The sequence below is a fragment of the Bos mutus genome, chromosome 21 (genome assembly GCF_027580195.1).
Source record: "Bos mutus isolate GX-2022 chromosome 21, NWIPB_WYAK_1.1, whole genome shotgun sequence".
Taxonomy (NCBI): Eukaryota; Metazoa; Chordata; class Mammalia; order Artiodactyla; family Bovidae; genus Bos; species Bos mutus.
In genome coordinates this window covers 59,493,887-59,565,975 of record NC_091637.1, presented here as the reverse complement: position 1 = coordinate 59,565,975, position 72,089 = coordinate 59,493,887, and the positions used below count along the sequence as shown (strand labels likewise).

General features: G+C 43.9%; 1 protein-coding gene across 1 annotated transcript; it reads left to right on the top strand.

The window, feature by feature from the left end:
• The first annotated feature begins 12,350 nt into the window (after nucleotides 1-12,350).
• Nucleotides 12,351-54,027, top strand: TCL1A (TCL1 family AKT coactivator A). The gene is made up of 4 exons (XM_070358218.1): nucleotides 12,351-12,486; nucleotides 50,137-50,236; nucleotides 50,545-50,743; nucleotides 53,827-54,027. Exons 1-4 carry the CDS (start codon nucleotides 12,351-12,353, stop codon nucleotides 54,025-54,027), a joined length of 636 nt encoding a protein of 211 aa, XP_070214319.1.
• Nucleotides 54,028-72,089: the final 18,062 nt, after the last annotated feature.

The window sequence follows — 72,089 nt, the reverse complement described above, 5'->3', positions numbered from 1 at the left end:
AAAGTCCATCTGGTCAAGGCTATGGTTTTTCCAGTGGTCATGTATGGATGCGAGAGTTGGACTGTGAAGAAGGCTGAGCGCCGAAGAATTGATGCTTTTGAACTGAGGTGTTGGAGAAGACTCTTGAGAGTCCCTTGGACTGCAAGAAGATCCAACCAGTCCATTCTAAAGGAGATCAGCCCTGGGTGTTCTTTGGAAGGAATAATGCTAAAGCTGAAACTCCAGTACTTTGGCCACCTCATGCGAAGAGTTAACTCATTGGAAAAGACTCTGATGCTGGGAGGGATTGGGGGCAGGAGGAAAAGGGGACGACAGAGGCTGAGATGTCTGGATGGCGTCACCGACTCGATGGACGTGAGTCTCAGTGAACTCCGGGAGATGGTGATGGACAGGGAGGCCTGGTGTGCTGTGATTCATGGGGTCTCAAAGAGTCGGACATGACTAAGCAACTGAACTGAACTGAAAGAGCCCCCAGAGAGTTCCCTAGTCCCTTTCACTATGAGAATACGCAACAAGAAGACAGGAAGTGGGTCCTTACCAGACACTGAATCTGCCAGCACCTTGATCTTGGATGTCCCTGTCTCCAGATCTGTGAGAAATAAACTTTCTGTTGTTTAGAAGTCACTCAGTCTATGATATTCTGCTCTAGCAGCCCAGATGGGGTAAAACATAATTGTAACCAGTCTTTAGTAAACGCATTCAAATGCACACATGCACGCAGAGATCCAAGCTATTTACATGACACCTGTTCCCTTAGCATCTCATAGATCATCAACCACTTTGCAGTCTTGGCTCTGGGAGCAGCCCTGATAAGACTTTGTAACAGGGGAAGGCACCGTTTGTTGGATGTCACATGGATATAGTGAGGTGGCTGAGAGCATAGACTGCAGTGCCAAACAGAACTGGCTGGACTCCTAGCCCACTGCTCATTAGCTGAGTGTCTGTGGGTGCATTATTCACCCCTTCATCTGCAAAATGAGAATGATAATAAGTGAGGGTCATAGTGGACCTGCTTTGTAGGGTTATCATGAGGAGTAAATGAAGTAAGGCATGGGATAAATTCAATTTGAATTCTGGCACATCATAAGGATTCATTCCATGTTAACAGACATTAGGTTGGCTACCTACTCTCTCCATATGGCACCCATGATAGTCACAATCCCCAGGCTAGTCAGGATTCTCTCCTAAACTCTTTCTCTGAACCTAGCCTCCTTCTGAGCCTTTGTACCCCCTCATTTCAGCCTCACCCATGCTCTCAGTTACCCCAGTCAAGCAGGCAGCCCCATGCCCTGTCTGCCCTAAGCTCCCTAGAGGTGATCAGCAGCTATGCTTATTTTTTCCTGCACTTACTCATTCAACAAGTGCATCCCGAGTACTTCCTCCACCAAACCCTGGGCTGGGAGTTGGGGCCATGTTGACAGAACAGTCTCCTTCTCTCACCCTTGCACAGCTCATCTGAGTGGGTTATAGACACAAATGGCTCCACCCCACAGCTGGCTGTGAAGGAGCAACCCAAAGGGACAGGCGGTGCTTTGAGAGACCAGGACATGCTTCCTTCCAAGAAGGTCACATTCCACTAGAACTCTGAAGGCAGGAGATGCTGAGGAAGAGCCCCCTCAGCTAATGAAAAGGTGAGGAAGGGAACCAAGGTAGACAAAGGCATGGAGGTAGGAAGCCAGAGGAAAGGCTGTAGTGGCCCAGAGTCGAAGGCCACCAGGAAGAACACTGTCCTCAGAGATGGGGTTGGGCAGCTGAATCCATGCTGGGCTTTGCAGAGCCCTGAATTTCATGCTAAGGGTTTCCAGATGCTTGAGCTAGGACTTGGAGCGGACAGGGTTCAAAGATGTTCCTCAGGACAATGAATAGAGTAAGTTGGGAGGATGGATAGTGACAGGGTAGGAAGGCTGAGATGCCTTCTGAAGATCGGTGGGCAGTGATGGTCTTCAGTCACTTGTCCCCTCATTCATCTGAGAAAACGTTCTTGAATTCCCTAGGATAGGCAGCAGCTGTGTGTCTTTGAGGTTTTTCCAGATGGTGCTGGTGATAAAGAACCCACCTGCCAATGCAGGAGACATAAGAGATACTGGTTCGATTCCTGGATCAGGAAGATCCCCTGGAGGAGGGCATGGCAACGCCCTCCAGTATTCTTGCCTGGAAAATTCCATGGGCAGAGGAGCCTGGTGGGCTACAGTCCCTAGGGCTGCAAAGAGCTGGACAGGACTGAAGTGACTTAACATGCATATGTGTCTTTGAATGGGAAACCTGAGCCTTCCTGGGCCTCCAAGAACCTTCTTTCATCCATGAAAGAAAGATGCTGGCAGTCAGGGACCAAGGTTGTGCTGTCTGGACACAGGTCTTGGGCACAGATTGCTTTCCAGACGTTCCACCAGTCTCCTCTCCCTGCCAGCAAAGGAAGACATTTCCATATCATCCGGGCACAGAAAGTGGGTGCTTGCCCAGAGATAGGATACGCCCTGAATGTCAATATCCTCTGAACAGGCATCTTCTCCAGACAGATGAGGAATCACAGATGCATAGAGGGTGTTTTCATCAGTTGAGGCTTCACATCATGCACTGATACTGTGACTGGGGCTTTTAATGGCTTTCACTTAACCTTGCAAAAATCCTAGGACAGGACTTCCCAGGAGGTCTAGCTGTTAAGACTCTGTGCTCCCACTGCAGGGGCAGGGGTTTGTTCCCTGGTTGGGGAACTAAGATTCAGCATACAGTGCTGCATGGCAAAAAAAAAAAAAAAAATCCTAGGAAGAAGGTATTTGTATTCTCAAATCCCCAAGGACCAAACAGAACCAGGGAGTCTAAACAAGACATTTGCCTCAAGTTACAAAACAAAGACATAGCAGAGCTGGGACCTAAGACAGCTGGGGCTGGCTCCACATTTCGAGGTCATTCCATTGTACCACTCTTTGGAATCACCCTGACCTCCTCGCCTGTCTAGCACACTTCACCCTCTGGGAATTGGGGAGGGTTCCTGGAGTGATGGCTCTCCCCACCTCAAAGAGAACAGGCTGCTGTGGCAACATGATCCAGGGAGGAAATACCACTTTAATGCATCTCATCCATCACCCACTCCAACAGAAAAAACAAATTATGAAACATGCCCTGTGTTGCCCTTTCAAATCTTGGTGGAGAACAACAATTAAAACTTCTCATGGTAAGAGTCACCCTGGAGACAAATGAAAGGAAATGGAATGTAAAGCGGAGGGAGAGAGGGATCTCCGGGGGGGATCTGGGTAACCGCAGGGTCGTTCAGAGAGATGAGCATTTTACAGATGGTTTGCGGGCAGTCTTTGGACGGACACTCTCAAAAACAAACCCAGAAAGTGTGTGGTCAGTGAAGTATAGCATTTATCAACATGAATATAAGTTATGCACACACATTCACTTATAACAACGCTTTCTGACTTAAACAATAAAACATATTCATTAAAGAAAAAATTGAAAGTAACAGAAACCACAGGGAGAAGGAATCCCCTTTGGTTCCACTCTGTTACTTCTTTCCCGTACCCAGTAAACAGGTCCTCTCAGAAACAGAGTTGTGGGCAATATCTGATTCATTTCATTCTACTTCTCCTTTCACATGTTCAAAGCTATGATTTGGAGGGAAGGTGAAGTATTTATTTAACATCTACAATGTACCAGGCAAGTGCTTACTGCATTGCTCCTGTTGCCTTATTTCATTCTCATAATGATACTGGGAGGTCCATTTAACCAACTCCGTTTTAAGGAGGAAAGTGAAGCTCAGAGAGGTTGAAAAACTTAACCCAAGTCACACAGCTTCTAAGTGGTGGAGACTGCTTCCCTCTAGGCTTCAGGAAGATTCCAAAGTCCTTGACACCTGGTTCCTTGAGGGGAATATGTTAAATAAAATTAAGACTTGGTCCTGGGACTTCACCAATGGTCCAGTGTCTAAGACTCTGCTCTCCCAATGCAGGGGGCCCAAGTTCAAAACCTGGTCAAGGAACTAGATCCCACGTGCCACAGCTACAGATCCCCATGTTCAACTAAAACCTGATGCAGCCAAATAAATAAAATAATTTAAAAAAAAAACTCAGCCCTTACTCTCCAATTGCTCACAGTTGAACAGGGATGTTTAAATACGCTTGGGATTAATCTGGAGCCCAGACAAAATGCCAATGGTAACTAAGTACAAATGGTAAGAAGAGGTTTAATTTAAGCCCTTTGGGAATCCACAAAAGGAGCGTGGACCTTTCAGTCCGAAGAAGACAAAGAAGGATCACATTAATGGAAGGGGTGACATTTGATCTCATTTTTGAAAACAGAGTGGGTAAAAGCCATGTTTGTGGAGGGAGGGGACGGAGGGCAATCCAAGCAGAGCTAACAGCCTGAAGAAAGCAAAGAGGTAGAGGACTTCCCTGATGGCGCAGTGGATAGGAGTCTGCCTACCAATGCAGGGGACATGGGTTTGATTCCTGATCCGGGAAGATTCCAGATCTCGTGGAGCAACTAAGCCCATGTGCCACAACTACTGAAGCCTGTGCGCCCTGGAGCCTGTGCTCAACAATGAGAGAAGCCACCGTAATGAGAAGCTGTGCACCGCAACCAGAGAGCTGCCCCCTCTCTCTGCAACTAGAAAAAAGCCTGTGCCGCAACAAAGACCCAGCACGGCCAAATAGAAAATAAATAAATAAAATTATATTTCTAGAAAATTATATAAAATATAAATTTATATATAAAAAAGGAGGTAGAACCCTCCAGAGCCCTGAACAGGAGATAGATTCATTTGGCTGGAACTTAAGGATGACTGAGTGGAAGACACAGAAAATGAAGCTGGAAATCAGGTTAGACACATACTGAAGGGCCTTGAGTGCTTGGCTAAGGATTTTAATTTCTGTTATAATACAAGAGAGGGACATGCCCTGGCTAATAGTTTAAGAAAATCTCTAGCAGTACCTCGAAGTCTGCAATTATCACAGAGAAAGGGGTTGTTGATAACAGTGATAGGAAAGCAAGGAGGAGGAAAGTAACAGAATATAAGATACGTTGGAGATGAGATTTCTGACCTGAATTACTAAGTAGATGGTGGGGCCAACATCTCCCTGAGAGGGAACCCAAGGAGAGAAAAATACAATGTTATCAATTTCAACCAGTTGAGTTTGAGATGCTGGTGAGGCATCCAAGTGGAATGTCCAGTAGGCAGATGGTTATATGTGTCCAGCCCTGGAGATGTTGGCCTAACACATTTTAGCATAAGCCACTTGGGACTTTGGAAATAATCCATTCCAGCCCCATCATCCCTTTAGCAAACTCAGCAACACTTTAGCCTCCAGTATATTGACTCCCCTTAATGCCACTGACTTTCCAACATCCACCCACAGAACCACTCACTTTATTTCCTTATCTCTGGAAACTTCCTCCTTCTGAAGTCATAACTTCTAGTATTCCCCACTTTGTTCTAATCTTCCAAATTCTCAAGCCCCCAATTCTACCGAGGGCTCATAGTCACTCCCCCAGCTTCTCCATTTCTCCCAGGCTTTGGGCTCCCTTGTGCCCATTTTGCACCCCTATCCAGCTTTTTTCTGGAATTCCCTGATAGCTCCGATGGTAAAGGGTCCGCCTGCAGTGCTGGAGACCTTGGTTCAATCCCTGGGTCGGAAAGATCCCCTGGAGAAGGAAAGGCAACTTGCTCCAGTATTCCTGCCTGGAGAATCCCATGGATGGAGGAACCTGACAGGTTACAGTCCATGCGGTGGCAGAGAGTTGGACACGACTGAGCGACTTCACTTCACTTCATTTCACCCAGCTTTTACTCCATGGTGGGTGGTCTAAACCATTCTTTCATCAACATCCTTGATTCCCTTGCACCTTATCCCTACACTGCATGCAGCTGGCAAAACTCCATCAATCTCCCCATGCAAATTCCCACCTTCTCTGCTCCTGTGCTAGATTGCTGAGCAGAAGAAAAATCATGAAGTTATGCTGATTAGGTCTGCTAAAAATTCCTGATCCTTTCCTAATCAGGCCACCCACATCACTGTCAAAACCTTTCACTTGTCCTTTTTTCAGCCTCCTTTTCCACTTCATTTCCTCTTTCCTTTCTCCATGGATTCTCTCCTCTTTTTCCTGCTTCTTTAACTTCCTCCTCTCAACTGCTTTCATGCTCGGGTCTCTTTCACTTCAGCTATCCTCCAATCTCACTGCTGTTTTTCTCTTCCCAACTGTCAGGAGTTATCTTTAATGCCATTCACAGATTTCCCTTCATTTCTCAGCCCATTAAAACTGGCTTTTACCTCCCAGAACTGGTCCTGGGAAGATTATCACTGAACTTCTGAGAACCAGTGGGACGTGTTTCTTCTGCACCTCGTCATGATGCTTGTCTCCAAGATCAGATTCTGCTGATTCCTGGATTTTGTTGAATATCCTTTCCCAAGGATTCCACAGCATTGAAGCTTCAGGTTTATCTCATCCCACTTTCATCCTTTCTCTGGATTCCTCATAGGCTCCCTCTCTTCCCATTCCAAACGTGTTATTTCTTAACATTCTATTCTCAGCCTGTGGGTCTTTGAATTTTACACACAGCCTTGTCTAGGAGCTCTTGTTCAGTTGTTTTTAGTCGCTCTTTGCGACCCCATGGACTGAAGTATGCCAGGCTCCTCTGTCCTCCACTATCTCCAGGAGATTGCTCAAACTCATGTTCATTGAGTCAGTGATGCTATCTAACCATCTTGCCCTCTGCCTCCCTCTTCTCCTTTTGCCTTCAATCTGTCCCAGCATCAGAGTCTTTTCCAACAAGTTGGCTCTTTGCACCTGGTAGCCAAAGTTTGGGGGCTTCGGCTTTAGCATCAATCCTTTCAATGAATATTTGGGACTGATCTCCTTTACAATGGACTTGTTCAGTGCCATTGTTTAAATGACCAACTAAATACAACTCCAAAGATTGTATCATCAACCAGAGCTTTTTCCAATGAGCCAGACTTATATCTATCTGCATATCAGATCTTTCTACTTTGACACATCATTGGTTCCTCAAACTCAACTTGTCCCAAAGTGCTGTCTCTTGATCTTAAATGGTGGCATGACCATCTACCTGGTTAAACCTGGAAGTCATCCTTGACTCTTCCTCCCCTTACTCATCACATTCAACAGATCTCCCGGTTCTGATTATTTTACCTCCCAGACAACCCTGAACACACTTGCTCAATATCTCCCAGTGTTTTCTATATCCTTAACATCTCTCCCCAGATTCCTATAACCTTCTCCTCACTAGTCTCCTTTGCCAGCTTTATTTTCTTCAAAACTATTCTCTATATTGTTAAAGATAAATCCTACAGGATCGCTCCTTTGGAAAACGTTTCCAAGACCCTTGATTACCCATAAAGAGTGTTTGCCAAAGAGAATTTTAAGATACTGGATTTTCATAGTGTTACAAATTGTTACCAAGTCAATAAATGGACCAGTTTTCTTCACTGAAGGATTCTCAGTCCTCTAATGTGCCACTGTTTATTAGAAATCTCTAAAGCATCACCTTAGGAGATCCAACCAGTCCATTCTAAAGGAGATCAGTCCTGGGTGTTCTTTGGAAGGAATGATGCTAAAGCTGAAAATCCAGTACTTTGGCCACCTCATGTGAAGAGTTGACTCATTGGAAAAGACTCTGATGCTGGGAGGGATTGGGGGCAGGAGGAGAAGGGGACGACAGAGGATGAGATGGCTGGATGGCATCACTGACTCGATGGACATGAGTCTGAGTTAACTCCGGGAGTTGGTGATGGACAGGGAGGCCTGGCGTGCTGCGATTCATAGGGTCGCAAAGAGTCGGACACGACTGAGTGACTGAACTGAACTGAACTGAAAGCAACACCCATGCATTCTTGGCCTCAGGACTTTTCCCCAAGGACCATGTTACAAGACTAGTTTTCTAAGAAACATGCTTCAGAACTCAATTAGTCTACACAATAAAGAGAGTCCTATATTGTTCTCCATAAAGAGAAGGGAAAATATCGTATGATAGCAATTATGTTCTGTGCTCTGCTTAGTCACTCAGTCATGTCTGATTCTTTGTGACCCTATGGACTGTGGCCCACCAGGCTCCTCTATCCATGGGGATTCTCCAGGCAAGAATACTGGAATGGGTTGCCATGCTCTCTCCTCCAGAATATCTTCCCAATCCAGGGATCAAATCCAGGTCTCTCGCATTACAAGCGGATTCTTTACCATCTGAGCCACCAGAGAATGTGTAATCAAAAAGAACGGTACAAATGAACTTCTTTACAAAAAAGAAAGAGTCACAGATAGAGAAAACACATCTATGGTTACTCGGAAGGGAACAATGGGGAGAAATGAATTGGGAGATTGGGACTGACATATACACACCACTGTATATAACGTGATGACTAATAAAGACCTACTGTATAGCCCAGGGAACTTTTTTCAATATTCTATAATGACCTATATGGGAAATGGATTTTTAAAAGTTTGAAGATATGTGTGTGTATAACCGATTCGCTTTGCTGTACAGCAGAGAATAACACAACATTGTAAATCAACTATAACTCTAATACAAATGTTTAAAAACAGAGTTCCAGAGATAGGTAAGGAAGGTCCTGTGACGTCTTCTAAACAGACTGCTCTAACCCAACTCCTCCCACGCTCTGCCTCACCTCCTAAGCTGTGGGAATAGCAGGCACACACTCATAATTCTACCTTTGCCACCCTGCCTCTTACCTCTGTGAATTAAGAATGCTACCTGCTGTATCAGTCAGCAAAGGCTGTAGCAGCCATCCGTCAAGCCTTTGCGTTACAGTCACCTGGACGGTGAGCCCTGAGGGGACTCAGGATGAGAAAACACAGGACACTGGCCCAGAGAGTGGAGGTGCACACCAAGGGAATGATTTCAGCCCGCCCAGACTCTTGCATCGTCCCAGACACAGAAAGACACCAATTGTATTAACTTGAGATGTCTAATTTTCTTTAATTAGCAGTAGCCTTTTGATGTTCTGACTCCCTGGTCTTTGCAAAACTCCTATGTATCCTGCCTCTCTCCTTTGCCTCTTTGAAGCAGCCTCTCAGAATTACCTGAGATGCAGGGTCTCAGGCTTAAGTCCTCAGATTTGCTCACCAAATAAAACATAACTCTCAGTTTTTAGGTTGTGCATTTTTTTTCAGTTGACACCTCTTTGCTGTGTCCTCTGTTTGGACTATTCCTCCAATCTATCTTCACGTGAATAATTCTGAAGAATTCTTCACATCTCAATACAGTTGCCACCTGCTCTGGAAAGCCTAGATCATGGAATATACACAATGGGAGAGTCAAGTAGCTAGAAGAGAACTGGGACCAATTCACACCCTGTCAATTATAGAGGGCCCCCCAAAAATGCCTGGTGGGTTGCCAGGACTGACCCAGGCCCCATCAAGGGTTGCTTACCCCATGGAGGACAGGAGTGGAAAGGAAGCTCCACTCACTATCGTCTGGATATGCCAATGGAAAGAGCCCAGAAGAATTCAATGAAATAAGGGTTACCAGCCAGGAAGAGCAGGAGAAAGGATAGACTGGGAGTTTGACATGTACATTCTGCTATATTTAAAATAGATAACCAACAACAACCTACTGTATTGAACAGGTAACTCTCTGCTCAATACTCTGTAATAAGCTGAATGGGAAGAAAGTTGAAAAAGAGTAGATACATGTATGTGTATAACTGAGTCACCTGAAACTAAGAGCAAAGTATTAGCTAATTACACAGTTAATCAACTGTGATTTTTGTTCAGTCACTGTTGTGTGTGACTCTTTGTGACCCCATGGATTGCAGCTTGCCAGGCTCGTCTGTCCTTCACTGTCTCCCGGAGTTTGCTTAAATTTATGTCCCTTGAGTCAGAGACAGTATCTAACTATCTCATACTCTGCCGCCCCTTCTCCTTTTGCCTTCAACCTTTCCCAGCATTGGGGTTTTTTCCAAAGAGTCAGTTCTTCACATCAGATGGCCAAAGTACTACTCCAATACAAAATAAAAATTATTTAAGAAAGAAAGAGCCCACTAGAGCCCAAGACACCCATGTACAGTCCCTTTACCCATCTCTCTCCCCAGGGTCTTTCTTCCTACTTCCAGAAGTAGTCAGCTGTTAGGAGTGGACTAAAGGGTAGAAGCCACTTTCCAACATTTCCAAAAGAACAAAAGTTTCTATTTTACAGACCAAGGTAGAAAACCTGATTGAGAGAGAAAATGGTTTCTCCTTCACATGAAACATTCTTAATGATAGTCTTAATAGTAACAAGGGAAATAGGCCATTTAAGTACATCAAAAGAGCCACATAGAAGCCATAGCCTACTGATCTATTAATAATTAACACAGCTGATGCCTTCTGAAATTATTCCTGTGGCTCCCAGAAGGCAGATAAAACAGAGCCCAGAAACAGAAAGAAAAGTGAAAAAGCGTTAGTCATTCAGTCGTGTCTGATTCTTTGCAACCCCAAGGACTGTAACTTGCCAGGCTCCTCTGTCTATGGAATTCTTCAGGCAAGAATACTGGAGTGGGTTGCCATTCCCTTCTCCAGAGGATCTTCCTGACCCAGGGATCAAACCCAGGTCTCCTGCATGGCAGGCAGATTCTTTACCATCTGAGCCAATAGGGTAGCTCGAACAGAAAGTATATAGGGTTGGAAACGGCTCCCTTCCCTGGCTGTTCTGAGGGCTGTTTTAAGTCTCTGATGAGCTTTACCATAATCTGAGTTACAGAAGTCACGGTCCCTCCCTATTTCCTCTGCGATCCCTCTGGTTATTCTAATTAGGAAAGTATTGGACCACGTTTCAGCTCCTGTCTCTCATTCTTCTCATGTATTCTGGATGCCCATCATTTCACTCGGTTGCCCATCCTGGAGGATCTCTCCCTCCTTCCAACTGTTGGCTTCCTTTCCATTTGGCCTCCACATATCCCCTCTGGTTCCCATCAGTCTAATTAGTCTCTGTCTCCCTAACCTTGGGGCTTCTCTCATAGCTCAACTGGTAAATCATCTGCCTGCAATGCAGGAGACTTGGGTTCAATCCCTGGGTCAGGAAGATCCCCTGGAGAAGGAAATGGCAACCCACTCCAGTATTCTTGCCTGGAGAATCCCATGGACAGAGGAGACTGGCAGGCTACACTCCATGGGATCACAAGAGTTGGATATGAGTTAGCAACTAAACCAACACCACCACCCTAACCTTGGACTGCCCATGATGTGAGGAACGCTAAGTGAGGTGAAGCTGCTTCTCCACCTAAGGCATCAGCAGCCTCTCTCCCCAGCAAGATGCCACTGTCTTTCCTTTGGCCCAGACCACCTGGTTTCTGGCTGTCCCACCTTGTTCTGTTGGAGACTGCTTGGTGCCACAGAAAAGGCAGGTCTTGGGGTCCAGAAAGCTCTGCTGCTTTAAGCAGGAAACAGAATTTTTAGTTTAAGACCCTTAGCAAGTCTGGGCCTCAATTTCCCCAGCTGTCAAATGGGGATAATAATGTACAAGGCACAAAATGTGTGATAATTAAATCAAAAGACGGCAGCACTGAAAAGTCTTTAAGTTCAGTGGAGACAAGTGGGATCTTCAGACCTTCCTGAAGAGTCATTCCTCATCGTTAGGTGATTATGAGGCTTGAACACCAACAGGAGTGTGATGCCTTGCAGCTCAGTTCCAGACTGATAGGCGCTCATTCTAGCCTCTACTCTCTCAATCATCCACTTGTCCCAGGGTTCAGCTCCTCCTGAACCCCCAAGACCCCCTGAAAGATATGAGTGACCCTTTAGCCTCCCTTTGAGCTTGACCCCCACCCTCCATGCCCTCTACTTACTTTATGTCACCAGATTAATGAGCTCCAATCACCTGTCTCATTAAAAATTGCTAAACCAATAAATGCTAATTGCTCAGAGAGAAAGAGGACCCTTTAAGGAATAGCATATAGAATAGACACAGGAGGAGAGCCCCATAAAAAGGGCTGACCATCTCTCTGGAATTTAATGAACTCTTTACAGATTTTAATTGTTGTTATTGTTGCATCACTAAGTTGTGACTCTGACTCTTTGCAACCCCATGGATTATAGCACACCTGTCCTTCACTGTCTCCCAGAGTTTGTTCAAACTCAAGTCCATTGAGTTGGTGATGTCATCCAACCATCTCATCCTCCATTGCCCCATTCTCCTCCTATCCTCAGTCTTTCCGCAGCATCAGGGTCTCTTCCAAAGAGTCAGCTCTTTGTATCAGGTGGTCAAAGTAGATTTATCGAAAACAATACTCATTCTACTATGAAGGATTCACCTCATTTTATGGAGACCAGAACCAGCTATATTAACTGGCAGAAAAAACAAACATTCCAAGAACAATCACAGATCATGGGGAGGGGGCGGGATGATCGCCAACGCAACAACTGTGCTGATGACTCTGCACGGCTTCTTCACCACAAGCAGGGGAGTAGTGACTATTATTACCCTCATTTTGCAGGTGGGGAAACTGAGGCTTAGGCAAGTTAAGCCATTTGCTCAAGGTGAGCAGGTGTGGGCCTGGTGGAGCTGAAACTTGAACACAGCCATTGGATCCCAGAGCTTGTGTTCCCACCTCCGGGAATCCTGCCTCAAGGAAGGAGAGAGACACATGTCCCCCAGAGGTCCCATGGCAAATGACCACAGGGGTTGAACAGCCCCAAATCCCATCTAACTTTGTAAATAGCAGTTTTGCAAGTGTAGAAACAGCCCTTGAATCTGTACTCAAATGAGTTCTTATTGGAAAAGTCACTCATCCTCCCTTAGTCTCAGCCTCCTTGTCTGTAAAATGAGGCTAATGTCTTTTACTCTCTGAACTTTCCAAGGTGGCTGAGCTGAAACTAGGAAGAAGACAACAGACATAAAGAGTCATGATCCCGAAACCTCTCGAAAAATTTTGTTATTGAAGATGGCAAAGTCACCCTGAGTAAGGCTCTCTTTTCTTTGAGTTTGGGCAATGGGTGCAGAGAAGCAGGGGGATGCCCCTCCAGCAGCTGCAATGATCAAGGGATCTGGTGCCTTTTGTGTCTCCTGGCACTGAGGATTTCCCTCTCCGTGAGTAGCTGGAACTGACCAAGGCCCCTGCAACTGACCGGGAGAGATGCCCCTTTTCGATTCCATCGGGATGGACTTTGTGGATCCTGCCTGGTGAGACATGTCACATGGAGCAATCTCGCTGGAATGGCCCCTTCGAGACTGGCTGGATGGCTCACCTCCATCCCTCCATCCCTTCTGCTTAGGAGGTGGGGGATGGTGACACCTCAGGTAGAGTTCCCAGCCACATTTTCCTGAAACAGAACTGAGGTGCCTGCAATCACCTTGTCAGGAACCGTAGTGCCTGGGGATCCATGAGCTGCTCCTTAAAGAGAGCTGGAGTGAGAACTAGGAAATGTGGCCTTCATGTCTACACTCGTCATCAGGAAATCCCTAGATCAGTGATTCTTGACTGGAGTGGTTCTGATCCCCAAGGGCATTTGGCCATGTCTGGAGGTATTTTAAGTCATCACACCTCTGATGTGTGTGAAGGTGCTGCTGCCATCTAGTGGGTGGAGGCCTGGGATGCAGCTGAGACCAACTGCAACTCCGTGGACTGTGGCCCTCCAGGCTCCTGTGTCCATGGCATTCTCCAGGCAAAATACTGGAGTGGGGAGCTGTTCCCTTCTCCAGGGGATCTGCTCGGCCCAGGGATCAAACCAGGGTCTCCTGCATTGCAGGCTGACTCTTTACCGTCTGAGCCACCAGGGAAGCCCCTGCCCGTCTTTACTTAATGGGAAATGGCCCTTGGAGGGGAAGGTTCTGAGTAACCATGGTTACCACCATGAATCCCCAAATGAGAGGTATCACCAAAGAAAATGTCATCTTTTTTTGCACAAAAGGATGATGTTTGCCACCCTATTTTAGATAATGGCTTTAGACTCAGGCTAAAATAACTCACAGGCTAGTTTAGCTCATCTTGCTCAGTCTGTCTGCCTTCTAACTAGTCTGCCAAGAATGACGGTGAGAAGACCTGATTTGAAGGTCAGGATGGGTAGGCTTCCAAGGGAAAAAGGCCCTTCACATTCAAAGAGTTTTTTTTCTTTGCCGCTTAGAACTCTTCACATACACAATGAAGCCCTGCACTTGCAAATCACAGAGTTAGTTCAAAGTTACATTAAATTCAAGTAAGATCCAACTCGAGCATTTATGCACTTATCAAAATGCCAACAGAAACATACAGAGTGCCTTTTATGCCCAAGACCTTCTGCTCCAGCCAAACAAGAAGCCGCACTCCCCACCCCCATCCCCCACCTCCGGAGTAGCCAGATGTGTTATCTCCAACTGCAAAGAGGGGGTCAAAGCAATGAGTCTGGCACCCCTTAGGGTCAAATTGCCTGCAGAAAATCTCAGAGGGTGGGGTAAACGGGGAGGGGGAGGTGAGCACAACAGAAGTCATGCTCAGTGAGTTGCAGCTGGGCAACTTGTCCCTTCCAATCCAATTCTAATCCAATGTCCAGTCCAATGTTCATTCATCTAGACTGGTCATACCAGCTAGAGGTTAAAAACATGACTCTAGGGCCAGTCTGCCTGGGCTTGAATCCCTATTCTCCTGCTTACCTTTGAGACTTTGGGCAATCACTTACCTCTGCTTGACTCAATATCCTCCTCTGTAAAATGGGGACATTAACTTTACCTGCTTCATGAGGCTGCTGAGAGGATTACAAGGAGGTTGACCCTTTATGAGCACTATATAGATACTACGTACTGAATACTGTATACATGCTATACTCTCCATACATATGTATGAGTATGAACACGCACACGTTGTTGTTGTGCTCCTGCTCAGTCTTGTCCACTCTTTGCAACCCATGGACTGTAGCCCTCCAGGCTCCTTTGTCCATGGGATTCTCCAGCAAGAATACTGGAGTGGGTTGCCATTTCCTTCTCCAGGGGATCTTCCTAACCCAGGGACTGAAACTGTGTCTATTGCATCCCCCACACTGGCAGGCAGATTCTTTACCACTGTGCCACCTGGGCAGCCCATAAATATACGTATACTCAAGTTATATATATATATATAATATGCAAGTATATATATGTATTATATATGTGAAAGTGAAGTGGCTCAGTCATGTCCAACTCTTTGCGACTCTGTGGACTGTAGCCCACCAGGTTCCTCTGTCCATGGGATTCTCCAGGCAAGAATGCTGGAATGGGTTGCCATTTTCTTCTCCAGGGGAATCTTCCCGACTCAGGGATCAAACCCAGGTCTCCCTGCATTGCAGGCAGACGCTTTAACCTCTGAGTTGCCAGGGAAGCCCATTATATATGTAAGTAAGTGTATATATATATATGTGTATGCTGCTGCTGCTGCTAAGTCGCTTCAGTCATGTCCGATTCTGTGCGACCCCATAGACGGCAGCCCACCAGGCTCCCCTGTCCCTGGGATTCTCCAGGCAAGAACACTGGAGTGGGTTGCCATTTCCTTCTCCAATGCATGAAAGTGAAAAGTGAAAGTGAAGTCGCTCAGTCATGTCCGACTCTTAGCAACCCCATGGACTGCAGCCTACCAGGCTCCTCCATCCATAGGATTTCTCTAGGCAGAGTACTGGGGTGGGGTGCCATTGCCTTCTCCAGTATATGTGTGTATATATATATATATATATGCATATATGTGTATGTGTGCATATATATGTGCATATCTATATCTATATAAATATTCAAGAGGATGATATAATATATCTTATGCTTGTCAACTTCATGGTCTTACCCCAAGACTGGTCCACATAGCCTGGCAACAATGCTGTCAGGCTCTCCTATTTATCAAGAAGACTCTCTTTTTTGACTGAAACCAAGGGTACGCAAATGTTTTCTGCCATCTGGAATGTGACTGCTGCCCCAAGCTTGGTGGCCCACAGCCCTGTGGCTGGCTTCCAGGGAGCAAGACCCAGGAGATGTGGTCTAAAGGAAAACCAATATTTCCCTCCACTCCCGGAATCAAATGGCATTTGCTTTCAGCTTTGAGGAATCCATTCTTCACTGTAGCCCAAAATAAATCTTTACGGAGGGAGGAAATGGCCAGAGGGAGAATTGAGTCTGTTTAGTGGTGCCTGACTCACGTGGGGACAGCACTGGAATGCCAATGGGCCCAGGCCCTGCTGGCATCCCTCTCCCAAAGCGGGCCGTCCACTCACAGGGGTGGGGAAGGGCAGCACGGCTGACCTCCGGCTGACGTTACAGTGACCTCACTGCTGATGCTCTGGGTGGTTAGGAGAAAGGCGCTGCACGTCTGCAGGTGTTTCCTCTTCAGTAAATTTAAAATAATAATGACGAGTCCTGCCTTGTACTATTAGTGTTGATTAAATCACAGATGCCAATGCCTTTGCAAAAACACAGGTATGATTCTAACTAACTTGTGGCTGATCTGCGCCCTCCCTCCCACCCACCAGACTCAGCCTCTACTTCCTCAGATAACCAACCCCAAAGGGGTTAAAAGATGGGCATCTTAGCTCTGCCACTTACTAGATTAGGCCTTTAGACAATGCATCACCTCTCTGTGAAACGGGGATAATAATAGTACCTCCCTGCAGGATTGCGGTGAGAATTGAATGAACAAATCCATGGTAAAGCACTTAACTCGGAGAGGGCCTGACACAAAGCAAATAGACATTAACAGAGCTCAGCAGCCCAAGCACACTTAGCACCTTGTGTGTGATTTGTCTGTTTTTGTGTCATTCCTATGAGACTGTGGGCTTCTCAAGCACAGGCAGGGGCATGTCCTTTCTATTTAATTTATTTTCCTCCTGCACTGGGTACCGGAGGCCTCCTGCATGTTTCTCTCTGATGGAGTACAACCCTCTCACCCCCAGCCTCACCTCTTTTCCAGCCACTGCCACCCTGGCTGGTTCTGCTGAACTCTGAGCAGCTTTGTGCTGGGGTTGCTGAGTCTCAGCCTTGGGCCACATGTCCCTTACGCCCTGTCCCAGGGCTTCTCTCATGGGTGTCATACTCTTTGGCACTCATGCTTGCACAACCAGAAGTGTGGAAAGTGAACACCGATGGACAGGTCTTGACCAATGGGATGGGAGCTGAGGCCTCCCACTTTCTTCCCCCAGGAGCACAGTCCTGAGGGGCATTCCATAAAGGGACTCAGAGGGTTCATGGGATCAAGCAACCAGTCACTCAGGGTAGTGGCCAACTTAATTAGGCCTCCTGGCATTGGGGTCTCCCTTCCTGTTTCATTTCCTCAAGCCCTCCCTCCTGCTCTCCAGTATTATGTTCTCCAATAAACAGCCCCACTAAGAACCTTTCTCTCAGGGTTCTGTTTCCAGGGGGCCCAGGCTAAGTCATCCTGCTCCTCTTCCTGTGTTTCCATCACAGGTAATGGCAACATCATCCAGGATGGTCCCAGGAAAGAATCTAGGAAGAGAGCCTCTCCATTTCCTTTCCCTTCTTTACTCCTCCCCCACGTAAACCCATCCATGTGATTGTCTTTCTGTTGATTCCGCTTTATTTCCTGATGGTTTGATTGGACTTCCTATGGACTCTATCTTACTTCCTGTTGATTTTATCCTCCTACCTATGGATTTTACTTTATTTCTTGTTGATTCGTCTTTACTTCCTGTTGATTCTACCTCCTGTGAGCTTTCTTAACAGCTGTTTCTCAGCATCTCAGCTGCCTCTGCCTTTTTACGGGCCACTGTCATCCCTCCCCCAGCATACAGAAGCCATCTCACTGGTCTCCCTGCTTCCAGCACTCAAGGAGGCCAGATCTCAGAGAATCGTGTGTTGTCTGCTCTGCAGTTTGAACTTTACCCTCACTCTGGTGGGAGGGGAGATGGTGGGGATGGGAGTGGTGATGAGGAGAGTCTAGAGGAGGGAGGTAATTTAGGAGGTTCCCACAAGAACCCCAGGCTCAGAGGTGGTAAAATCCCAAGAAGCAAGAGGTTTGGGAATAGATGAGTTCACCCTCCTGGCAGCCCTACAACTCACAATGTTGAACCCCCAGGATTTCAGTGGGAGAGAGCAGTCTTACAGAGTCTGAAGAATTAAGCACATTTGGCACTGAGGGACTCAAGAACCCACTGTGAGTCTGCTTCTTGTCTTCAAAGAAAAGTGCGGCTTCCTATCCAGGCAAAACATGGAGCAGCCACAGTGAACTAAATCAATAAACTAATGTAAGGAGTATGGGACTTCCCTGGTGGCTCAGACAGTAAAGAATCTGCCTACAATGCAGAAGACCTGGGTTTGATCCCTGGGTCAGGAAGATTCGCTGGAGAAGGGAATGGCCACCCACTCTAGTATTCTTTCCTGGAGAATTCCATGGACACAAGAGTCTGGTGGGCTAGAGTCCATAGGGCTGCAAAGAGTCAGACATAACTGAGAGACTAACACACACAATCCTCTGAAAGGACATTTTTTTTCTCCTCCATTTTACGGATGAAGAAACTGAGACTCAGAGATGCAGAGTAACTTGACTAAGATCATGCACTTATTTCTGCCTCTTTCCATTCCCACTATATGCTGAAAGCCCCTTTAAATCTTTTCTTGTAAAAGACTGGTCAAAAAGACTTCTCTGGGTGGAAAGAGTAGGCTATAATCATTGGCCCACTTTTAAAGGTTATTTTTTGTTTGGAGCCAAAGGATCTCTTCTCTTTCATCCAGAGCATGCCTGGCCTTTGAGGCCATTCCAGCATCCCTTCCCCCAAAGACCACTGGCAACACTCCAAGCCACAACAGCCATTCTTAATTCTAAATTCCTATGGCATCTAAGCCTACGCTGATCCTTTGGTTTTTAAACATCAGAATTCCATATAGCTTCTCCTTTTTTATTATTTAACACTTGATAGTCATTTCATTTTAACAATAGAAACCTTCTAACTAAATATGGTGTTGTTTTAGTCACTAAGTCATGTCCAGCTCTTCGCAACCCCATGGACTGTAACCCACCAGGTTCTTCTGTTCATGGGATTTTCCAGGCAAGAACACTGGAGTGGGTTGCCATTTCCCTTCTCCATGGGATCTTCCTGATCCAGGGATCAAACCCGAGGCTCCCATATCTCCTGCACTAGGAGGCAGTTTCTTTACCACTGAGTCCCCTGGGAATATCAGATCAGATCAGATCAGATCAGTCGCTCAGTCGTGTCCGATTCTTTGCCATGCCATGAATAGCAGCACGCCAGGTCTCCCTGTCCATCACCAACTCCCGGAGTTCACTCAGACTCACGTCCATTGAGTCAGTGATGCCATCCAGCCATCTCATCCTCTGTCGTCCCCTTCTCCTCCTGCCCCCAATCCCTCCCAGCATCAGAGTCTTTTCCAATGAGTCAACTCTTCACATGAGGTGGCCAAAGTACTGGAGTTTCAGCTTTAGCATCATTCCTTCCAAAGAAATCCCAGGGCTGATCTCCTTCAGAATGGACTGGTTGGGTCTCCTTGCAGTCCAAGGGACTCTCAAGAGTCTTCTCCAACACCACAGTTCAAAAGCATCAATTCTTCGGCACTCAGCCTTCTTCACAGTCCAACTCTCACATCCATACATGACCACAGGAAAAACCATAGCCTTGACTAGACGAACCTTTGTTGGCCAAGTAATGTCTCTGCTTTTCAATATGCTATCTAGGTTGGTCATAACTTTTCTTCCAAGGAGTAAGCGTCTTTTAATTTCATGGCTGCAGTCACCATTTGCAGTGATTTTGGAGCCCAGAAAAATAAAGTCTGACACTGTTTCCACTGTTTCCCCATCTATTTCCCATGAAGTGGTGGGACCGGATGCCATGATCTTCGTTTTCTGAATGTTGAGCTTTAAGCCAACTTTTTCACTCTCCACTTTCACTTTCATCAAGAGGCTTTTTAGTTCCTCTTTACTTTCTGCCATAAGGGTGGTGTCACCTGCATATCTGAGGTTATTGATATTTCTCCCAGCAACCTTGATTCCAGCTTGTGTTTCTTCCAGTCCAGCGTTTCTCATGATGTACTCTGCATATAAGTTAAATAAACAGGGTGACAATATACAGCCTTGACGAACTCCTTTTCCTATTTGGAACCAGTCTGTTGTTCCATGTCCGGTTCTAACTGTTGCTTCCTGACCTGCATACAGGTTTCTCAAGAGGCAGGTCAGGTGGTCTGGTATTCCCATCTTTGCAAGTATGAGTGTATCAGTTCAGTCAGTTCAGTTCAGTCGCTCAGTCATGTCCCACTCTTTGCGACCACATGGACTGCAGCACGCCTCCCTGTTCATCACCAACTCCCAGAGTTTACTCAAACTCATGTTCATTGAGTCAGTGATGCCATCCAACCATCTCATTCTCTGTCATCCCCTTCTCCTCCTGCCTTCAATCTTTCCCAGCGTCAGGGTCTTTTCAAAGGAGTCAGCTCTTCCCATCAGATGGCCAAAGTATTGGAGTTTCAGCTTCAACATCAGTCCTTCCAATGAACACTCAGGACTGATCTCCTTTAGGATGGACTGGTTGGATCTCTTTGTTGTCCAAGGAACTCTTAAGAGTCTTCTCCAGCACCACAGTTCAAAAGCATCAATTCTGTGCTCAGCTTTCTGTATAGTCCAACTCTCACATCCATACATGACTACTGGAAAAACCATAGCTTTGACTAGACGAGTGTATAGTATGCTGAATGATCACAAACTGAATCCAGCTGTGCATCAGGACCCAACTCAAAAGGAACATGACCAGACCTGCCCAAGGGCTCCCCTGTGCCCTCTTACAGACACTACCTCCTCAACCCAGAATAACCACTCCCTTGACTTTGTAACACTACCAATTTACTTCTCTTCAGTTCAGTTCAGTTCAGTTCAGTCGCTCAGTCATGTCTGACTCTTTGCCACCCCATGAATCGCAGCATGCCAGGCCTCCCTGTCCATCACCAACTCCCGGAGTTCACTCAGGCTCACGTCCATTGAGTCAGTGATGCCATCCAGCCATCTCATCCTCTGTTGTCCCCTTCTCCTCTTGCCCCCAATCCCTCCCAGCATCAGTCTTTTCCAATGAGTGAACTCTTCACATGAGGTGGCCAAAGTACTAGAGTTTCAGCTTTAGCATCATTCCTTCCAAAGAAATCCCAGGGCTCATCTCCTTCAGAATGGACTGGTTGGATCTCCTTGCAGTCTAAGGGACTCTCAAGAGTCTTCTCCAACACCACAATTCAAAAGCATCAATTCTTCGGTGCTCAGCCTTCTTCACAGTCCAACTCTCACATCCATACATGACCACAGGAAAAACCATAGCCTTGACTAGACGGACCTTTGTTAGCAAAGTAATGTCTCTGCTTTTGAATATGCTATCTAGGTTGGTCATAACTTTTCTTCCAAGGAGTAAGCTTCTTTTAATTTCATGGCTGCAGTCACCATCTGCAGTGAGTACTTGCCATAAATACAATTGTAAATGGAGTCATGCATACATACCCCTTTGAGCCTGGCTTCCTTGCCCATACAATGTTTGCAAGCTTACCCATGACTGATGTACTTTCCTCACCCTTCTGTTTGTGAGGTCCATTCATTTGGTGGTGGTTGTTGTTGTTGTCCAGTCCCTGTTTGCAACCCCATGGACTGCAGCATGTCAGTCTTCCCTGTCCTTCACTGTCTCTCAGAGTTTGCTCAAACTTATGTCCACTGAGTCGATGATGTCATCCAACCATCTCATCCTCTGTATCCCCCTTCTCCTCTTGCCCTCAGTCTTTCCCATCATCAGGGTCTTTTCCAATGAGTTGGGTCTTCACATCAGGTGACCAAAGTATTGGAGCTTCAACTTCTTTAATTTGTCCATTTTCATTGCCAAGTTGTGTTCCATTGTGTGCAAATACCATGATGGAATGACCACCATTTGACCATTGATGGGCTTTTGAGTGGTACTCAGGTTGAACAGTTTTGAACATTCTAGTGCAAGACTTTTGGTGGACATAGATTCACATTTCTTTCGGGTGTGTAATGAGGAATGGAATTGTTGGGTCGTGTTTTCAACACTAGTACAAAGTGTCAAATGGTTTCCCAAATTGTATGACTTTACATTTCTACCAACAAGGCATAATGATCCTGTTGTTTATAACCTTAGGAACACTTGATATTTTCTTCTGCCTTTTCTCAATTCTGGTTAGTACAGTGGTGCCTAATACGGATTTTTTAGATTTTTCAGGTATTTTCATTTTTAGCTCTGCTGGGTCTTCCTTGCAGCACAGGGGCTTTCTCTAATCGCAGCGAGTGGAGGCTGCTCTCTAGTCGGGGTGCATGGGCTTCTCCTTGTAGTGGCTCCTCTTGCTCCAGAGCACAGTCTCTAGGGCGTGCAGGCTTTGTCCTGGTACTTGCATGCATGGACTCCGTAGTTGTGGTGCTACTCCCAAACCAGGGATTGAACGTGTGTTCCCTGCACTGGCAGCAGATTCTTAACCACTGGGCCACCAGGGAAGTCCTAATGGTTTTAACTTACATTAAACCTGATGCGGGAGAAATATCAATAACCTCAGATAGGCAGATGACACCACCCTTATGGCAGAAAGTGAAAAAGAACTAAAGAGCCTCTTGATGAAAGTGAAAGAGAGTGGAAAAACTTAAAACTCAATATTCAGAAAACTAAGATCATGGCATATGGTCCCATTACTTCATCGCAAATAGATGGTAAAACCATGGAAACTGTGAGAGACACTATTTTGGGGGCTTCAAAATCACTGCAGAAGGTGACGGCAGCCATGAAATTAAAAGATGCTTGCTCCTTGGAAGAAAAGCTATGACCAACCTAGACAGCACGTTAAAAAGAGGAGACATTATTTTGCCAACACAAGTCCATCTACTCAAAGCTATGGTTTTTCCAGTAATCATGTAAGGATGTGAGAGTTGGACTACAAAGGAAGCTGAGTGCCAAGGAATTGATGCTTTTGTTGTTGTTGTTGTTGTTTTAAGAAAGAGTAAATGAGTAATAATAGCTTTATTTTTTAATATAAATTTATTTTAATTGGAGGCTAATTACTTTACAATATTGTATTGGTTTTGCCATACATCAACATGAATCCACCACGGGTGTACACGTGTTCCGCATCCTGAAACCCCCTCCCTCCTCCCTCCCTGTACCATCCCTCTGGGTCATCCCAGTGAACCAGCCCCAAGCATCCTGTATCCTGCATCGAACCTGGACTGGCGATTCATTTCATATATGATATTATACATGATTCAATGCCATTCTCTGCCGGGAGCCAGCATGAGGAACTCCACCTGTGTCAAAGGTCATGAGGAAGGAGACTCGGCATACGCAAAGGCGGGATCGAGCCTCAGGAGTCCCCCTGGAAATTCTCGAGCATCTACCCCCAAATCCAGAGTCTGCCTACTTTACTGCTTTGTGCTCTCACCTACACATCTGACTTTACGGGGGGCTGTCCCCCACCACCTCTCTCTGAAAAAGAGTTAACTTACAGCTCCAGTTAATAAAGTTCCTGGGCATGCCAAGGGTGTTTCAACCTACAAACTCCTTTGGAAGTCCTCTAGCCTGCCTGAATAGGTTCTTCTGGCCACATGTGATTGTTCACAGCCTCCCAACCGTAAGAGGCATGAGATGTTCTAAACTGTCTAAATACAGACAATCCTTTGAGCAATTAAAAGATTGATTAGAAATTGTATTGGTGAAGGGTTTTTCACTTGTTGGGCCAATGTTTGCTGCTAAGTTTCCATATCCCTTATCTACTGTGTCCCTGGCAGCATATTGATTAATATAATTGGTGTATATGAATGTAAGTAGTAGCTTTAATGTTTGTAACCTTGGACCCTTGAGTTAAGTCTTTTCTTGTTATAGCCCACCACACTTTTGCCCTATAGGAATGCAACTGTATCTAATGCTTTTGGAGGGTGGCGCCTGACTTTAGAATAATCACCTTAAGAGAAAAATAAGTTTTTTGAAGAAAGGATCTTAAAATGTTAACAGGCCTCTTGGCCAGAAGATGATGTAATTCACCTAAACTTTTGCATATGATAAGTTGGAAAGCCTGGCTTCGATTGGGATCAAGGACTGCTGTCCTTGCATGACTCTACCCCTTCCCCCATTATCCTCTATGCACAACTTAAGGTATAAAAACTACTTTGGAAAATAAAGTGCAGGCCTTGTTCACTGAAAATTGGTCTCCTCATGTCGTTCTTTCTCTCACCTTCTGGCTGAATTCCCATCTGGGGCGTGGAGGCTCGTCAAGCCTACTAATTTTGCCTGGGCTTCTAAGATCTGACCCGGGAGGCCTTAGTGTCTCCTCTCCTTTGGGAGAACCGAGGATGCCTGCAGCCTACGTAGGTGACGCAAATTCCTTATTTTGGAATTTTATTAGCTTTCCACGTAAACCAAGTCATTCAGCCTCTTTTCTTCACTGAATTTCCTCACTGAGCTATCCTTATTTAACCACTCTTTAATTCTATCATATCCTGATCGCCGAGGCCATCTCCCCTTCAAATCCCTGGATCCACCAGGGCTGGACCCCGGCAATTCTCCCAAATCATCCCACCTTCTCCCTCTCCCACAGAGTCCAAAACAGTGTTCTATACATCTGTGTCTCTTTTGTTGTCTCGCATATAGGGTTATCATTACCATCTTTCTAAATTCCATATATATGCGTTAGTATACTGTATTAGTGTTTTTCTTTCTGGCTTACTTCACTCTGTATAATAGGCTCCAGTTTCATCCACCTCATTAGAACTGATTCAAATGTTTTATTTTTAATGGCTGAGTAATACTCCATTGTATATATGTACCACAGCTTTCTTATCCATTCATCTGCTGATGGACATCTAGGTTGCTTCCATGTCCTGGCTATTATAAATAGTGCTGCGATGAACATTGGGGTACACGTGTCTCTTTCAATTCTGGTTTCCTCAGTGTGTATGCCCAGCAGTAGGATTGCTATGTCATAAGGCATTTCTATTTCCAGTTTTTTAAGGAATCTCCACACTGTTCTCCATAGTGGCTGTACTAGTTTGCATTCCCACCAACAGTGTAAGAGGGTTCCCTTTTCTCCACACCCTCTCCAGCATTTATTGCTTGTAGATTTTTGGATAGCATCCATTCTGACTGGCGTGAAATGGTACCTCATTGTGGTGTTGATTTGCATTTCTCTGATAATGAGTGATGTTGAGCATCTTTTCATGTGTTTGTTAGCCATCTATATGCCTTCTTTGGAGAAATGTCTGTTTAGTTCTTTGGCCCATTTTTTGATAGGGTCATTTATTTTTCTGGAATTGAGCTACAGGAGTTGCTTGTATATTTTTGAGATTAGTTCTTTGTCAGTTGCTTCATTTGCTATTATTTTCTCCCATTCTGAAGGCTATCTTTTCACCTTGCTTATAGTTTCCTTTGTTGTGCAGAAGCTTTTAATTTTAATTAGGTCCCATTTGTTTATTTTTGCTTTTATTTCCAATATTCTGGGAGGTGGGTCATTGAGGATCCTGCTGTGATTTATGTCGGAGAGTGTTTTGCCTATGTTCTCCTCTAGGAGTTTTATAGTTTCTGGTCTTACATTTAGATCTTTAATCCATTTTGAGTTTATTTTTGTGTATGGTGTAGAAAGTGTTCTAGTTTCATTCTTTTACAAGTGGTTGACCAGTTTTCCCAGCACCACTTGTTAAAGAGATTGTCTTTTCTCCATTGTATATTCTTGCCTCCTTTGTCAAAGATAAGGTGTCCATAAGTGCATGGATTTATCTCTGGGCTTTCTATTTTGTTCCATTGATCTATATTTCTGTCTTTGTGCCAGTACCATACTGTCTTGATGACTGTGGCTTTGTAGTAGAGCCTGAAGTCAGGCAGGTTGATTCCTCCAGTTCCATTCTTCTTTCTCAAGATTGCTTTGGCTATTAGAGGTTTTTTTGTATTTCCATACAAATTGTGAAATTATTTGTTCTAGCTCTGTGAAAAATACTGTTGGTAGCTTGATAAGGATTGCATTGAATCTATAGATTCCTTTGGGTAGTATACACATTTTGACTATATTGATTCTTCTGATCCATGAACATGGTATATTTCTCCATCTATTAGTGTCCTCTTTGATTTCTTTCACCAGTGTTTTATAGTTTTCTATATATAGGTCTTTAGTTTCTTTAGGTAGATATATTCCTAAGTATTTTATTCTTTTCGTTGCAATGGTGAATGGAATTGTTCCCTTAATTTCTCTTTCTACTTTCTCATTATTAGTGTATAGGAATTTCTGTGTGTTGATTTTATATCCTGCAACTTTACTATATTCATTGATTAGCTCTAGTAATTTTCTGGTGGAGTCTTTAGGGTTTTCTATGTAGAGGATCATATCATCTGCAAACAGTGAGAGTTTTACTTCTTCTTTTCCAATTTGGATTCCTTTTATTTCTTTCTCTGCTCTGATTGCTGTGGCCAAAACTTTCAAAACTGTGTTGAATCGTAGTGGTGAAAGTGGGCACCCTTGTCTTGTTCCTGACTTTAGGGGAAATGCTTTCAATTTTTCACCATTGAGGATAATGTTTGCTGTGGGTTTGTTATATATAGCTTTTATTATGTTGAGGTATGTTCCTTCTATCCCTGCTTTCTGGAGAGTTTTTATCATAAATGGATGTTGGATTTTGTCAAAGGCTTTCTCTGCATCTATTGAGATGATCATATGGCTTTTATTTTTCAATTTGTTAATGTGGTGTATTACATTGATTGATTTGTGGATATTGAAGAATCCTTGCATCCCTGGGATAAAGCCCACTTGGTCATAGTGTATGATCTTTTTAATGTGTTGTTGGATTCTGATTGCTAGAATTTTGTTAAGGATTTTTGCATCTATGTTCATCAGTGATATTGGCTTGTAGTTTTCTTTTTTTGTGGCATCTTTGTCATGTTTTGGTATTAGGATGATGCTGGCCTCATAGAATGAGTTTGGAAGTTTACTTTCTTCTGCAATTTTCTGGAAGAGTTTGAGTAGGATAGGTGTTAGCTCTTCTCTAAATTTTTGGTAGAATTCAGCTGTGAAGCCATCTGGACCTGGGCTTTTGTTTGCTGGAAGATTTCTGATTACAGTTTCAATTTCTGTGCTTGTGATGGATCTGTTAAGATTTTCTATTTCTTCCTGGTTCAGTTTTGGAAAGTTGTACTTTTCTAAGAATTTGTCCATTTCTTCCAAGTTGTCCATTTTATTGGCATATAATTGCTGATAGTAGTCTCTTATGATCCTTTGTATTTCTGTGTTGTCTGTTGTGATCTCTCCAACTTCATTTCTAATTTATTGATTTGATTTTTCTCCCTTTGTTTCTTGATGAGTCTGGCTAATGGTTTGTCAATTTTATTCATCCTTTCAAAGAACTAGCTTCTGGCTTTGTTGATTTTTGCTATGGTCTCTTTTGTTTCTTTTGCATTTATTTCTGCCCTAATTTTTAAGATTTCTTTCCTTCTACTAACCCTGGGGTTCTTCATTTCTTCCTTTTCTAGTTGCTTTAGGTGTAGAGTTAGGTTATTTATTTGAATTTTTTCTTGTTTTTTGAGGTATGCCTGTATTGCTATGAACCTTCCCCTTAGCACTGCTTTTACAGTGTCCCACAGGTTTTGGGTTGTTGTGTTTTCATTTTCATTTATTTCTATGCATATTTTTATTTCTTTTTTGATTTCTTCTGTGAATGTTGGTTATTCAGCAGCGTGTTGTTCAGCCTCCATATGTGGGAATTTTTAATAGTTTTTCTCCTGTAATTGAGATCTAATCTTACTGCATGGTGATCAGAAAAGATGCTTGGAATTATTTCAGTTTTTTTGAATTTACCAAGGCTAGATTTATGGCCCAGGATGTGATCTATCCTGGAGAAGGTTCTGTGTGCGCTTGAGAAAAAGGTGAAATTCATTGTTTTGGGGTGACATGTCCTATAGATATCAATTAGGTCTAACTGGTCTATTGTATCACTTAAAGTTTGTGTTTCCTTGTTAATTTTCTGTTTAGTTGATCTATCCATAGGTGTGAATGGGGTATTAAAGTCTCCCACTATTATTGTGTTATTGTTAATTTCCCCTTTCATACTTGTTAGCATTTGTCTTACATATTGTGTTGCTCCTATGTTGGGTGCATATATATTTATAATTGTTATATCTTCTTGGATTGATCCTTTGATCATTATGTAGTGTCCTTCTTTGTCTCTTTTCACAGCCTTTGTTTTAAAGCCTATTTTATCTGATATGAGTATTCTACTCCTGCTTTCTTTTGCTCTCTATTTGCGTGGAATATTTTTTTCCAGCCCTTCACTTTCAGTCTGTATGTGTCCCCTGTTTTGTGGTGGGTCTTTTGTAGACAACATATATAGGGGTCTTGTTTTTGTATCCATTCAGCCAGTCTTTGTCTTTTGGTTGGGGCATTCAACCCATTTAAGGTAATTATTAATAAGTATGATCCCATTGCCATTTACTTTATTGTTTTGGGTTCGAGTTTATACACCCTTTTTGTGTTTCCTGTCTAGAGAAGATCCTTTAGCATTTGTTGGAGAGCTGGTTTGGTGGTGCTGAATTCTCTCACCTTTTGCATGTCTGTAAAACTTTTGATTTCTCCTTCATATTTGAATGAGATCCTTGCTGGGTACAGTAATCTGGGCTGTAGGTTATTTCCTTTCATCACTTTAAGTATGTCCTACCATTCCCTCCTGGCCTTAAGAGTTTCTATTGAAAGATCAGCTGTTATCCTTATGGGAATCCCCTTGTGTGTTATTTGTTGTTTTTCCCTTGCTGCTTTTAATATTTGTTCTTCGTATTTGATCTTTGTTAATTTGATTAATATGTGTCTTGTGGTGTTTCTCCTTGGGTGTATCCTGTTTGGGACTGTCTGGGTTTCTTGGACTTGGGCGATTATTTCCTTCCCCGTTTTAAGGAAGTTTTCAACTATTATCTCCTCAAGTATTTTTTCATGGTCTTTCTTTTTGTATTCTTCTTCTGGGACTCCTATGATTCTAATGTTGGGGCGTTTAACCTTGTCCTGGAGGTCTCTGAGATTGTCCTCATTTTTTTTAATTCGTTTTTCTTTTTTCCTCTCTGATTCACTTATCTCTACCATTCTATCTTCTACTTCACTAATCCTATCTTCTGCCTCCAGTTATTCTACTATTTGTTCCCTCCAGAGTGGTTTTGATCTCATTTATTGCATTATTCATTATATATTGACTCTTTTTTATTTCTTCTATGTCTTTGTTAAACTTTCTTGCATCTTCTTAATCCTTGTCTGCAGGCTGTTTATCTGAGATTCCATTTTGATTTCAAGATTTTGGATCATTTTCACTATCATTATTCAGAATTCTTTATCAGGTAGATTCCATGTCTCTTCCTCTTTTTTTTTGGTTCGATGGGCATTTATCCTGTTCCTTTACCTGCTGGGTATTCCTCTGTGTCTTCATCTTGTTTATATTGCTGTGTTTGGGGTGGCCTTTCTGTATTCTGGCAGTTTGTGGAGTCCTCTTTATTGTGGAGTTTCCTCGCTGTGGGTGGGGTTGTTTGGGTGGCTTGTCAAGGTTTCCTGGTTAGGGAAGCTTGTGTCGATGTTCTGGTGGGTGGAGCTGGATTTCTTCTCTCTGGAATGAAATGAAGTGTCCAGTAATGAGTTATGAGATGTCAGTGGGTTTGGAGTAACTTTGGGCAGCCTGTATGTTGAAGCTCAGGGCTGTGTTCCTGTGTTGCTGGAGAATTTGCATGATATGTCTTGCTCTGGAACTTGTTGGCCCTTGGGTGGTGCTTGGTTTCAGTGTAGGTATGGAGGCATTTGATGAGCTCCTGTCGATTAATGTTCCCTGGAGTCAGGAGTTCTCTGGTGTTCTCAGGATTTGGACTTAAGCCTCCTGTTTCTGGTTTTCAGTCTCATTTTTTCAGTAGCCTCAAGACTTCTCCATCTATACAGCACCATTGATAAAACATCTAGGTTAAAGATGAAAAGTTTCTCTACAGTGAGGGACACCCAGAGTGGTTCACAGAGCTACATGGAGAAAAGAAGAGGGAGGAGGGAGTTAGAGGTGACCTGAATGAGATGAGGTACAATCAAAACAGGAGAGAGCAAGCTGGCCAGTAATCACTTCCTTATGTGTGCTCCACAGTCTGGACTGCTCAGAGATGTTCACAGAGTTATACAGAGAAGAGAAGAGGGAGGAAGGAGACAGAGGTGGCCAGGAGGATAAAGGGGGGGAATTAAAAAGAGAGAGACAGATCCAGCCACTATCAGTTCCCTAAGTGTTCTCCACCGTCTGGAACACACAAGGAGATTCACAGAGTTGGGTAGAGAAGAGAAGGGGGAGAGAGGAGATAGAGGCGACCTGGTGGAGAAAAAGGAAAGTCCAAAGGGGGAGAGAGCAGTCAAGCCAGTAATCTCGCTCCCAAGTAAAAATGGGTACTGAAGATTGGGTTCTTAAAGGTACAAAATTGATAACAAATATCAAAAAGCGAAGATTAAAAATCTAGAGTAGAAGTTGGATTTTCAAAAGTACAATATTAAAGAAAAGAAAGGAAAAAAAATCACAAAAATTATTTAAAATATATATATATATATATGAAGTTTGCTTTTAAAAATAGGGTCTCTTTTTTTGCAAAAGTAATAGTAGGTTATAAAAACAAAAATTGAAGGAGTAATAGAGGACTTAAAATTTTTTGAAAAATTTTTAAAAAGAGAGAATGATAGTAAAAATAATAAAAATATATCTAGGACTTTCTCTGGTGTTGTGGGCAGTGTGGAGTCAGTTCATTTTTGGATAGTTCCTTGGTCCAACTTATATTTCTCAAGATCTATAGACCCCTTCCTATGTAGTCGGTACTAACTACAGGCTTTTAATCTATTGCACCGGTCATGTCAAAGGCAGTTCCCTCTGTTTTAGCTTCTTCTGTTTGTTGGTCTCTTCAGTGTCTGATTTCTGCCCTAACACAAAGAGGGCGGTGGTGGACGCTTTCTTTTAGGCTCACTTGTTCAGTCGCACTGTGAGGAGGGAGGGACGCTGCAAACAAATAACACTGGCGTGTGCTCGCAGTATCTCAGCCACACTGGGCCTGTCCCCGCTCACGGCGTGTGTGTCCTCCCTGCCCACACTGCTCAGGCTCTAGGTTGCTCCACCGGGAACCGTCTGAGGCCGGCCCTGGGCTTGCATGCACCTCCCAGGTCTAAGCCACTCAGGTTCAGGCACTCGGGTAGTCCTCAGAGGCACAGACCCAGTTGGGCCTGCGTTTTGTGCCCTTCCCAGGTCCGAGCAGCTCAGGTGATGAGGTGTTTGGCAAGTGCAGTCGCTGCAACTTACCGCCTCCCCCGTCCTTGCCGCTCAGTTTTCTGGGTGTACACCCAGCGCACCTTCTCAGGCAGATGTTGACCATCCAGAACCCCAAGAAGTCTTGGTTAGCAAAGAAGCCTGCTTGCAGTTTGGTAGATAATGCCTCTCTGGGGCTGCGATTGCCCCCTTCCGGCTCTGGCGGCCTGTCACCGGAAGGGGATGGTCTGTAGCCGGCTATCTCTGTACAGTCCTTTGTTCTGTGAGTGGGCCTGACAGTGTCTTAGGTTAGGGCTTTTCACGTAGCTCTGCTCAGTCTTTTGTTCTGAGAGCAGGTCTGGCGGTGTCTTCAGTTCAGTCGCTCAGTTCTGTCCGACTCTTCGCGACCCCATGAATTGCAGCACGCCAGGCCTCCCTGTCCATCACCAACTCCCGGAGTTCACTCAGACTCAGGTCCATCGAGTCAGTAATGCCATCCAGCCATCTCATCCTCTGTCGTCCCCTTTTCCTCATGCCTCCAACCCCTCCCAGCATCAGAGTCTTTCCCAATGAGTCAACTCTTCGCATGAGGTGGCCAAAGTACTGGAGTTTCAGCTTCAGCATCATTCCTTCCAAAGAAATCCCAGGGCTCATCTCCTTCAGAATGGACTGGTTGGATCTTCTTGCAGTCCAAGGGACTCTCAAGAGTCTTCTCCAACACCACAGTTCAAAAGCATCAATTCTTTGGTGCTCAGCCTTCTTCACAGTCCAACTCTTAGGTTAGGGCTTTTCGCATAGTAGTTATCCCACAGTCTGGTTTGCTAGCCCAAATTAGTTCCCTCAGATTGCCCTCGGGGCATTCAGGCCTGGTCCTTACTCTAAGCAATGCAGCCCACACCTCCCTGCCCAGCCCCCGCTTACTAGCGGCATGTGCAGGCGTTTGAGCTGCTTCTCCGCTGGGGGAGTTACTGTTGGGCTCGTAATCTGTGGGTTTTAATTATTTATTTATTTTTCCTCCCAGTTATGTTGCCCTCTGTGGTTCCAAGGCTCGCCACAGACTCGGCAGAGAGAGTATTTCCTGGTGTTTGGAAACCTCTCTTTTTAAGACTCCCTTCCTGGGACGGATCTCCGTCCCTACCTCTTTTGTCTCTCTTTTTGTCTTTTATATTTTTTCCTACCTCCTTTCAAAAACAATGGGCTGCTTTTCTGGGTGCCTGATGTCCTCTGCCAGCATTCAGAAGTTGTTTTGTGGAATTTACTCAGCGTTTAAATGTTCTTTCAATGAATTTATGGGGGAGAAAATGGTCTCCCCATCCTATTCCTCTGCCATCTTAGGACCGCCTCTGAATTGATGCTTTTGGACTGTGGTGTTGGAGAAGACTCTTCAGAGTCCCTTGGACTGCAAGAAGATCCAACCAGTCCATTCTGAAGGAGATCAGCCCTGGGGTTTCTTTGGAAGGAATGATGCTAAAGCTGAAACTCCAGTACTTTGGCCACCTCATGTGAAGAGTTGACTCATTGGAAAAGACTCTGATGCTGGGAGGGACTGGGGGCAGGAGGAGAAGGGGACGACAGAGGATGAGATGGCTGGATGGCATCACCAACTCGATGGACATGAGTTTGAGTAAGCTCTGGGTGTTGGTGATGGACAGGAAAGCCTGGCATCCTGCAGTCCATGGGGTCACAAAGAGTTGGACACAACTGAGCAACTGAGCTGAAACTTAAACCTGTTGCCTAATGAATTTGAGCTTATTTTCATATGTCTATTGGCCATTTGGATAACCTCTTTAGTGAAGTTCCTGTTCAAGTATTTTACCCACTTATCTACTAGGTTGCCTCTTTTTCATATTGATTTGTAGACATTCTTTATATATGTTGTATAAGAGTCTTTTGTCAGATACATGTACTGAAAATATCTTCTCTCACTTGGCGAGTTGACTTTTTACTCTTATAGTATAGCATGTGAATTGGTTCAGTTCAGTTCATTTCAGTTGCTCAGTCGTGTCCGACTCTTTGAGACCCCATGAATTGCAGCACACCAGGCCTCCCTGTCCATCACTATCTCCCGGAGTTCACTCAAACTCACGTCCATCAAGTCAGTGATGCCATCCAGCCATCTCATCCTCTGTCATCCCCTTTTCCTCCTGGCCCCAACCCCTCCCAGCATCAGAGTCTTTTCCAATGAGTCAACTCTTTGCATGAGGTGGCCAAAGTACTGGAGTTTCAGCTTCAGCATCAGTCCTTCCAATGTACACCCAGGACTGGTCTCCTTTATAACGGACTGGTTGGATCTCCTTGCAGTCCAAGGGACTCTCAAGAGTCTTCTCCAACATCACAGTTCAAAAGCATCAATTCTTCAGCACTCAGCTTTCTTCACAGTCCAACACTCACATCCATACATGACCACCGGAAAACCCATAGCCTTGACTAGATGAACCTTTGTTGGCAAAGTAACGTCTCCACTTTTGAATATGCTATCTAGGTTGGTCATAACTTTCCTTCCAAGGAGTAAGCGTCTTTTAATTTCATGGCTGCAATCACCATCTGCAGTGATTTTGGAGCCCAAAAAAATAAAGTCTGACACTGTTTCCACTGTTTCCCCATCTATTTCCCATGACGTGATGGGACCAGATGCCATGATCCTCGTTTTCTGAATGTTGAGCTTTAAGCCAACTTTTACACTCTCCTCTTTCACTTTCATCAAGAGGCTTTTGAGTTCCTCTTCACTTTCTGCCATAAGGGTGGTGTCATCTGCATATCTGAGGTTATTGATATTTCTCCCGGCAATCTTGATTCCAGCTTGTGTTTCTTCCAGCCCAGCGTTTCTCATGATGTACTCTGCATATAAGTTAAATAAGCAGGGTGACAATATACAGCCTTGACGTACTCCTTTTCCTATTTGGAACCAGTTGTTCCATGTCCAGTTCTAACTGTTGCTTCCTGACCTGCATACAGGTTTCTCAAGAGGCAGGTCAGGTGGTCTGGGATTCCCATCTCTTGAAGAATTTTCCACAGTTTATTGTGATTCACACAGTCAAAGGCTTTGGCATAGTCAATAAAGCAGAAATAGATATTTTTCTGGAACTCTCTTGCTTTTTCCATGATCCAGCAGATGTGGGCAATTTAATCTCTGGTTTCCCTGCCTTTTCTAAAACCAGCTTGAACATCAGGAAGTTCACAGTTCACGTATTGCTGAAGCCTGGCTTGGTGAATTTTGAGCATTACTTTACTAGCATGTGAGATGAGTGCAATTGTGGGGTAGTTTGAGCATTCTTTGGCATTGCCTTTCTTTGGGATTGGAATGAAAACGGACCTTTTCCAGTCCTGTGGCCACTGCTGAGTTTTCCAAATTTGCTGGCATATTGAGTGCAGTACTTTCACAGCATCATCTTTCAGGATTTGAAGTGGCTCAATTGGAATTCCATCACCTCCACCATGTGAGTAGAGTTCCCTAATTTTAATATAGTGCTAATTTATTACTTTTACTTTATTATTAGGTATTTTATGTTCTACTCAAGAAGCCTGTCTATTTTAGAGTCATAAAGATATTCTGTTTTGTCTTCCTTTTAAAGTTTTATTATTTTGCCTATCTCATTTAAATCTGCAATCCATTTCAAAATATTTTTGCACATTGTATAAGGACTAAGATTCATTTTGGTTCACATGTAAATCTACTTTCTCTCATACCACTGCTTGTCAGTTACCAAAAAAAAAAAAAATAAAGTCTTCTAGGATTTTGTCTGAGCTTGCATCTGAATCAACAGATCAATCTAGGGGGATCTGCCATCTTAACAACATTGAATCTTCCGACCCACAAACACTCTATTTCTCTCCATTTGTTTGGCCTTTTAAAGTTTCTCCTAGCTATGTTTTGTAGTATATGGTTCTTACACATCTTCAGTCAGCTTTCTCCCTAGGCAGCTCACATTTGTATGCTATTCTGAATAATATTTTAAAAATTGCTGATTTTGTTGGTAATATTGAGAAATGCAACTGATTTCTTATATTGATCTCCTAAAATTATTACTTTTAGTGGCTTTTTAAAAAATAGTTTTCATCAGATTTTCTACATAAGCAATCATGTCAACTGTTAATAAAGACAGTTTTTCTGCTTCCTTTCCAATCTGATGTCTTTTATATCTTTTTTTTTATTTCCATTACTAGAAACATCAGCACAATTTGAATAGAGTTTGTAGGGAGAGACATTTTTGCCTTCTTCCTGATCTTAGAAAGCATTAACTTTATTTTACCATTAAGTATGTAAACTGTAGGTTTTCATAGATTACTCTTTATCAGCTTTGGGCAAATTTCTTTTTATTTCTAGTTTTCTGAGACTTTTTGTCAGGGATGGATGTTAAATTTTGTCAAGTGCTTTTTCTGTATCTACTGAGATGATAAGATTTTTTTTTTTTTTAGTTTGTGAATATAGTAAACTACATTAAGCCATTTTTGAGTATTTAACTAACCTGGCATTCCTGGGATTTGGTGGTGGGTGGGTAGTTTTTATGCTTTCTTTTAGACAGACTTGACTTATTAAGTATTCTAACTTTGCTTAATTTTTCCTAATCTCTATTAGAGATTACCTTTGTCTTCTCTCCACTAGTTCCCTACAACCAGGACAAGAATGTCAGCACTGATGTTCTTAATGAGGTTTCTATTATTAAGAAGAAATTATGTTGTTATTGTTTGAACATTTAATTCTGGATTTTTAAGAGCATGCTTCTTAAAAAAAAAAATCGTTCCTTAATCATAGAACAACAGCCTTAACATAGTCAGGCTGTTAAGTCAGGCACTTAACATAGCGCCCATTCCTTACCTCCCGTTCCGTGTCTTTGCCTGCATGACACAGTTTGACCGCTGAAGTAGATATCACTATGCTGGAAGCAGGGAGCATAAGGTAGGGGACAGGGGAGGAGAGGGGAGAGGAGGTTCAAAGCCAGGTTATGGTGGGCCTTGGCTGCTAAACTAAAGAAGTTTTTTTCAAGAAGGAAACACAAGTAGAAGTATTAAGTCGTTCAGTAGAGTCTCTTTGCAACCCCATGGACAGTAGCCCATCAAGCTCCTCTGTCCATGGGATTCCCCAGGCAATAATACTGGAGTAGGTTGCCATTCCCTTCTCCAGGGGATCTTCCCAACCCAGGGATCGAACTTGGGTCTCCTGCACTGCAGGCAGATTCTTTATCGTCTGAGCCATCAGGGAAGCCCTAAGAAGGGAATAGGAAGATATAAATAAGGTATAAAGGAAAGGCAATGTTGATATCAAACTTACCATAAAATTATAGTAAATAAAACTGTGGTATTGATATAGCAGTAGATAAAAAGAAAAAATGGTATATGATATTAATCACTAGCCCAAAATGATGTCCACACTTATGATAACCTGGCTTATGACAGAAGTATATCATAGCCCCCTGGGTAGAGAATGCTCTATTTGCTTACTGGAATTAAGAAATTTCATATTAAAAAATAGAATTTTTACTATACATAACCTTTAAAATGGATTCCAAGTATATTGAAACCTAAATGTTTAAAAAAAAAAAAAAAAAACTTTAGGGCATCCCTGGTATCTCCGTGGTAAAGAATCCATCTGCCAATGCTGAGGGCACAGGTTCAATCTTTGGTCCAGGAAGCTCCCACAAGCCGTGGATCAACTAAGCCCATGCACCACCACTTCCAAGCCTGTGCTCTGCAGCCAATGTGATGCAACTACTGAATCCCGGGCGCCCTGGAGCCCGTGCTCTGCAACTAGAGAGTAGCCCCCACCCGCCACAACTGCAGAAGGGCCACGTGCAGTGACAAACACCCCATGCAGCCATAAAAATCATCAACAGATAAATTAATCTTTAAAACTATTTTAATATTTCTGAATCAAATGTAACTAATGAGGACCAGTAGGATAGTAGGATTTAGCTTTCCTGGTGGGCAGGATTTCACTGTGGCCTAATTGACATTTCCCTGATAAGTAAGGAGGTTTAGTATATTTTATATGTTTACTGGCCATTTGGATATCCTATTTTGTGAAGTGTCTGTTCAAGTCTTTTGTCCATTCTTCTATTACTTTGTTAGACATCTTCACGTATTCTAGATATGAGCAGTTTATCAGTTTCTATACATGGCAAATAAAACACTCTGTAGGTTTTTACTCTCTTTGATGAAGAGAAATTCCTAACTTCATGAAATTCAATTTACTAATGTTATTAAAGGAGAATTCAGGGTTGAGTTTAATGACTCCCTGTGTTGCCACACTCTGGGTGGCCCAACAGTTGCTGGGAGAGTGTATGTACTGCAGCCACTTCCCTATAGAATTTCTCTGGTCTGCATTTGCTTGTTCTGTTATTTCTCAAGTATCTTCTGTGTGCCAGACTCTCCTAGGTGCTCAGGATATGAGGAGATAAGACCAAGTCTCAACCCTTAAGATGCTTACATTCTGGTGAGGAACTAGAAGAAGAGTAAGTTGGAAATCTTCAATATGAGTAAGATTATAAATCTGTAAGGCTGCTGAGTGGGCTGCGTGGGAGCAGACATGATGAATGTATAAAATCAGAAAAATGCTATGACCTTCTGCATCAGTCCTCAGAAACTTAGGAAGAGATCAAACCAACATGAGAGGGTTGTAAATTAGAAGAAGGGGAAAAAAATGGCAGCTGTTTGACTGGATGTTCCAGAAATATATTCCAATCTCTCAAGGTTATTGCCACAACTGGTTTGCTTAGTTTTAACAAAATATAGCAATGCTCAGATGAATCCAGTGGTCAGATTTTTGGCAGAAATACAAACCAGGAAATGAACAAGATCATAGTGAGGACACTAAGCTGTAAGAAAAATGTCTGATATGCAACCTAGATCATCCTTAGCCCCTCATCCAGATGATGGTCAGGTAAACTTAGACAATAGAAGAATGAAGATATACAGAGGACATCATTAAGGGGTGGTGAACAGAAACAGAAGAGACACTAAACAAATACTTTGGGAAGTTCAGTTCAGTTCAGTCCCTCAGTCATGTCCGACTCTTTGCGACCCCATGAATTGCAGCACGCCAGGCCTCCCTGTCCATCACCAACTCCCGGAGTTCACCCAAACTCATGTCCATCAAGTCGGTGATGCCATCCAGCCATCTCATCCTCTGTCATCCCCTTCTCCTCCTGTCTCCAATCCCTCCCACCAAAACAAATACTTTGGGAAGTAAATAGAACTAAAAAGGTACAGGAGTCAGCAGGGGGTGGGAGGGTGGGAATACAGTCAAACTCTTTGGGGGATGGTCAGCCTGAGTATTAAAAGTTCTTAGGGGGCTTTCCTGTTGGTCCAGTGGTTAAGAATCCACCTTCCCGCACAGAGGGCATAGGTTTGATCTTGATCAGGGAAGTAAGATTCCACATGCCAAGGAGCAACTAAGCCCATGTGTCACAGCTACTGAGCCCAGAAACTCTGGAGCTCGCATGCCACAACAAAGATTCTGCATGCGGCAGCCAAGGCTCAGTACAACCAAATAAATAAATAAATATATTTTTTAAAAAACTTATGAATATTTCCAAACCATAATGATTAGTCACTTTACCTGTTAAGTCAATAAGATAAAGTTTATTTATATGCAGTCTACTCTCTTTATGAACTCAAGGACAGATGTTATACTCTGTAGGAGAGAGATTTTTTTCACAAAGATGATATTTTTTAAGTTGTCCTAAAAGAGAGGGATAACTTCATTTATCAAGAAAACAAATCATATGACGGATAGTTTTTAACTTTTAGAATCTAGGACCTTCTTTCTAGAAAAAAGTTGTATATTTCCATACAGATAAAATTGTACATACAGTTCCAGGATCCTGATGTTTAGCTTTGAACTTCAGATTGTAATCTCTGACTCATTTCCCAGCAATACAAATAAAGTGTTGCTATTTTTGTTTCACTCTGCCCAAGTTAATGAACCTTCCAGGAAGCCCTTTCTGCAGTTATACTCTTTAATAATAATGTGTTTAAAACCCATGTTTATAAATAGTGTAATCTTGGCTAATCTTCCCCAGCTCTATTTCATTGCTGAGAAATTTACATAGGACTGGTATTTACTCATTTATTCATTGCACCACCAGAGGCCCCACCCACTGGAGACATTTGGCCTAATCTTGATCTCGAAGAGACAGCAGTGAACGGCCCTGAAGAGAGATCTCAGTTCCCTGTCCAGGAATTGAATCTGGGAAACCCGGATGAAAACCAGAAATCTTAGCCACTAGACCACTAGGGGCCAAATGCGAGAAGCAAAGTGGCCCTGGCTCTTCACCCTCCACCCACCCCCACCCCCGCCACACCCCGCCCCCAGTTTGAACGCAAGAATGTTTCCAGGAGGCAATAACTGTAAAAACAGGTAAAAAGGGTATTAATAGAGATACAGCATAGCATGTGGGAGAGCACACAGAGAAACAGTTCGGTTATTTAAGACAGAAACAAAGCAGAAATACACACCCAGAGAGAAAGGGTATGGGTGTCCTCTCTCACGAGGAGGGGCACGGTAAGTCAGAAGCAGAGCAGAAATACACACCCAGAGAGAAGAGCGGGCATTCTGAATGAGGAGCACAATAAAGAGGTGATTTAAATCCCGTGTGTTGTTTCAGAAGTCCCTCGAGAAACCAAGCACCACAGCACTTTTACTCGGAGAGTTGGAGAACTCAGGTTTATTATGCCAGCGGGCCCAAAGGAGTTAACCCTTTCAGCTCTGAACCCCGAACAAAGGGGTTACAAAGTTTTTATAGGCAGTGCATGACATCAGGCTGTAATGGGCAGTGCTGAAAGTTAATAGGCTTTTTTTTTTTAATAGGCTATTTTTAAGGAGGGATTTCTGCCACCCAGAACAGCGGTTAGGGAACAGCGGTTAGGGAACAGTGGTTAGGACAAAGCATGGGGGACGCCTGACCTTTGCACAAACAAACATGGTTAGGCAGAATTACAGGGGCTGGGTAATTGCAAAAGTAGGACAAGGGTGAGTGAGGTAAGTTTCAGCTCCTAGCATTGTTGTAAGTTTCCATTCCTGCACCTCCCACCCCCCTACACACAAAATGAAACTATGAAACATATATGACTTTGCAAGGAGCAAGCTGAGTTACAGAAGCAGAACCAGCATGAAGTTATTTCTAGCTGGATGTGAGTTCTAAATTTCCCTCTTCAATGTGAAACAGTCCTTCTGGGTCTTTGCATTTGTCCAGTTATCTTGTTTCTGTTTCTCACAGCTTTCTGGTCCTAGGACCCTCCTCATGCATGCACATACAGCTTTTTGCTAAAATGGATCCCATCACAGAGGCCTGTGGGTGCATGTCCACACTTATTATGGGGTGGGGTCCCCTCCCTTTTTGACCCCCAAGGATCCTTCCTGTGCATGTGCAGATAGGGAAGTCTTCCTTGACCTCAGAGTGGGTACCTTATCCCTTTACTTCAGCAAAGCTCACTTCTGCCACTAGCTTTGTCCTTGGGATGTGAGTGGGAACAAATCCTTAATTTCACTGCACTTGACAAACATCAGCTGTGCAGCTCAGGGGCCCATCAACCGCCTGCCTCAGTCTCAACTTCCCTCCTTGCATGTCTGTTTCCAGATCCTAGCATGCCTCCTGCTCAGGGGCACCTGAGTGTTGAACCCCTCTATCCCACTTCCATCCTCCAATATTGCATGTGAACTAGTCAGGGTTCTCCAAGGAAACAGAACCAATACGTGGTATCTATCTACTTATCCATCTACTGATTCATCAAAGCTTGTTGCTTATGGATAAGGATTTGCTTAAAATATATCCTTGATAATTTTTTACAATGTATTTAGCTATCTTTCTCCTTATTTTTTCTGTTCTGATGATATTAATCTTCTCTAGTTCTGGAAATTTCTCAATTATTTATTCAAATATCGCCTCCCTTTTATTCACTTTGCTCTGCTTCTGAAATTCTTATTATTTAACAGATCTTGGAATTCATATCTTTATCCTCCAGATCTCTTAACTTCATACTCTCCAACTTGCAGTCTCTGATGTTTTTAGGAAGCCAGTCGTCCAGGCTTCAATCTTATTCATTTTGTACCTCAGTATATCTAGTGAGTCTTTAATTTTGACAATTGCACATTTTGTTTCCAAGATAATATTAATATCATCTAGATACCCACTCCAGTGTTCTTGCCTGGAGAATCCCAGGGACGGGGGAGCCTGGTGGGCTAACGTCTACGGGTCACACAGTTGGACACGACTGAGGTGACTTAGCAGCAGCAGCAGTACTTACTGCACATTAGGAGCCATTCTAAACACTTTACAAACATTACTATTTACTCTTCATAAAAACCCTATGAAGTAGATATAATATTATTTTTCTCATTTTCCAAACACCAAACTCAAAATACAGAGACGATAAGTGACTTGCCAAATGTTACAGACCGAGTAAGTGATGGAATGTAGATTTAGACAACCTAATCCAGAGCCTGTGCTTGTACCCTGACAGTACTGCCTTTCCAGAAAATGACTTTTAAGAAAATAACCACATACACTTGTGTCATCGCCATGAAACACAACCTCACTTTCTGTGGGCCTATGGATTTACGCTTATTTTAAACGCCTCTTCTGGCTGTTTCGATAGTTCTGTTCCCTCACGTGTAAGTTCTTCTGTTGCCTCTTTTTCATGGTGTGTGTGTTCTTGCACTCTCCTGTGATTCCTTTCCGTGAGTTTATTTCAGAAGTTGTGCTCCCCTACAAGAACTTCAGCTGGCCTGGCTTTGGAAATCTCTCTGAGCAATGAGCAGAACTGTCAATCTCGTTTCACTTCTTGTCCAGGGATAAGGACTTTGGCTGAGTCTCCAGTGGGAGAGGGTGGGGGTCTTCTGTTTATTTATTGACTTTTTGCTTCCCTCTGGGGCACTGCCCCAACACCTATCCCAAGTCCTCCACCGTTCCTCCAGAGAACAGATACAGTTTTTTCCCTTAACCAGGGTGGTGTGTATGGAGGTAGCTGCAAGATCTTCACAACAGCTGGAACACATGCCCTCCTGTAAAATTCTAGTCAGTCCTTTATGGCCACTCCCACTCCCTCCTCGCCCTGAAGTCAAGTGAAAGTCGCTTAGTCGTGTCTGACTCTTTTCGACTCAGTAGACTATACAATCTATGGAATATATGGAATTCTCCAGACCAGAACACTGGAGTGGGTAGCCTTCCCTTTCTCCAGGCGATCTTCCCAACCCAGGGATCGCACCCAGGTCTCCCACACTGCAGGCGGATTCTTTACCAGCTGAGCCCCCAGGGAAGCCCAAAGGCGTGAGTCTTTCTGCCTGGAGTCCCCATCTGTGACTCCCACCTCACTGGGATGTCACTTCCTTGTAAGAATGCTTGCACTGCCTTCTCCTTTGATTGAATTTCCTTTTTTCCCTCACTGTTACTCTTCATAAATCCTGAGTCAGTTTCAAAATATCTCTTTAAAAATCTGGAGTTGGAGGAGAGATACAGAGACAGGGAGAGGGGAAGAAAGAGAGTATGGTGCTTATGTTTTAAACCATTTATTGTGCTTTGCTAAACAATTTTTTCAATGCATCATTCTTTTCCATTTTTGTGAGTATTGTTTCTTTCTAGGTCACAGGATGCAATAGTTTTTAAGTTATGTACTCACTTGCCTATGCCCTACCAAAAAAAATTGTGGAAATACAAAATTCCTGAAATGAAAAGCTCAGTAGATAACCTAAATTGAATAATGGATACCAGTAAAGAGTAAATTACTGAACTGCAAAATCAGTCTTAGGAAGTCTCCCAGGATGTATTAGCAAAAAAAGGAGAGAATAAAAATGAGCTAAGAGATGGAGGATGAATGCAGAAATATAAACACCTATTTAATAATGCTTCCAAAAGAAAATAAAAAAGAATGAGACAAACAATAGCTGAGGAAGTAAAGCTGAGAATGTTATATATCTAAATAAAAAATAATATAGATACCATAGGCCAGTGCTAAGACATGTGGTCACCCAAACCAAGAACCACCTTACAGAAATCAGGATTTACCCATGAGCTGAGTCATCCTTACTCCCAGTTACATGAAGAGTTTAGAGGCTGAACTCCCCCCAAAATGAATATTCTGCAGCATGAAGAAGAAGGCAAATGCAGGCTGGGAAGACAACCTACAATGTTACAGTAACGGCTTCACTACAAATGGAGATCTTTTCAGTAGATGCAGAAAAGGCATCCAATAAAACTCAGCTGAAGAACTAGGAATGGTAGGACATTCTTTAAATAATAAATCATATCTACCAAAAATTTCAGCTAACATCACGCTTACACTGGTTAAACTTTAGAATTCTTATGAAAGACAGCAACAAGACAGGAATGCCTACCATCACCCAGTCCTGTTATTAACATATTTTAACAAAAACCAAAAATCAGTGAGACAGAAAAACAAGAGGGATGGATTGACAGACATTAGGAAGTATAAGGATGGAAAGGAAGAGGGGGGAAAAACTATTCTCTGCAGATAAACCAACCATCAAAACTAATATGAGAGTTTAGAAAGGATGCTAGGGACAAAGTCAACACCAGAATTTTACACTAGGAGGCAGCATAAATAATACCATTCAGCAACAAGAACTTACTGTATATATATATATATATATATATACACACACACACATACACACATGTAATCACACTATATATACAGATATATACATACTGTATATATACACACACATATATACAATATATACATATATATATACACACACATATAATCACACTACATACACAGATATATACATATGTATATATATACACACATATATACAATATATACATATATATATATTATACACACATACACACGTATAATCACACTACATATACAGATATACACATATGTATATATATACACACACATATATACAATATATACTATATACACACACACAGTATGCATATATTGAACTATATTCAACATCTTATAATGAACTATAGTGGAATATAATTTTTTAAAGAATATATATATTTAGTTATTAATATAGATAGCCAAATCACTTTGCTATATACCTGAAACTAATACAATATTATAAATCAACTATACTCCAATTTTTTAAAAGGCTTAAAATCTCTTTAAAAAATGCCATTCACACATCCCTTCATGCAATTTTTTGTATGCGTGTTACACATCAATAAACAAACAATTTAGTTGCATCCTTTCCAATTTTTAAGGCATAGTTATCTTTTCAGTGATACAAACACAGAGAAAATATATTTTCTATTCAGCCTACAGTGATAGAGATAGATGCAAAAATTCTAAGTAAAATTATGCAAATTAAAAAAATTATACCATTCACAAAAGCAACAAAACTACAAAGTATCTAGCAGTAAGCAAAACAAAATATGTAACACTTTTATGGGCGATACTACAAAACATTATTAAAGAATATGAGGTTTTCCTTAACTGTATAAATTCAATGAACTCCCAGTAAAAATCCCAAAAGTATTAAGGAAAAATACAGAGTATGTGAAAGTACAATTTCAAAAAAAGAATAGAGGCATGACCTATCCCACCAAGTATTTCAAATTCGCAATAATTTTTAAGTTTGGTTTTACCATAGGAACAGTCAAATGGAACAGAACAAAGGCCAGAAACAGACCAACTTGTACACGGGAACTTCATAATTAATAGTGGCGCTGTGAAATCCTGCGTGGAAGGATAAATTATTCAGTAGACTTTGGGAGCAGAGAAGGCAATGGCACCCCACTCCAGTACTCTTGCCTGGAAAATCCCATGGACGGAGGAGCCTGGAGGGCTGCAGTCCATGGGGTCGCTGAGAGTCGGACATGACTGAGCGATTTCACTTTCACTTTTCACTATTATGCATTGGAGAAGGAAATGGCAACCCACTCCAGTGTTCTTGCCTGGAGAATCCCAGGGACAGGGAAGCCTAGTGGGCTGCCGTCTATGGGGTCGCACAGAGTTGGACACTACTGAAGCAACTTAGCAGCAGCAGCAGCAGACTTTGGGAGAGCAACTAAAAATTTGGAAAAATTAAGAGGCAACTAGATTCTGACCACTGCACAAAATACAATACATGTTAGTATTATTATATATCATAGTATATATACCTCTGGAGAAGGCAATGGCACCCCACTCCAGTACTCCTGCCTGGAAAATCCCATGGACGGAGGAGCCTGGTAGGCTGCAGTCCATGGAGTCTCTGAGGGTCGGACCCGACTGAGCAACTTCACTTTCACTTTTCACTTTCATAGATCGGAGAAGGAAATGGCAACCCATACCTCACATAAAAACAAGTCCCCCATGCTGTTAATTGATAAGAATTCCACTTAAAATGCCCTAAAACTGAAAAGCGAGGTCAAGAGACATTGTGTAAATAGTACAGAGGACATTTTCAGTACGAAAACTACAAGCACTGCATATATTATTAATACTAATATTAATAATATAAGCATTGAATATATTATTAATTGTTAATATATTTATCTCAGTTTATACATGTTAGAAGCATGAAGGCGAAGCGCCACTTTTCTAGGATGAATAAAGAGATATGTGAAATATTTTTCTGAGGTCAGATTAATGCAATCAAAGTAAATTAAAGAAGAACTGAGGGTGGAGCAAGAACCACGCTGTATATTAAGTTAATCATAAGAATTCATTCCAATATAAATAGAAGGAGGAGGAGGAGGAGGGAGAGGAGGAGAAGAAGAAGAGAAAGAAGAATTTCTAGCTCACAGTGTTCCATTACAGTTCTACTACCTGCTGGACTCCACCAGCTTGTCAGGGTCAACCATATGGTGTGTTGGGCTTACGGGTGTTTGCTTTTGCATTTGTGTTGTGTGTGTTGGGTTAGCCTAGGACCTTGCTACTCAGAGGTAGTTGATGGCCGTCAGCTTTACCTTGGAGTCTGTTAGAAATGCAGAATCTCAACCCAGCTCCACCCAGTTAGAAACAGTGTTTTACCAAGGTCACCATATATACCTTCAAGTTTGAGAAGCACTTAAAACTTAATGAAAACTGTTAAGTTTAGAGAGAGACAGAAGCCATGCAGGGATAAAGCTACGTTTGGTCCCTGAGTTTTAGTGTATCCTTGTCCCAGATTCTCCTTTATCTAGAGATAAAATTTCATCCCTATGATTAAAGCTATAACATCCCTTTTACCCTGCACTCACTTAGTCATCAGCTTTCATTATCTAAAATATGGCCCAGATGTAGAAATTAACAACAACAACAACAAAAACACTCCAGGCAATTAACATGGACGCTGCTTATATATTTCATACCTTGGTGAGATCTCAGACTCTTAGTCGGTAGTGCTAGTGATAATGAACCTGGCTGCCAATGAAGCAGACACAGGAGGTGCTGGTTCGATTCCCGGTTCGGGAAGATCCCCTGGAGGCGGGCACAGCAACCCACTTGAGTACTCTTGCCTGGACAATCTCCGAGGACAGAGGAGCCTGGTGGGCTACAGTCCATAGGGTCGCAAAGAGTCAGACACAACGGAAGCAACTTAGCACACACAGACCCTTACAATCCCAATAATCTTGGTATTATGGTTCCCTACACACACACAAAAATTGGAAGCAGCAAATTTAAAGTAGAGCCTAGGGAAAGAAGTGAAGTGCCTGCAGGCTTGAGGTGAGTTTCACAATGAGCACTGATGGGAGAAAGAATGGCTTTAACATTTTCACAGTTATTTTGTTTTATAAATCTTAGTCATACCTCAAAAACCGGTCTTAAAGAAGTGGTTCTCAATCGTGGTTGCCTATTAGACGCACCTGGTGAATCCTTTAATAAGCAAAGCCCAAAGCTTCAGTCTCAGAGATTCTGGTCTCAACGGTCTGGGGTGGGGTCCAGCCACAAGTAGTTTGTAAAAGCTTCCCAGATGATTCTAATAAACAGCCAGGGTTGTGAACCATTAGCTTAGTGGTTTGGTTCAGTTTGTTTCCCAGCTGGTTCCGTGGTAAAGAATCTGCCTGCCAGTGCAGGAGCTGCAGGAGACACGGGTGTGATCCCTGGCCTGGGAAGATCCCCTGGAGGAAGGATGACAACCTGCTCCAGTGTTCTTGCCTGAAACATCCGCAGACAGATGAGCCTGGCAGGCTACAGTCCATGGGAAAGGAAAGAATTGGACATGACTGAGTGACCGAGCCCACACTCATCAGGGGCCACTCACTGTAGAACCCAGAGGCCCGGACCCTAGATAGCCCCAAATAGGTTCTTTATAGCTTGTTACATTCTTTGATGATGGTTAGAAGGTCACTGTGGAGAAGGCACACTGACACCCCACTCCAGTACTCTTGCCTGGAAAATCACCATGGACGGTGGAGCCTGGTAGGCTGCAGTCCATGGGGTCGCTAAGGGTCAGACACGGCTGAGCGACTTCACTTTCACTTTTCACTTTCATGCATTGGAGAAGGAAATGACAACCCAGTCCAGTATTCTTGCCTGGAGAATCCCAGGGACGGGGAAGCCTGGTGGGCTGCCGTCTATGGGGTTGCACAGAGTCGGACACAACTGACACGACTTAGCAGCAGCAGCAGCACAATGTCACTGAGGGCTTCCCCAGTGACTCAGTGGTAAAGAATCCGCCTGCCAATGCAGGAGACACAAGAGATGCAGGTTCAATCCCTGGGTCGGGAAGATCCCCTGGAGGAGGAAATGGCAACCCATTCCAGTATTCTTGCCTGGAGAATCCCATAGACAGAGGAGCCTGGTGGACTACAGCCCATGGGGTTTTAAAGAGCCGGACACGACTGATAAGCAATGTCATTGATGAGCAGTGTCATTGATGACCAAGATTTTAAGAAGAAAATACTTTATATATTAGAAGTGATTTTGACAGAAAGTAAGAGAGCCTAGAACTAAATGATAAAGAAACCCATATCTAATTCTTGTGTCGTAAAGAGACCTAGAGGGAACTGGTGGAGGGAGGCAGACACCACCATCTCTCCTTTCTGATCCTCCCCTTGTAGACCAATACTTAATGTGCCCCAAAATTCCCTGGGGATCTTGTTACAACGCAGATTCTGACTCAGTAGGTCTGGAGAGGACTTGAGATGTAGCTGGTCAGAGACCATACTCTGAGCTGCACAGCTCTAGATCATGCTGATGGTCATTACTCACCCCCCAAACCCTCTGAGGAACCCAAACAAGAAGAATGACTTCCTCGGTCCTGAAGAAAGAATTCTCCTGGCATCGTTGGTGTCCAGAACCACTCTGCTCAAAACTGTTCTTAACTATTTTCTCCTCCACTAGGCAATTTTATCAGAGAAGCAGGGACTGGTGTGTTAGAAACGGGCTTGGAGAACATCCATCTAGCTTGACTCATTCATTAGGAAAGTATGGTGATTGGGCCAAGATGGCAAAGGATTTGCCAAGTTCACAGGTGATAGAGGCAAAGTCAAAGCTGGCTCCAAGTTAGGACATGAAAGCGTCAGTTAAAGATACTATTAAAAAAGTGAGTCAACATAATTGCCTTGTGTTACTTTTTAAATGAAATATCATGTTCATTATCCTCAGGGAGCTAGTTGTCTATTTAATAAAGGCCAGAGCTGGAAAGGAACACACAGCTCTAAAGCTAGGCTGGCTGGCCTTGAGCCTTAAGATGGGGTAGATATGATGCTAAAGGGGCTGCCCTATGGAATTTCCATAAGGAAGATTCATGCTTCCAACAGAAGCTGCTCGACGAATTCCCCAGTCATGTTTATTTTGCTCATTGATTCTTGGACCTGCTACTCAAATGATTTTCTAAATCCTACACAAGAATGACACATACTCCTATTCAATGTTAAAAAGCCCTCGTGTGAGACTGAAGACGTACAATATTCTTTCAATATGGGGAGTGTGAGGGGCAATCATATTCCCAGAACATTCAGAAGTGTATCCAGCCAAATGGGCCTCATTCTTGGTTCATTTTCTGTGGCCTCTTAGGAAAGCAGAACGCGTGCTACTGAAATCAGCAGACCCCACAGCATTCTGGGTCCATGTGGCTGGATCAGTGGCCACACTGGCTCCTGAGTGCTCCCTTCCCTTGCCAAAAGAGGCCCTCCCAGCAACACTGTTTAAGCTGGACTTGTTCTCGTTTATACCTCAAAGCTCTGGACTGGGCTGACACTTTGTCAGCAGAGTGTGTGACCATGTTATCTTGCTCCCAGTGGCTCTCTGGGTCTGAAATTAAGAACCAGCCAAGGGGAAATCAACCTGAAAGCCACAAATCTGAATATTAAATAGCAGCACCAGTAGGGGCTGCAGTGGGAAAGAAGTTTCCTGGACTCAAGTCACCTCTCTCCACTTCCAACTTTACTTGGTGTCTGTCTTCTATTTTGTGTTCATGATAAACCCTGATGTATCTCTGTTTCCTGAGGCCACCTCAGCACCTTCTGGGGAATTAAGCTGTCTGGATATGCAGAGATGCAGATTCATACCTTTGCCGTCAGGGGGCTCAGGTGTCAAGGTCATTTTCACTTCTGAGACATTTTCAAAAGATCACAGACTATTTTCTCAGCACCTAGTCAGAGACAGTAAAGAGCTGGAAGGTGAGGCAAGAAACCATGGGTGATGTTTGAGCAACGAGGTTGGAGCCCGTTTTACATGTTTTTCACTGTATTTTATTTTCCTAATTGCTTTAATGGGCATGTGGTACTCCAAAATGAAGTGAAATTGTTTTCCTCAGTTGATGCAATTTACTGGGAGACAGTTTGATCTTATAACGCAGGGACTCTTCAAGTCCATTGATCTTGGGGTGGAGGGAGGGGTTTCTTTTTAAGCATTCATTTCGAACGACGTTTTCACTAATGAATACAAAGCCTATAAAGGGAAAAACCCATGTTTCTTCACAACCGGGTTTCACAATAGCTATTAGATGACCACAGCATCATCAAAGAGTGGAAAATGTGTGGGGGAGGGGCACGGGGGCTTCAAGAGTTGTAATTTACCAAGGAAATTGATACCCAAATCCACAGGCTAAAAGTGGTGCCGTGAACCTGGGAAAAGTCCAGGCCTCGTTCAGGCTTGCACCCATTTCTTCTGATCCCAGATGTGGACGGGGCCCTGGCTCTGGGTTGCCCAACGTTGGCGGTGAGTTCCAATCTGCAGGGTGGCTCCAAGGAGCCGCACACAGACAATGGAGTCCCGGTGTAAAGGGGGGCAGAGGGCGCTGGTGCCCGCTCACAGAAGAAAAGGCCAAGGCCACAGACCTGAGTGCTTCCCTGGCAGTGGGGAGCACATGGCTGGCTCAGGTTGGGGTCTGGAGGAAGCCCTGAGTCTGTGTGACTGCATGTGAGTTACAGGCTGCCAGGGTCTCAGGACACCAGGCAGGTCTGGATGCAGGGCCCGCGGATCCTGTTGTGCCCGCCCCCTTCGCCCCCGCTCCGCCCTCCCCTCGCCCCCGCCCCTCCTCCAGTCCCACCTCTTGGGGGCGCCGGCGCTCCCTCCGGCTTTAAAGCATCGAGGTTCTGCAGCCCGTGTTCCGGCGAGAAGCCCCGACCGGCTCCTGCGCTTGCTTCCAGACCCCTCGAGGCACCATGGCCGAGGGCGCGTTCTTCGGGGCGCACACGCCCTTGCACCCGGACCACCTGTGGATCTGGGAAAAGGCCGTGTATGTGGACGAGAACCAGCGCACCTGGCTGCCTATAACCATCGAGGTACAGCCGCTGTGGGGCCGGGCGTGCAGGGAAGCATGGGCGGCCCACCCATGGCCCAGGGTCTGGACCCGGACGCCCCCGGTTGTGCAGGCCCTAGAGGACACCCTCAGATGCCGCAGGGCGAGGGCGGCGGCAGGGAGACTCAGAAGGGCAGGTCCGCCCAGGGCGGCCAGGACACACAGATGAAACCACTCTGAGCTGGGCTCAAGGATGAGAGGTTCTCCAGGCCAGGAAAGGAGGGTGGGAGAAACACAAAGCCAAAGGATGGGGACCCAGTATGTCTGGAGTGTATGAATATGATCTCTAGTAAAATAGGATTTCTCTGGATCTCAAGGACGTAATCCATAAAATGGGAATAATCTTGTGTCCAAAGTGATTTGGGTTTCCCTAGTGGCTCGGAGAAGGCAATGGCACCCCACTCCAGTACTCTTGCCTGGAGGGTCCCATGGACGGAGGAGCCTGGAGGGCTGCAGTCCATGGGGTCGCTGAGAGTCGGACATGACTGAGCGACTTCACTTTGACTTTTCACTTTCGTGCATTGGAGAGGGACATGGCAGCCCACTCCAGTGTTCTTGCCTGGAGAATCCCAGGGACGGGGGAGCCTGGTGGGCTGCCGTCTATGGGGTCGCACAGAGTCGGACACGACTGAAGTGGCTTAGCAGCAGCAGTAGCAGTGGCTCAGGCGGTAAAGAATCTGCCTGCAACGTGGACGACCCAGGTTGGATTACTGGGTTGGGAAGATCCCCTGGAGAAGGAACTGGCAACCCACTCTAGTATTCTTGCCTGGGAAATCCTATGACCAGAGGAGCCTGGCGGTCTACAGTCCGTGGGTTACGAAGAGTCGGACATGACTGAAGGACTAAAACTAGAAAGTGATTACCTCCCTTGGCAGATTATCAGGATCTCCATAGGTGAATCCAGAAATCTGTATTTTGAAAGGCCCCCCACAAATTAAGATCAGCCAAGTTTGGGAACCACTGCAGTGTAGAGTTTGGGATATTTCCTATCTCCTCTATTCTTTGAAAGAAACAAATTTCAGATGGCATAAAGCAGTACCGAATACTGACTTTGTTTTATGTGTGATGCCTTAAGACCTTAAGATGGATCTTTAGTTAATATTAACTTCTTTTTTTAAAAGAAATACAACTCTCTTACAAGCACTTTCCGTCAGAGCATGGGTTTCCTCAAAGAAACTTAGGTGAAAACAGTGAAACTTTCCATATATAAACCAAAGAAAGGATATATAAAAGCGTAGTTAAAATGTCATTAGAACATTTATGGAATATAATAGTAAAATTGCAAAAAGTTACTGAGAATACTTGTTTTCCCATTTTATAGGTGAGGAAATAGAAGCATAAAAATGTACATTTGTTCAAAGTAGTGCTGCTTGTAGGTAATGGGGTTGGGATTCTAGCGCAACATCATCTAAAATGTAACCACCATCTAAAATTTGTATCTCTATTATCCTTTAAGATTTTGAAATATATATACTTTTAAAAATTAAGTTAAATATTCATTTTAAGTCAAGTATTTGAGGAAAATGTAAGTGAATATCTTTTTTTTAATCTCTGGTTGGGGCATATCTTCTTAAACATGATGCTGAAACTGTAAAGCATAGTTTTTCACATAATCATTATAAATTCTTGACAAAACCATTTAGCAAACCATGGGACAGGATTTTCTCCACATAATTTTAAAGACCTAGTATTCTTCATCTGAAAAGATTTATGTAAGTCAGCAACAAAAAGATGAATAAGCAGATTTCAAATGGTTCAAGGATCTGGAAAGCCATATCCTAACATGGCAAGAATGGTGATTTCCACCCTTGCACCTTGCAAGATATTCTGAATTGTTTTTTAATGGTGAATTCTAACTTACTTCATAGATAAAATTTGAAAAGCTGTTTCCACTTTGGAAAAATAATCATTGAATAAGTGGTTGATATGCCAAAAATTCTAAGTAGTGGGGATTTGCAGTGAGTGGGATTAAATCCCACTGCTTGTGAAGCTGATCTACTCAGGGAGAGGGACAGCACAGTAGGTGAGGCGGGGGGGAAGTTGTGTAGGATAACTCCAGTGGGATGGCAGGCAAGAACCAGTGGCGTGGGGTCTTCATGCAGGTCCCCTCCAGAGTCTTCATCTCCATGTACCTGCAAATTGCCGGTCATTTTCTCTGAAACCTTTTTGGACGTGGGTTTGGGCACGCCCCTTATGGATATCACAGAGTTGGATTCTTCTGGCATTTGTCTTTATAGATATACATTCATTCGAACTGAGACCTGCCTTTAAAAAGGATGTGAGTCCTGCATGGATTTAGGGGACAATGTTCCAGGCAGAGGACAGCAAGTAGGGATTTCTACTTGGAGGGAGTGTGTGTCCCAGACATGGCGAGGAGGTCAGTGTGGCCGGAGTGGATGAAGGAACTGGGATGGAACAGGAGGAGGTGAGAGAGGCAGGGACCTGGCTCAGCAGGCCTGTGGGCCACGGTGAAGATTCCAGTTCATCTGCCTGCGATTGGAAGCTGTCAAAGGGCATCCAGCAGGGGAGAGACAAGATTTTTAGACACGCACCCTGGCTGTGGGGCTGAGACTTGGCTTTGGGCCACAGGACCAACTAGGCGGCAGGCGGGCAGTTGTCTCTGTAGTCTAGTGAGAGGCAATGAAACAGGGACTACGGTGGAGATGGTGAAACATGCTCTGTTGTTACCTGATTCCAGGGTCTGGGGAGATCTTGTTTCAAAGGGGATGCATGATAATGAATAATCCAAGAACGTCCCACATCAGCTGAAGCAGACCCCAGATGCCATGGTTACAGAAGCCCCGGGGCCCCGTGGCATTCCCTAGCAACTAGGCACTGGTCACCACAAGGTGGATCTTCTGCGGTCCCATCTGGGTATCTAGACCCATTCAAGTGCTGCTCATCCTGGCCCAGCCTGAGCCCCTTGAGAGGAGCGTTGTGTGGCTTAGGGACTGGATCTTCGGGGAGCAGTGACCATCAGCATCTCAGCTGCAGGCTGGGCGGGTGGCCAGACGGCCCGTGGGTATTGTGTCCTGAGGGTGTGCCCCGGCCTTCTCTTCTCTTCAGATAGAAGGTAGCCTCCAAGTCCTCATGCGTCAGGAAGACGTGCCCCTGGGGGATCCTGTGTCCCCCAGCCAGCTGGGCCCGTACCTGCTGCCCGTCATGTGGCAGCTCTACCCCGGGAGGAGGTACCGAGCCTCAGACTCCAGTTTCTGGCGCATAGTGTACCATATCGAGGCAAGTGTGGGCTTCTCCGGGGACCCATAAGGTGGTCGTGGCTGGCCCCGCTCCCCCACCCCCATGTCTGGCCCCTGCAGTCTATCTGTTCCCTCCACTTGTGACCAAAAAAAAAAAAAGAGGGACTTTACAATGGCAGGTATTTTTAGGACTGGATTGGTGAGACATTAAAAGGGAATGACCAGCCACCCTCAGGGGTCTCCAACAGAAGCCCCCTTGGTGGCAGGTGCCTCTCTAGTGGGCAGTCCAATGCTGCAGGCTGGGGGGACAAGGGGCCCCTGGGGTCCCCCCCACACACAGGTTCCCAGCTGCTACCCCAATCCCAGGGCCCGGAGTGGGAGGGGACGGAAGATCCCGGGCTCTGGCCTCCACTTCCCCCTCTCACAGATCGGCGGCACCGAGGACATGCTCCTGGAGCAGATGCCGGACCCAGAGGATGAGTGATGAGGTGAGCACCCTAGGACCAGGTCAGGAAGAGGGGACGCCCCTCCTCCCCACCGTGGAGGCTGTGCTGACCCCCATCCCCAACTGCGCTGACCTCCAGTCATTCCTGGGGCTGGGACCCACGCTCGCTCTCCTTTAACACCTCAGGAGCCAATCAAGTCCTTAATATTAGGGGCGCATAGCTGCACGGTGCTTCATAGGCGTGGGCATAATCCTTTGACCATCACATCACCAGACCTGGATAGTATTTAACTTTATAGGTCATAAAACGGGGCAGGGGGGTTGAGACATAACGATGACTGGTCGAGATCACAGAGTCAAGTTTCCGATCCAGGTCTTCTCACGCCAAGCCACTGACTTGGGGATAAGGCCTGGGCTCTGGGGACCAGCACTGACCCCCTAGCTCCCCTATCCAGACCCCAGCCTCTCCACAACCCCCGACCCTGCACTCCACCCCTTCCATCCCTTTGCCCTTGACCTTGTTCTCTATTGTCCCAGGTCCCGCAGCTCCCATCTCCTCCCAAGCCCTGAGCCTGCCAGGGGGATGTTTGTGCTTCGGTTCACCTTCCTGTACCTACCAACCATGTGTGATCTGCTCCACCACACCCGGGTCGGACAGACACACAGAGGATGAATTCCCCCGACCGGACCTGCCTGCGGGATAGGCTGTGTGGGCACAGCTTCGGGGTCCACGTGCCCCGGCTCTACCTGTGCCTCTGGTCTTCTCAGCTGCCTGATGGTCTCAGCCTCTCTCCCTGTTCCGTCCCTCACAGCAAACAGTGTCACGTCCTGCACACCCTGGGCTGCTTCCCGCTCTGTCCTTCCCCCTCTGTATCCTTCTGGCCTCAGGGAATGGGGCTGGCTTGCCTACGCTTGGTCTCTGAGCCCCTGAACCAGCTGTCTCCGGTGGTCCCTGCCTGTACAGGACCGCTCATCCGAAAGCCCCGCCCACGCCTCCGAAAGCCCCACCCCCTGCCCCAGCAGCCTAGGTGCGGTTCACAGGACGGCCTGGGAGGGCCTTGGGTCAGTGCTCAGGACTGCGAAGCTTGTGGTTCAGAGGCGCTCAGCCCGGGACATGGCAGGAGGCCCGGCAGGCCAGCGCAGTGGACTGGCCCTCTGATTGCCTACCTGTGGAAAGAGAGGTTGGAGGTCCCCCTATTTTACAGATGCCCTCAGACCCGGATGTTATGAAGTTGTATGTAGCATAAACACTTTGTAATGTTGACTGATTAAATGTAAGACAATTCATCTAACTTTTTGCTGGACCAGCTTCTATCCTTGACCTTGATTCTAGTGGAGAGAAGCAGGAACAGTCACCAATAAGAATATTTGAAAGGGAAAGAATACTGATGAATTTACTGTATATATATATAGTTTTTACTTTGGAGATAAGGCTGGAATTTATTTTCATATAATCCAAGTGCTCAAAAGCCCAGTGTTCTTAGAGGTATAGTTTTGAGAACCACTGGAGTAAGTGACCTCAAAAAGTCACAGTCAGCAGCTCCTGGTATTCAGGACACACACACACACACACCCCCCATTCTCCTCCCTTCCTGGCCCAGCCAGCTCTGTCTCCTGTCCTTCCCTGGGTAGTTCCAATCCCAGCCTGAGCCCCCGCCTGCCTGACACTGTCCCCAGCCAGCCAGCCAGAGTTTTTCCCTTCCTCCCAAGCCCAAAGTACACAGCCCATCCCCCAGAAGCCTCCTGATTCCTCCTCAAGATTCGCTGCCCCTCCTTTACCTTCTGAGCAGGTAAACAGGACCTCAGGCATCACAACGGAATGCCTTCCAGTCAAAGGAATACTGCTCCTCTCCACTTGGTGTAATCCTAGTCCCTAGCTCTTCATCACAGTCATGTCAGGGTCAGGACACAAACATCAATAGGTTGTTAAGTATCTGAGAATTACATAGGAAAAATACTGCTTCCCTGGTGCCTCAGATGGTAAAGAATCTGCTTGCAACACCCAGAAAAACCTGGCTTGGAAACCCAGGTTCAATCCTTGGGTCAGGAAGATCCCCTGGAGAAGGAACGTGACAACCCACTGCAGTATTGTTGCCTGGAGAATCCCATGGACAGAGGCACCTGGAGGGCTGCAGTCCATGGGGGTCACAAAAAGTCAGACGTGAGTGACTAACACACTCATACAAGTATCTAGTATGAGAATTGTAGAAGAAAAATACCACTTTTCCTATTTTATATTCTCTGATCCCAGTCTTCTTACCCAGCATTAGATGGGTGAGCGTCTAGTTCCACACCTGCCTGGGCCTCTATCTCTTATTTTAACCCTGTCGTTTTGCATGGTCCTTGACAGTGTAGGAGTTTGGTCTGTTGGAGCGTCAGAACCTCAGAGGAGAAAGAGAATCCATGGCCAGCCAGTGGCCTGTTTTAGGAACAGGCACAGGAAGAGGAAAATTCTCAATTGGGGCTGAATGTTTGTGTCCAGCACCCCCACCATATTCATATGTTGATGCCCTAACTGCCGGGTGTGTGTATTTGGAGGTGGGACCTTTGGGAGATGATTAGAGTGAGAAGATGGCCTGAAGATGGGGCTTCCATGATGGAACTACTGCCTTTATAAGAAGAGGAAGAAAGATCTCTCTCCATGTGCCTGCACCAAGGAAAGGCCACGTGAGGACACAGCAGGAAGACAGCAGTCAGCAAGCCAGGACCACACACTGGACACGAGTGGGCTGGCAGGCACTTTGACCTTGGACTTCTGACCTCAGGTTGAACTGGGAGAAATAACTATCTGTGGTTTAAGCCCCCAGCTGCTGTTTTGTTACAGCAGCTCAAGCAAACCAAGGCGATGTTCATGAAAACTTTGGCCGCCACTGTGAACTCTGCTGAGGGCTGCAGATACAGCAATGAACAAAACCGAGGGCCCTGCTCTCAGGCAGCTGTCCCTCTGGATGAAGAAGAAGCTCAGAACGTGCTAAATCCTACAGAGATAATAGAACATAGTAACCAGGTAGCAAGTTAGGTCAGGTAATGAAAGAATTCCCACCCTTGTAGGTGGCCTTTAAGATCAGACCTTGAAAATGAGAGGGAGCTAGATCTCCTTAAGTTAGGGAGGAGAGCCCCAGGATGAGGAGGTTCAAGGCTGTGCGAGTTTAATTTGCTGTGGAAATTGAAAGAGCACAAGATTCTCTTCACTAAGAGAATGCATGCGCGAGTGCTCAGTCTCTCAGTTATGTCTGATTCTTTGTGACCCCACAGACTGTAGCCCGCCAGGCTCCTCTGTCCATGGGGTTCTCCAGGCAATATTGGAGTGGGTTGCCATTTCCTTCTCGGGATCTTTCTGACCCAGGGATCAAACCTGCGTCTCCTGCATTGCAGGCAGATTCAAAGCCACCAGAGGAAGCCCTTTATGAGAATAAGTCATCCTGATACATTATAAGTGTGATACAGAATCTCAGTTTTCTGCAGCAAGAATGACTTTGAGGTTGTGGTTGAGACCCCCAGGATGGACAGTGGTATTGTTGAGGTGGGCTCAGCAGGACAGAAACGTCCAGACTTTTAATAACATGAGGTTTGAGTTGCTTGTGACGTTCCAGTTAGAGAGTCAATAGGCTGTTGTTTGAATATAGATCTAGAACTCCTGTCAGGACTCAAACTATCAGTGTAGGATTAAAATGTCAGTGAAAGCCAGGGACCTGGCTGAGGCCCCTCATGGAAAGATGGTGGCATCTTTAAAACCGTAAAAAGTCATTACAGAGGGCAACGATGCTAGGCTGGGGAGCACACTGGTGAGAGGCTGAACTGAGAAAAGTGGGCATCAGATTTGGCCAGGTGGAGGCTGGTGGAGACATCGTCAGGAGAAGTTTGCTGTGATGGGGGTGTGGTCTGGTCATGGTGGGCATAAGAGAGAAGGGGAGTGAGGAGAACAGCCCTTGCTAGGAGCTTTGCTGTAGAGAAGTGTGGTCGCAAGGGGGCTTCAGTCAGGGGTGATGGACACTCCTATGTGCAGCCAAAGGGAAGGAGGGACAGCAGAGAGGCCATCGTCAAAGAGCCTGCAGTCTTTTTTAAAAATATTTATTTTATTAATTTTTTAATGTATTTGTCTGTGCCGGGTCTTGGTTGCGCCTTGTGGGATCCCTGATCTTCATTGCGGCATGCAGGCTTTTTTAATTGCAGCATGTGGACTGTTGGTTGCAGCTTGTGGAATCTGTTTCCCTGACCGGGGATTGAACCCATGCCACCTGCATTGAGAGTGCAGAGTCTTGGGCACTGGACCATCAGGGAAGTCCCAGAACCAGCATTCTTGAGGAAGCCAAGCAAGATGAACTGGGTCACAAATGTATATTGGCATCTGACAAAGAGCTTCAGCATTTACCAGTATCATACCAGTCTTGTTTCATTCCCCCCCACCCCCAAAAAGTTGGGGTTTGGTTTTTGACTGAAGTATTTTACAGGCTGTATAATTTCACTCATAAGTAATTTATTATGTATCTTCACAGAGAAGACATTTTATTCCTGATAACCACAGTATCATTGTCACCCCTAACAAAATTAACTGTAATTCCTCAATATCTAACCCAGTCTGTTTTCAGATTTCCCTAGATGTCGCCAATGTCTTTCTGCAGCTGGTTTAAATCAAGACTCAGACTGCGTGTGGTTGATGCGTCTGAAGTCTCTTGTGATCTATAACCCACCTTCTTCCTTACAGCAAACCAGGTAAACTTTATAACTCTTAACGGTTGTCGTTCCTTTTTCTTGTCTAATATCTCCAAAGCTATGATAAGTAATAGAAGTAATAGACATTTTAAAAATTTTCTTAGCTTTATTGGAAAGGCCTCTGGTGTTTCCCCAGTAAGTATGATCCTTACTTACTTACTTACTTAGAATAGGGAAAAGGAGTCCAAAATGGCGGTGGCTGAAAGACAAAGAAGGGAAAAGCCCACGAAAATAGAACAAAAGAAGGTCTGAGGACCTCAGGTAAAACAACACTCCTGGCTGGCCCAATTTACATAGGACAGACCCAGTTAGAGATAAACATATAAAAAGAGGAGCCAAAGCTAGCTCTCTCTCTCCCCACCCCATCCACCACCCACCCCGCCCTGCACGCTGGGGTGCTCTTCGCATCTTTGGATCGACCTATCTTTTAAATAAAATAGAGCTGTAACACTGAGCTGTAACACTGATTTGTCTAAGACCTATAACATTGTCCTTTCGAGACCTGAGAGCTCTAACACAGTCTATCCAAGACCAGACAGCTGTGACACGCCGAGGGGGCTTCAATGTCCGTCACTGCAAACCTTTGTTGTGACAAGACAAAGAACCCAGGAATATACACTCGCGTGACAGTCTTTGGGGCTTAATTATGTATATTTTATCAAGTTAAAAAATGTTCAATTCCTATTTCACAATTTTTAACTTGAACAGATACTGAATTTTATTACCTGCCTTTTGATATGTAAGGAGAGGATTATGTGCTGTGTGTTCAGTCATGTCCGACTCTTTGCGGGCCCCATGGACTATAGCTTGCCAGGGTCCTCTGTCCTTGGAATTCTTCAGGCAAGAATACCAGAGTGGGTTGATTAGATGGTACCTTTATTAAACTCTAATAATATACTGATGTTAGGGTATTGACTCTTTCTTGCATTCCTGGAATGAACCACACTTAATTATGATGAATAATGCATTAGTGTGTTGGTGGATCTCTTTGCTAATGTTTTATTTTAAAATTTTGCATTGTAGTTAAAAAGGTCTGAAATTTTTCTCCCCCCATCTTTGCTTTTGACATCATAAAAGTTATAGCCACTTCATAAAAATAATTTACAGGCTTTTCTTTTGCTCTACTCTGTAATACTGTAAAATGCATTGGGATTATCTTTTTTTAGCTTGAAAGAATTCCATTCAAGGCTGGTGTTTTTTTCAAGGAACTCTGCTTCTCCAGCTTCTTAATTTCTTCTATAGAAATTGGTCCGTTTAAGCTTTTCATTTCTACTGGAATCAACTTTGATTAAATTAACTTATTTCTAGAAAGGTGTCCATTTCATCTGGGCTTTATGTTTTATTTTCATAGTTATTTAAAATAGCCTCAGGACTTTTAATGTCCTTTCTGGATTATTACTGTGGTATGTTATTTCTTTTTTATCATTAAAAATTCAGCTTTATTGAAATATATTTGACAAATAAAATTTCAAGGTGTATAAATTATATGTCATGATGATTTGATATATATATACACTGTGAAAGTATTCCTCCTTTTAGTTAATTTGCCTAGCCCTCACTACACATATTTATTTTTAATTTTTTTGAGAGTATTTCACTTCTACTCCCTTAGCAAATTTCAGTTATACAATCCAGTGTTATCAACTATATGGTTGCCATGTTTTACATTAGATCCTCAGGCTTTACTCCTCTTATAGCTGAAACTCTATCCTGTACCAACCCCTCTTCAATTGCCCCACCCCCAACTCCTGGTAGCCACATTTCTACTTTTCGTCCCATGTTATTTCTTTTATCTTTTTTATTATTAAAAATTTTACTAAATCTTACTTACCCATTTAGTAAAATTAGGCTTGTCTATTTTATTTCCCCAAGAACCAGCTTTTAGACTCATTTGTTAATTCTGTTGTTTTGCTTGTTTTCTCTGTCACTGATGTCTTTTTATCTTTAATTCTAAAGTTATATATTCTTTTGGTTTCTGTTGTTTCTTTTCTAGCTCTTTTAATTGGGTGTTCATTATTTTTAATTTTTATATGGTTATTTTATGTAACAGCTTTATTAAAATATAATGGACATACCATACAATGCACTCTTAAAATGTACAGTCAATTGTTTTTAGTATATTCCCAGAGTTGTACAACCATCACCACGGTTGCCTGTTCTGTGTATTTCATATAAATAGCATCATACTGTATGTAACCTTCTGTGATGATACTTTGGCATAATATTTTCAAGGTTCACATGTATTATGGCATATAATAAAATTTCATTCATTGTTATGGCTGAATAATATTCCATTACATGAATATGCCCCACTGTATATATTCATGGATATTAAGGTTATTTATACTTTTTCCTATTATAAATAATGCCACTACAAACAGTCACACATGGAGTTTTTGTGTGGACATGTGCTTTCATTTCTCTTGGTTGTATACATAGGAGTAGAATTACTGAGTCATACAGTAACTTTTTTAACTTTTTAAGGCACTGCCAGACCGTTTTCCAAAGTGGTTGCACATTCCCACCAATATTGTATGAGTTTCATTCTTCACATCCCTGTCAGTTATTATCTGGCTTTTTGATTCCAGCCACATAGAAGGTATAAAGAAGCTTTCTATTTTTGATTTGCATTTCCCTGGTGGCTAATTATGTTTGTACATTTTCATGTGCTTATTGGCCGTTTGTATATCTTCTTTAGAGAAATGCCTACTAAGATGCTTTGCCCATTTTTGTAGTTGAGGTATATTTGACATGTAATGTATCAGGCATACTCAATCACCATTCATAGTCAGACTTTTTTCTTGTGATGATAAGAGAGCATATCTTAAAAATTATTTTATAAATTTCAAATATATAATACAGTATTGTTAACTGTAGTCAACATGAAAGTGAAAGTATTAGTCACTCAGTCGTGTCTGACTCTTTGCCACTCCATGTACTATATATCCTGCCAGGCTCCTCTGTCCATGGAATTCTCCAGGCAAGAATACTGGAGTGGGTAGCCATTTCTTTGTCCAGGGGACCTTCCTGACCCAGGGATTGAACCTGAGTCTCCCACATTGCAGTCACATTCTTTACTGTCTGAGCCATTAAAGAAGCCCATAATCACCATTCTATACATTAAATCATCATGATGGATTTATTGTCCATTTTTCAATTAGGTTACTTTCTTTTTTATTACCAAGTTACAAGACTTCTTTATATATTCTGGACTCAACTTGCTTATCAGATATAACTTACAAATAGTTTCTCCCGATATGTATATTGTCTACTCACTTGTTGATGGTATCCTTTAAAGTACAAAACTTTAAATTTTGATGAGTCTATCTTTTTTATTACTTGCGTTTTTGATATTATATCTAAGAAAGCTTTGCCTAACCTTCACAGTCGTCAAAGTCTACTCTTAGATTTTCTTCCAAGAGTTTTAAAGTTGAAACCCTTACACTAATGCATATAATCCAGTCTGAGTTAATGTTTATGTATGTTGTGAGGGTGGGAGTCCACGTGTGTAGCCAGTTAACCTCAGTATCATTTGCTAAAAAGACTTCTTCCTTCCACTGAAATGTCTTGGCACTCTTGTCAACAATCAGTTGCTGGGGTTCTCTGTGGCGCAGTGGTAAAGAATTCACCTGCCAGTGCGGGAGGCAGGGATTCAATCCCTGGTCCAGAAAGATCCCACATGCCGCAGAGCAGCTTAGCCCGTGCACCACAACTCCTGAGCCTGTGCTCTGAAGCCCGGGAACCACAACCACTGAGCCCACATGCCACAGCCACTGAAGCCCACACACCTAGAGCCTGTGCTCCACAAGAGAAGCCACCGCAGTGAGAAGCCCATGCATCGCAACTAGAGGGTAGCTTCTGCTCGGTGCAACTAGAGGAAAGCCCATGCAGCAGTGAAGACCCAGCACAGTCAAAAATAAATAAAATTAAAAACAAAAATCAATTGACTGTAAAAGTAAGGGTTTATTTCTGGATCCTCAGTTCTATTCAGGTGATGTGTGCCAATACAACACTGTCTTGATCACTATTTTTATGATAAGTTTTGAAGTTGGGAAGTATAAGTCTTCCAATTTTGTTCTTTCTCAAGATTTTTTTCATTATTCTGGTTCCCTTGAATATTGTGTGAATTTCAGGATTGCTTGTCAGCTTCTGCAAAGAAGTCAGCTGATATTTTGACAGACTGTGTTGACTCTGCAGATTAGTATGTGGAGAATGGCTATCTATTCATCTGTTGGGATGTCAAAGCAAAATACCATCAATTGACTGGGTATTTTGTTTCAATGGTTATCTTTATACTAATATCTTAGGGTAATATTCTTAATCCTTCTTTTAAAGATGCTATCTGTTGTAGCATTGTCTGAAGAACTTTCTATAATGATGAACATGTTCTGTTATCTGTGTTCTCCAGTGTGTGAAAGATGTACTGGCTACATGTAGTAGCCAGTGGAGCGCTTGAAATGTAGCTAGTATGATTGGGAAATTGAATTTTATTTAATGATAATTAAAAACTAAGTGGCCATATGTAACTGGTGGCTGCCATGTTGGATGGTAACAGAGGTTTTGGTTCCTTACTGTGAACAGTCCTGAAATTAGTACCCTCTTCTTCCCCTTTCCTTTTTCTTCCCTAGGTATCTAATCCATGTAGTGCTACATATTACCTTTAAGGCAATGAGAACGCTTTGTCGTTGTTGTTCAGTGGCTAAGTTACGTCCAACTCTTTGTGACCCCATGGACTGCAGCGTCCCACGTGTCCCTGTCTTTCACCATCTCCTTGAGTTTACTCAAACTCACGACCATTGAGTCAGTGATGCCAACCAACCATCTCATCCTCTGTTGTCTCCTTCTCCTGCCTTCAATCTTTCCCAGCATCAGGGTCTTTTCCAGTGAGTCAGCTCTTCACATCAGGTGGCCAGTATTAGTGCTAAATACTACCTTTGAGGTAAGGAGCAAGCTGACATTATACATAATCTTGCCCTTCCCTCCCTGTTTTTAACAGATGAATTTTGTCTTCATTATTGGAAGATAGAACAAATAGATAGTATTTGTCATCCTTTGGCCTCCTAATCTTCATTCTACAGTTAAATACATTTAGTGGTCACTAGCAGTTCTTATAAAAAGCTTCTCTAAACACTTCTTGATTGTCTGAACCTTGTTGTTTTGTAGGTCGCTCGGGCAGGGCACAAAGCAATGTTCCCTGATTCTTTCAGCTTCATCAGCTTGTTTGTGTCCTTTAAAATGGAAGATCACTTTGGCTGAAAAAAGAAAATTCTTGGTTCACATTTTCTTTCTTTGGTATCTGTACTTTATTACTCCATTGTGTTTTAACTTAAAAGTGTTCATGAGAATTTTTGGCTGGTCCAGTGGCTAAGAATCCACCTTGCAATGTGGGGGACCCGACTTTGATCCCTGGTGGGCGTCCTAAGATGCTTAGTTGCCACAGAGCAACTAAGTCTGTGTACCACAATTACTGAAACCACACCACAACCAGAGTCCAAGAGCCACAATGAAAGACCCGAAGTGCCGCAACTAAAGACCTCGTGCAGCCAGATAAATAATGAATATTAAATTAAAAGTGGTCCATAGAGGTCTAGTCCCCTGGAAGTTATTTGGTCATTTTACCTAATGTCAGAAGGGTTTCAATTCTATAAAATCTGATACTTTTAATAGTCTACGTCTCAGAGTTGACTGTTCTTGGTTGTATGTCCCAGGGACATCATATCCTTTTAAAATACGCAGGTTTGGAACTTCCCTGGGGGTCCAGTGGCTAAGACCCCAGGCTTACAATGTAGGGTACCTGGGTTTGACCCCTGATAAGAGAACTAGATTCCATATGCTGCAGCTAAGACCTGGTACAGCCAAATATTTAAAAAACGAAAACAAAAAACACAGGTTCAAGTGATTGTTTTTTGTTTTATTTTCCAGAAAGTTTTTTTTTAAAGTATCTTGTATTTGTTCTATTCCACAGTGTTGCTTTTCTGAAGTTGAGGGCTTGAGTGGAGGAGGAACTTTTATTATGTATGTGTTGAATCTCCTTAAGCCTGTTTTCTTTATCCATCACTTTCACTTGAATCCTTTGGAAGACTCCTTTTATTGATTTTTTTTTCTCCTTTCTACACTATTTTTCTGTCCTAGTTACTCTGCTGGGTTTTGTGAGGGGCTTTGAGGAAATTGGGAAACAATGCCATTGTTACCAAATTTCCTTGATTCTTTTTTTTTTAAAGCTACATTGTTAGTGTCACTGTATTCTGCTTACAAAACAACTTCATAAACAAAGGGGAAATGCCCTTAGAAATATACTAATTCTAAAAGATTCTCCCCCATCTTTTTATACCAAACAAGGTAACTTGAACTAGTCCAGTTAAATCATTGTCAGTTAGTGAGTCCATCTCATTTTGGTGAGTGCACCTCCTATGGCAAACAGTTTGCAAATTGAAGTGAGAAATTTCCCAACAAAATGCTCTCACAAATAGTTTTGAGGTTGAAAATCAATAGTCCATGAAACTGTTAAACTGAACATTTCAATAATATGGGAGAGCTCTTTGCACTTCTTAGTAATCAAACTTATAATCAAACTCAGTAATCAAACTCATCTTTGGAACCTGGTCCAGATGATACGGGTCTTTATACAGCAGCCTCATTGGTTAAGATGCTAATTACCTGGGCCGAGAACTTGAAGAGCCAAAAAGTCAAAAATCAAGAGAACTTGGTTGGTTGCTCTGATCAAATGATGCCTCCCCTCAACACTAGCCTCATCAGACCACCAACCGAGGACACCTAGAAGCCATGTCCACTTCACCACCTTTTTGATTGGATTGTATTTGGTTAAAGATCTGAGTGTCTCCTTCCTACTGATCCTCTGACTCTTGAGGGTCATGGATAACCACAATAAATCTTCATCCTGGAAAGAACACACACAGATTTAGCATATGTTAGAGAAGTGTGTGTTAGCTGCTCAGTCATGTCTGATTCTTTGTGACCCCATGGACTGCAGCACATCAGGCTCCTTTGTCCATGGGATTTCCCAGGTAAGGATACTGGAGTCAGTTGCCATTTCCTTCTCGAGGGGATCTTCCCAACCCAGGGATCAAACCCAGGTCTCCTGCACTGCAAGCAGATTCTTCACTGTCTGAGCCATCAGGGAAGTCTGGAGAATCCCGTGGACAGAGGAACTTAGCACGCTGCAGTCGATGGGGTCGCAAAGAGTCAAGACAACTGAGCTACAACACACACACACACACACACACACACACACACACACACAGAAGAATAATAGATTTGGATCATGATTTGATGATCCCATCTGGTTCGTGGTAAAATCCCCATTTTTTGATGTGAACTATTTATTGGCTAGGGCACTCCATCCTTTTAGAAATGATTTAAGTCAGCTTGACTCCTCCCCTTCTTCCACATCACATTTCACTGTCTCCCCAGAGATTTCCTGGGGTCTCACACATCTGCCCATTGCCCCTTACAAGATTGGATTATGGATTATCTCCCATCCATTCCTGTTCCATGAACATCACTTCACCTCCCCTTGGGCACCATTGTCATTCCTTGACCACATGGCTGCAGTTGACAGGATTTGGGAGTGCGAATGGAGTTACGTTTGAGGTTTGAGGAAGTTTTTGGTTCAACATTCAGACTATACCTTAAAGTCAGATATTGGACACCGGTTTTGAAAAGTCCCTTGGGCTTCCTTGGTGGCTTAAATGGTAAAGAATCTGCCTGCAATGTGAGAGAACCAGATTCAATCCCTGAAGATACCCTGGAGAAGGGAATGGCTACTCACTCCAGTATTCTTGCCTGGAGAATCCCATGACAGAGGAGCTTGGTGGGTCACAAAGAGTTGGATGTGACTGAGCTACCAACAGCCACTGTTAGAGCAGCACCGCCCCTCCCCACTAAGCCATCACCTCATTTTTCTGGGCTCCTCCCTCCTTTCTTCGTATAACTAATCTCTGAAATGCTAATATTCTTAGCTTATAATGCAGAACAACTTAGTTCTGGTTGACTTGGGGTAGCTCTTCGGGATTCAGTGCCCCATCAATGTGTTTCTTGCTAAATAAAACATGACTGTTCCAAGGAGAATCTCTCCTAGGAGGCAGAACTGCTATGGCTCATTGTAGGTTTTCTCTTTTCTTTCGCTTTCTGCTTCCTTTCTTCCTGTATACCTGCTCAGAATGTTTGAGGTGAGAAGGGAGGGAGGAGGGAAGAGAGTTCAGATGTAGAGGACTCATCAAGGAACACTTTCTGGAAATCAGGCGGAACTCAGCTGTGCTGAGGGACATCCTGGGGTGTTCCAGGAGAGGGCCGAGGTCAGAATGCGGGAGGAAGTCTGGCCTGGGCCTGAGAGCAAGCCTGCAGTGCTGAGCAGGAGCCACTCCAAGAGCTACCCCTCAGGGAGGTATTATTATAATGATGCCTCTTTTACACACAAGAAAATGGGGACTTAGAGGAATTAACTAGGGAAACTTCGCTGTTAGTTAATACTGCAACCCACTCCAGTATTCTTGCCTGGAGAATCCCATGGACAGAGGAGCCTGCTGGGCTACAGTCCATAGGATCACACAGAGTCGGACACAACTGAAGCGACTTAGCACACATGCAAAATGATTTTGCTTTATTAAAAAAAAAATTGAGGGGCAAACCAAGTGTCAATGCCAGTTCTTTTATTTTTATAAATATAATTTAAACAGGAAGGAGGGAATGGTTGTTGGTCTGTGGCTAAAAAGATGAAGAATACTGCAAGAACAATACGATTTGCTCTATTACAAAAAAAAAAAAAAATCAAACAATTGGTTTATTTGAGGGGTTTGCCTTAAAAAACATGACATATAATCACAAATAAATAGGTTGATTTTTGCTCCAAGTTACAGCTGCCTTTTTTCAACATTTCTACTTTCCTTGGAGACTATTTAGCAGGGTGACAGGCACTCCCATCCCTGTTTGCTTCAGGCAACCCAAGAATGAATTTATCCAGGTGTTAATATCACAGAATGAAAAGGTAAACTGAATTCAAACTGTATTGTTAATTATATACCTACTTAAAACACAGGTCTTTGTATATATAAACAAAAGAGTAAAACTTGTACTATGCTTGTTTTCCTCTTACATTTCTTTAAATCCTTTTAGACAGAGACTTGTAAATATTGTATCCTTATTGCAGGAAGGGGGACCCCTTCCAGGGCCCGAAACTGGGCTCTTGTCTAAAACTCGGAAATGAATTGTTCGAGGAGACACATCTGCTGACAAAGCAAGAGATTTTATTGGGAAAGGGCACCTGGGTGGAGAGCAGTAAGGTAAGGGAATCCAGGAGAACCGCTCTGCCACATGGCTTGCAGTCTAGGGTTTTATGGTGATGGGATTAGTTTCTGGGTTGTCCTTAGCCAATCATTCTGACTCAGAGTCCTTCCTGGTGGTGCACGCCTTGTTCAGCCAAGATGGATGCCAGAGAGAAGGATTCTGGGAGGTGGTTGGACATGTGGTGACTCCTTTTGACCTTTCCCGAACTCTTCCGGTTGGTGGTGGCTTATTAGTTCCGTGTTCCTTACCAGGACCTCCTGTCGTAAAGCAACTCATGCAAACAGTTACTATGGTGCCTGGCCAGCGTGGGCGGTTTCAATCTGTGTGCTTTGCCTAACATCCTGACTTTCGTTAATCCCAGTTTTTAGTAGCCTTTAAGTGTACAGAGCCATGAGAATCCCCCCTTATCTGTGGCTTTACATTTCATGGTTTCAGTTACCCAAAGTCAACTGAGAGCTGAACATACTAAATGGAAAATTCCAGAAATAATTCATAAGTTTTAAATTGCAGGCCATTCTGTGGAGCATGATGAAATCTCCTGCCGTCCTCCATGGGACGATGCGTATGTGCTCTGTTATTCAGTTCTGACTCTGCAACCCTTTGGATTGTAGCCCGCCAGGCTCCTCTATCCATGGGATTTTCAGGCAAGAACACTGCAATAGGCTGCCATTTCCTTCTCCAGGGGATCTTCCTGACCCAGGGATCGAACCCACCTCTCCTGGTCTCTTGCATTGCATGTGGATTCTTTACTTGCTGAGCCATTGGGAAAGCACATGGCACAATGAATCATCCTTTTTCCATCATATTCCGCCCTTAGTCACTTACTGGCCATCTTGGTATTATAGTGCTAGGGTTAAGTAACCCTTATGTTATTAACAATGGTCCCAGAGCAGGAGAGTGTTGCAGGGAGGAGCCAATTCTGACTTCCTTTTGGATCTGTTACTTTTAACCTTTGCTTCCCTTTGCTTTTGTTCACTAAAAGGATACTGTTTATACATAATAGCCTGCCTGGGGGAACCCTGCCCCTCTGCCTGAATATTAAACCAGAATGCCTTTGTTCTAGACCCTGCCCACCCATGGCGCCAGGAAAAAAGAAATTAACATCCCCTTCTCAAGGCTTGTCAGTCTAGGAGATATTTGCAAGATTAATGGCCTTTTTACTTTATTCCCTCACCTCCCCCATCTCTGTTCTATAAAAAGAACCTGGCATCCAGACCCACCCCAATAAAATGGTTATTTTGAAACATCTGTCTGCTATCTTCTAGGTCAGCCAGCTTATTCCTTGCCTCAAAACACTCTGTCTCTTGGTTAATTGGCCTGGCATGTGGCAAGTAGAGAGAGCTTGGACTCCTTTGAAGGAGGAAACAGAACAGGCTCCATCTTGAAAGCAGGACTCCATCCTGGGCTGGACTGTGGACTTTGAGCTATATGCCCAGTATCTATAGAAACAACATACCAACTGAAAAACCAGACACCCCCAACCCATGAAAGAGCCCCAGGGCTCGTACCTAGACTCGCCATAGCCTAAAAGAATACCCTAATTTTCTTTGTAACCGAATAGAATCATAAATTCTATTATGCTTATTGGGGTATGACCACAAGCCTATTGATAATTGTCCTCTGTTAACTACCTAGACTTAAGGCACATGAATCATGGGTTAACATTGATCATATCTTTCTTTTCCTTTGTTCTGACTAGTTTCAAGGAATTTGGGGAGGTGGGTTTGAGCACGTATACTTAGGTTTTCACAATAGGTTTTCACAATAACTGGCGGGGTCCTTGGCTAAGAGGAGACTCCGCCTTGGGCCTGCAGGTGTAATCAACTGCACTCCACTATCTGCATTGTCCTTCTGAGTGAGTTTGTTTCCCGGAATGCACGGCTGCAACCCCTTAACTAGAGTAGTGATGCTGGCCATTTGGATCTGCCCAAAAGAAGCCATAAAGTGCTTCATTTAAGTAAAAAGGTAAAAGTTCTCAAGGAAAGAAGTCACATACCATTAAGATCTACAGTGAGAACACATATTCTATCCATGAGATTGTGAAGAAGGGAAAAAACTCATGCTAATTTTGCTGTTGCAGCTGGAAAGCACCACAGTGTGTAATAAATGCTATGTTAAAATGGAAAAGGCATGAAATCTACAATATTTTGAGAGAGACCACATTCACATAATTCTTATTATACTATATTGTTAATTGTTATATTTTTATTATTAGTTAATCTCTTACTGTGCGTAATTTATAAGTTAAACTTTATCATAGGGATGTATGTATAAGGAAAAAACATGGTATATATAGGGTTAGATACTATCCACGGTCTCAGGCCTCTACTGGGCACCTTGCAACATATTTCCCACAGATAATGGGGGACCTTGTCCTTCGGCTCCAAGAAGCTGGAAGTAATGAGCCCACCAGCTGGCAATGCAAGGCTGATGGTATGTAACGTGGTACAGAGAGTCCTGAGGCCAGGGTTTTAGCCCCGGTGTTCTAACTTGCCGCAGGAACGAGTCATGGCAGCCCCTTGCTGTAAAACGCCAAAGGTCAAGCTGTGTTTGGACTTACCGTCAGTGGTTGTGTTTCCCGGTGTTGGGTTATCTTTCATGTGTTATGTTCTGGGTGGTTCTAAATCTGAGGGGAGCAAGAGCACCATGATGCACAGCCCTGGGGGACCAGTCCATCCCAGTATGAGTGGGTGGTACCTCCGGAGTTGTGCACCTCGGGGAACAAAGGTGGTGGCCTTGTTTTCTCAGCCGTTTGCCATCTTTAAGAAGAAATGTATATGTCCCTCTTAAACTCCTTTTCTCACTCTCCACATCAGATTTTTTCTCTCGTCCAACTAGCTGCCATCCATCTGGACTGCTTCTACTTAGTTTTCTTTGCTAATTCTTTCTCTTTCCTACTGAGAGTCTTGCATTCTTCCTTCTGCTTGGCATACCTGTTCTCTAGATCAGGGGTCAGTAAACTATGGCTGATAAGCCAAATCTGGCTTGCTGACCATTTTGTTGAGTGACGTTGTATTCAGATTCAGCCACGCCCATTTGTCACGCATGGCCAGTTTCATGCTGCAACAGCAGAGCTGAGGAGCTGACCGCATGGCCTGTAGAGTCAAAACTATTTACTGTATGTCCCTTTGCAGGGAGTTTGCTGACCTCTGCCCCAGATAGTTCTCTCTTCTCCTCTGGCCGGCAATGACCTCTGATGATGACTTTCCAACCTATGAATTCAGCCCCAACCTTCCTCTAGACCCACACCTGTCTCCAGGTCATTTCAACCTGGATACCCTACTCAGCATCACAAACCTGACTCGCGGTTTTATTTATCCTGGATCTCTGCCTCCTTGCTGTAAGGTATAGTTCGGGCTGAGGCAGAAAAGGGAAAGACGACCTCAACAGAAGTAGGTTACCTTTATTCAGGCAAGGAGGGGCGACAGTCGGCCTAACGACCAGGCTGAGCGTGGACAGGGATCAGGGAGGCTCCATATTTATAGGGAGGTTTGTGGAAGCGATAAGGGAAATGTTAATCAGGCGGGATGTTTTGGGTATTCTTTAGTTGAGATGGCATTTGTACTTGGGCAGGGGGTGATAAGTCTTCTGAGCAGGTGTAGGGGGTGGAAGGTTTCTGGACAGTGGGTGATAAGTCGCAGATAGATGCAAGCTGCCTGGAGCATCAGGGA

Coding starts and splice junctions, on each gene's coding strand:
- TCL1A (XM_070358218.1), top strand. CDS start 12,351: ATGATCGCCAACGCAACAACTGTGCTGATGACTCTGCACGGCTTCTTC. Junction 12,487..50,136: donor AGTTAAGCCATTTGCTCAAG/GTGAGCAGGTGT, acceptor TTCTGATCCCAG/ATGTGGACGGGGCCCTGGCT. Junction 50,744..53,826: donor GGCTGCCTATAACCATCGAG/GTACAGCCGCTG, acceptor TCTTCTCTTCAG/ATAGAAGGTAGCCTCCAAGT.